Source organism: Pezoporus wallicus, unplaced genomic scaffold (genome assembly GCF_028554395.1).
Source record: "Pezoporus wallicus isolate ANWC-B61680 ecotype Strahan unplaced genomic scaffold, APGP_CSIRO_Pwel_v1 contig_7640, whole genome shotgun sequence".
NCBI lineage: Eukaryota > Metazoa > Chordata > Aves > Psittaciformes > Psittacidae > Pezoporus > Pezoporus wallicus.
In genome coordinates this window covers 114537-171536 of record NW_026635488.1, presented here as the reverse complement: position 1 = coordinate 171536, position 57000 = coordinate 114537, and the positions used below count along the sequence as shown (strand labels likewise).

At 42.3% G+C, this 57000-nt stretch overlaps 2 protein-coding genes and 1 long non-coding RNA gene across 3 annotated transcripts; 1 reads left to right on the top strand and 2 right to left on the bottom strand.

The window, feature by feature from the left end:
- Positions 1-8167: 8167 nt before the first annotated feature.
- Positions 8168-10871, bottom strand: RPL37 (ribosomal protein L37). Its single transcript, XM_057432395.1, has 4 exons — positions 10765-10871; positions 9932-10067; positions 9590-9674; positions 8168-8279 (listed from the first exon to the last, which is right to left on the bottom strand). Exons 1-4 carry the CDS (start codon positions 10765-10767, stop codon positions 8210-8212), a joined length of 294 nt encoding a protein of 97 aa, XP_057288378.1. The 5' UTR covers positions 10768-10871; the 3' UTR covers positions 8168-8209.
- A 15729-nt stretch (positions 10872-26600) lies between these two features.
- Positions 26601-27467, bottom strand: LOC130611600 (uncharacterized). Its single transcript, XR_008975272.1, has 2 exons — positions 27281-27467; positions 26601-27200 (listed from the first exon to the last, which is right to left on the bottom strand). It is a non-coding gene; the product is annotated as an uncharacterized LOC130611600 (long non-coding RNA).
- Positions 27468-27730: 263 nt separating this feature from the next.
- C7 (complement C7) lies at positions 27731-56172 on the top strand. Its single transcript, XM_057432442.1, has 18 exons — positions 27731-27921; positions 28203-28258; positions 29007-29082; positions 30014-30155; positions 30945-31086; positions 31925-32063; positions 32607-32741; positions 33868-34111; positions 34732-34845; positions 35260-35426; positions 36430-36658; positions 37223-37394; positions 37764-37851; positions 38599-38731; positions 39739-39930; positions 43305-43401; positions 52619-52803; positions 55582-56172. Exons 1-18 carry the CDS (start codon positions 27916-27918, stop codon positions 55767-55769), a joined length of 2505 nt encoding a protein of 834 aa, XP_057288425.1. The 5' UTR covers positions 27731-27915; the 3' UTR covers positions 55770-56172.
- Positions 56173-57000: the final 828 nt, after the last annotated feature.

The following is a 57000-nucleotide window of genomic DNA, read 5'->3' as shown; positions in this document are numbered from 1 at the left end:
GAGTTACAGAGCACTGGAACGGGTTGCCCAGGGGGTTGTGGAGTCTCCTACGTTGGAGATATTCAAGGCCTGCCTGGACAAGTTCCTGTGTGATGTACTCTAGGTTACCCTGCTCTTGCAGGAGGGTTGGACTAGATGATCTTTTGAGGTCCCTTCCAACCCTTAGGATTCTGTGATTCTGTGATTCTTTTTCTGGCTCACATGCTTACAGAAGCCCTTCTTGTTATTGTTGATACTCAGTCTCAGGAGTTTGCTCTTATGCTATGTATCTAAAAATCTTAGGCGCCTAAGTCAATAAGTTTTGTCCTTGCAAAACTGTCAATGTTGGTAGAAAAATCAGTAAATCATATTTTGTGTCCACTTGCTGCACTCTGTTAATGCTGTTAGAGGCCAAAGATTTGGGGCTTCTTTCATACCTAAGAAGAAATTTCCTCAAAACTTAAGGAAATTACTAGCAGCCGTTTACCAGCCAAATTAGGAGACAGAAATGATACCGAAAAAGGTTTCCAAGATATTCCCCTCCCTCCACTCTCACGTTTTGTGCAGAACTGGAATTAATCAGCAGCAGACTGCTCTCCCCTAGGGCATCCCTGAAGTACGGTATTGTCCTCAGACCTGTTTTTCACTGCCACCTGCTGTCCTTTAGTGGTGTGGTACCTTCTGTGACTGCTGCCCAAGGCTTGCTCTAGGCGCTATGAAAGAGTCTTGAAGCATCATCAGTCACCACCTCCTCTGAGTTGACAAGTGCTCTGCGTCTATGCAGGTAACGAGCAAAGAGCTGGGAAGTGATCTGCTGCATCTCCCCTGGTCACTTTGCACCCTCACTCACACTTCGAAGGGGTTTAATCCATATTACCAGGCTACACAGGCCTGTGTGGGCTGAAAACATAAACAAGTTTGAGGGTTACTAGGTTTCATGAGCTGCAATGCTGCCCTGGCATCTGGAAGTTAAGGTAGAGTTAAGAGAGCCTTGCTTCATAACCTGACTCAGGTATTGCTTTGGGGTCCCTTCTACAAGCTCACTGAGGGACTTGAAGCAGAAGGATTTTCCTTCCCCTGTCTTGCTTCAAAACAGTTCTACAGGTACCAGTTGTAGGGGCCGGAAGATGTTATTTGAGTCCTTCTGAAATAATTGCTCATTTCACAATTGTTGCATTTGCAGGAGATGAGATTTAGTGATCCAGATAATCCTTGGTTTTGTCTTCTGATGTTCCTAGGAGTTCTGTGGAAGTGGATGGCTGTGTGTGCCATGAAAAGCATAGATCCCCTTGAAGGATCAAGGCCCGAAGAGGAGGCACTTTTCCACGTGGCCCAAGTAGCACACTTGCTCCACACTCTTGAGGTTTTCATTATAACTTTAGAAGTAATTTTAGTCTAAGCTTATTGGGAATTTGGGCTATAGCTGTAAGCACTGTAGGTGTCCCAGGATGAAAGGTTTTATCATTATGGCTATTTTAGTACGGCAAATCTTTTCTGGCATTCTCTATATAAACTTCCCAAGTGTGTGAGAGTATCAAGTAATAGTTTGTATTCACCAAGGAAGAATCTCTTCACTACTACAATTCAGTGTTTTTATTTTTTCAGTAAATGGAAATTACAGGAAGAAATAATGGTTCTTGCTGTGGTTTCAGGCTGTAGAAATTTTCACATTATAGGAAGAATCCTAGTTTCAGCATTTCTGAATACCTCCTAGGGCAGAAGCTGGCTCTGGCCACATGTGGGCATTGTTTTTCATTACGGAGTAGTTAACAAGTTTTATTACCAATGTGTTTATTAACACTCATTGCTCTGAATCAGTCCTCCTCACCTATATGAAACATTGCTGGTATGACTTTCACAACTTGAATATCTCTATCTAACTTTTTTTAATTAATTTGCACTAGTGTCAGTTTAGTCCTACAAAGATGAACTGAAGGTATGTGGTACTGTGTCTGTCTTGGCATTCTTCAGTTGTATTGGTTTACACTTGCAGACATGTGCCATTCATCATATTTCTTTAGTTCTCTGCAGTCAATATACTTCTTCTTTCACACTGTTGTCCAAGCAAGTTTATCAGTAAGATCAATGCTTATAGCCAAGTGCTCAGAAGCAATCCTATTTCATAGCTGTCTTGTATGCTCATAAGGTCATGAGAAAATGTTACTGAAAAGAAATAGGTGTCCCAGGCCCAACCCTACAGTGTGCTATGGACTTCCAGGAAATGAGTAAGTGTTTTAATTTTCTGTTGACTGCAGTGGATGTAGGACTTCTGGCTGTACAGACTCGCTTTCAGCTATTGGGGTTTTACAGTGCAACTAAGGGGAGTTGTTTTGATTCTGTTTTGATTATTCTTATGTATAAGTATAGTATTCTGTAGAATATGTTTTAACAAAGGAAATTCTAGCAAAATAAAACTTCATTTCAGTATATTGTGTCAGACATCTTGTCATGTATTCTGTTACAGTGTATTGTAAAGTAGTAAGTTTATAACAGACACTAAATTGCAGTATTGACTGACACATACATGCTTTTACTGAAAACATTATTTTCCAGTTCTTTTCAAATATGAGGATTGTATTTTGAAGTGCAGCAGATTTCTTTTTAAGGTGGAATTTGCAAGAGGGTGGAAGTTCTCTTTGCTGTCTAATTCCACTTGAGATGAAACCCACCAAGGGCTTGGCCCAGGGATTTGCAAAAGTCAGGAAATAACCCTTATTTTCTACCTTGTGAATTTTCAGATTTGAGGGGTTATGTTCTACAGAAAAGCAAAAGTGGTCTGGTATTAAGTCAGTCCTTTAATGTCGTATGTATCTCTGACTATAAGTAAAGAGGACATGCAGAATCAATGAACAGCTGACCATCAGTTTAAGGCAAGCAGTGACACTGAGAGCTGCAGTCATTCTGGGTTTGTATCAGTAGGATTAAAGGCCAGTTTTATATGAGGCAGAGTATTTCACAGGTCACAACACCTCCTGGTTGTTAATATACTGTATACTTCATATTCCCTTTTCTGTAACAGCCTACAGTTCTTCCAACCTCCCCCCAGCCTTAGACAAATATTTCTTCTAATTTCCTGTTGGGCAATTTCTATTGAATTTCTAACTACGGATATACAAATATGTATTAGAAAGTGTGGGTTCATGTGTGAATTACAGCTGCCACTTCCAGCTTGAGCTACAGACCATGTTTGGAAGCAGCAGCCACCAAAGGCCACCCATACCCCAGGAGAGGGAGCACCTCTTGTCCACGGGGAGCAAGCTTGGCACTCTGCAAGCCTCCCAAAACCCGCATACAGGTTCCTCTTTCTGCTCTGTCCTCCCTTCCTTCTTTCTTGCCTTCTCTCCTTCAGTCCTTTCCTCCTTCCCTTTCTTCCTCCCTCCCTTTTCCTATTTTTCTTGCCCCCTCTTCCTTCTGCCTGTCTTTCCCATTCTTTCTGTCCCCACTGAGACGCTTCCATCTAGTGGTATTGTGTTGTCTGAACGCTGGAGCAAAAGGGAGTGCCTTGCCAAAAAACCTCTTGACTAGTATCAATACATTAACATTTCCCTAATGTTTGATTTCTTCAAAAAACCTCCTCAGTTCTTGATTTCCTGCATATCAAAAATGTCAACACACTGGGCAGGGCCAGTAGCACTGGTAGGAGATTTAAACATTATATAACCAAAATTAGCACTCTGTTGTTGAGACAGTCTGCTCCAGTATTGGCACGATCTGCACTGGAGTGCTTTGGTGCAATGTACTGGGGTGTTCCAGAGTTTGAGGATTCCAAGTTGAGAGACAGGTGAGACACAATGGATAAAAAAAGTAGTTTATTATCAGAGGGAAAGAGGGCGGGGAAAGAGCTAGGGAGGAAAAGGCAGGAAAGGGTTAAAGAAACAGTGGTGGATCTTGTTAGCAGTGTTTATCTTACCAACCCCAGAGACCACGTGGTGATGGTTAGGAAACCATCTCTGAGAGACATCATGGCAGTATGAGGTGACAGGCTCAACTGTTGACCTGGGTGGTATGACGGTCTGCCTCCCTGCGCTGCATGAGGCTCAGGCTTTTATGCTAGCAAAAGGGCACACTCATTCCGACATAGGGGGCCAGCCTACATCAGAAGGAGTGGCCAGTTGTGGCTATTTGCTACCACTGCGCAGTTAGTACAAAAGGGTCTCTGGGGATTTTCAAAGTGGACTGAGGGACTTTTAGGGGATTTTCAGGGAGGAGCCACCATGGACCATTATCTCATGTGTCTTGCAACTGGTATAAGACTCCCTTTTAATAACAGCAGTGTTAACTCCCCTATTTTCAAGGTTATGTTCCCACAACCTGTGCCAAACAGTACTGTTCTATTTTTGTGTGTTTCACCACGGACCATTATCTATTGTCACTGACACATGGGGATTCTCCTGAACCAGGGGAACTCCAAGGCGCTGAGAAACCTACCAGGAGCCCTCATCACTTGTAACAGCAGATGACAAGACCTGGGCAGGGCCAGGAGCAATGGTGGCCAAGCCCCCCACCTATAAAATAACCCCCAGGGCAGCACTAGTGAGCAGGAACACTGCAAGCTGTGCACGTGAATTGAGCAGAGCTTGGCAGTTTGCGCAGGATGGTTGCTGTAGCTCTTTCAGCTTTGCCAGGGAGCAATGGCATCTATCTGAAGTAGCTTGTATCCCCTCTAAACTCTGCACCCACCGCAAATGATGCATTCTCCCAGGCAGAGCTCGGTGGGAACATGCTGCCACCCAGGTTCCAGGCTGCAGGCTGTGCCCTGCTCCTACACCAGCTGGTGCTGTAGAGCAACTCCTGCTTTGTGACAGAGCTCCGGGAGGAGGGAGTGTGGATTGGCTAAGGAACCGTGGACATTTTGTGACCAACCCAGACGTCTTAGCCTTAGGAGATGGTGGCTATGAAGAATACAGTTGAACAATGGACATGTGAGCCATCCCAGCTGTTTGGTCTTAGCCAAACTCTGAGTTAAGCTGTAAGGCCTGAACTCAAGTTACCCAGGCTGCAAGGCCTAACCTTAGGTTACTAAAGGACAGCTATGTGCGATAGAACAAGGAACTTGGTGTTTGCTCAAGGTTAACAAGATATAGAAGCAGGATGGGAAAACTATAAGATGTGTGCAAAAAGTAACAAATGAACAAGCTTTCAGCAAACCTATTATCTACTACGAAAATGTGTGGACAGCACTTTTGAGCCAATCAGAATCTGTATTGGTTACATCAACTAGTCTTATAAACTATAAAAACTGTTGAGGTGTGTGAATAAATTTGGCAATCGCTTGATCATATTGATCGTCTCTGCATTGTCCGTAACTCCTGCGTCAAGGGAGGGAGGTTGAGGAGTAGCAGAGAGTCTGAGGAGATTGACTATGGGAACCACACCCCATCATCACTGGGACAGGCCTGTCAGGCAAGAAAGGACATGATATGGATATCCTCTCTCCATCCAGTAGAACGCAGTTACTTAAGTGGTAAGGGGCAATGGTTATTAGTTCCTGCCCAGCACAGTAGGTGCATCTCCTCTGTGGCTGCCTCATCTTCCCAGGTGCCCTGGTACAAGAGGTAAAAGGCTCTGCAAGTGGAACCAATTATGACGATAATGGTCCATCTAGGTTTGAGGTGTCACAAAGTTTAAGTGGGTAACTGGTAACCCATAAGTTGATTGTAACAAGATCTCAACAAAAGATTATTCATATACAGAAAAAACAGCAAGGCAGTCTGTCCTGGGTTCAGCAGTAGTAATTTTTCTCCTTCTTGGTAGCTGGTGCAGTGCTGTGTTTTGATTTTTGGCCTGGGAACAGAGCTGGTAACAATGAAGTTTTGGTTTGGCCAAGGACTTTGTGAGTCTCATGCTCTGCCAGGGAAGAGGGGAAGCCAGGAGGAAGCAGAGACAGGACACCTGACCCAAACTGACCAAAGAGGTATTCCATACCACAGCACGTCATGCCCAGGATGAAACTGAGAGTTACCCGGAAGGGCTGGGGGACTGCGGGGTTGGAGGAGGTATCGGTTGGTGCTTGGTCGGTCTGAGGTGGGGTGAGTTATTGGTTGGGTGGTGGTGAGGTGTCACATTCTCTTCCCTTGTTATTTCCTTTATTGTTATTATTATTGGTGGTAGCAGTAGTGATTTGTGTTATACCTACCTTAGTTACTAAACTGTTCTTATCTCAACCTGTGGGAGTTGCATTTGTTTTGATTCTCCTCTCCGTCCCTCCGGGAGTAGGGGGAGGGAAAGAAGGGGGGGGAGTGAGTGAATGAGTTGCTTGCCTGGGTTTAAACTACAACACAGTCCAGCTTTCAACATTTAAGAAAACACTATGAAAACTGAAGGGCTTCAGAATCTATATCCAGTAAAGATTTCAGTCCAGCTATGACCGATACATGAGCTACCTGAGCTCTTCTGAAGAGGTCTAAAACAAACTCAAGTTAACTGATTTCCTGCCCATCACCAAGAATTTTTTAACAGTTCAAAGTGCAGTGGCTGTCAAATTTGGTGTTGTCCTGGGTTCAGATGTAGCAGGCATTTTTCTTTCTTAGTAGCCAGTGCAGTGCTGTTTTTACTTTAATCTGAGAACAACGCTGGTAACACGTCAATGTTTTTAGCTGTTGCTAAGTAATGCTTACTCTGATCAAGGACTTTTAGTCTCATGTTCTGCTAGTGAGGAGGGGCATGGGAAGCCAGGAGGTAGCAGAGACAGGACACCTGACCCAAGCTAGCCAAAGGGACATTCCATAACACAGCACATCAAGCCCAGTATATAAACTGGGGGGGGGGAAGTTATCTCGAAGGCCCAGATTGCTGCTCAGGGCAGCAACTTCTTGTCATAGGTAAAATTCCACCTGAAACAGTCTGTTAAATTCTCAGCTTTCAGTCACCTTGGTATGCATTACATAAATGCTTGTTTTTCAGCAAGATTTATGCTGAAGAGCTAGTTAAGTAGCAGCAGTGAACAGCTAAGCATTGGCTCTTGCAGTATTGTACCATGTGAGTCATTGTCCAGAACAAAACCCCATTACGGAAAGATTATGCAAGACTTTGCAAAACAAAGGCTTTCATTCCCACCCACAGCCAGAATACCTGCTGTAGCACTGCCCAACAAGCCTTTAGAGCCTTGCTGACCTGTTTTAAGATGCTTTGATGCACTTTGTTGTTAGAGATTAACAAAGACACATTTACCTTTACTACCTCCTACACATACATGTTGCCCTGGTGGTATTGAGGTACCTGGTGTACCACCAAAACCCACACTTCAGATGCACTTCTGAGCCCTGGATGTATACGGATGTAGTACATGAAGTGTATTTTAACAGCTTCAGCACCACCTGCACTCTCAGAAGGACCAGTTGAAAGCAGAGTGCATAGTGTGTTTGCTACATGTAACCAGAGCAGCAGGGAAAAGACCTTTGTTTAGAAACAGCCCAAGTAGGTAAAGCATTCAAAAGCATTAACTGTACTTAATTCAAAAATGCAATAAAGTACTGCCAGGTGCACTCCAATTTCACACCTGGCTGCAAGTTGCATGAGGCACCAGTCCATCAGTCTGGAAATCCCCCAGGGGACTTGCTTCTGGATCATGCTACCTACCTTTTACTGTCTACACCCAGCATAGTTAACACAGATCACTTTGTGCATCAGCTTATCTCACCGACCTCCCCAGACCATCTTGGCACCTTCTGTCCAAACTACAGCAGATCTTCAACCCCTTTGTGTTGGGCAGTATGTGTGCTCCAGACTTGGGAGTTTCTTTTTTGCCCGACTCAATGACCCACTGAACAATACTTTTGCAGGCCTTCCAGCCCCATGCTGTGAAAAAAAGGCCAAGACTGGAAGTGCCTCATTAACTACTGCCTCCTACAACAGCAGGCAGTCATTATTCAAGTTAGTCTCTTCAAGATAAAATTCTGACTCTCCATGCCAGAGCACAATGAAACTTGGGAAGCAAGCAAGGCAACTCCATGGGGCCAATACTCCATTTCTCTCCCAGCTGAGTTCTTTTGAGTAACACATACAAGCCTTTTTTAATTTCAGCACAGAGATAACAGTTCTTTTCAACACAGAGGTACTATCAAATGAGAAGTGAAAAGACTGTTTTTAGTAAATCACTTCAATGCATACCATCAAGAAACACCATGCGTAAATAAATGCATTTTCAGGAATCCTACATTTCACTAAGTAAAACATAGAAGGTGACAGATTTTCTGTCTAAGACCATTTATTTTAACAAACAGATGAGTCTTTATGATGAACTGGAGGCCGCAACAGCTGCTCTCTTGGGCTTCGGGGTGGTTCCCTCACGGAATCCATTCCTACAAACAGAAATATGGTTACATTTTGAAAGGATAATTCCCCCTCCAAGTTATTTTCTTACAAGCAATATTTTGTATCAAGTTCACCAGCTTTTTTCAGGGATGCACTGAAATCACTGTGGAATTCCTATGTTCACTTTTAGTAAGAAACACCTTATTAATAAGTGTTTGGAATAAGCAATACATTATTCACTCCTTTCTGCTGAGGTAAACCTGATTTCTTCAAATAGCAAGATTTCAGTACCCGAGTGAATACCGCAAGACTGCATCAGATACAGCACACCTGCTGAAAGCACACCTCACTTCATGCTCCTACTAAGCAATTCAACAAAATATTTCATGTTTGTTAAGTACAAGCAAACTTCTTACTGGAATACTCTATTTCTGCAACCAGACATTAGGACAGACATGACAAAAAGAAGCCTCAGCCCTAAGCTCTGTTTTGGATTTGACATTTCTATGTCACCAATGCCCAGTGGAATGCAGGCTACAGCTGTACACTGCAACGTGCTTTCCGGCTGCTGCTGTGCAAGTCTAGGCTCACCAGCACAGACAAAATGATCTCCCAACTACACCCATGTCTCGGGCTTAAGACGACTCCTACTTTCCCCTCCTAAAGCCAGTCAACATTTTCACAACAAGACTCTTGAACTGGTATTTTTCACCCAGCTTTCTGAAGTATTAGGCCAGAAGCTATAGGCCTCAGTTTTAGAACATGGAGGTCATACAAAAGAATTTCTCAGCGAGTTTAACAGTACAGTATCTATCTCTACCATTACCTCAAAAGTACAACTCACAGCTTTGTAACAAGTTTCAGAAACCTGTAAATCAGAGCCTGATACTTTACTTCCTTGCTAACTTGAAATAAGAGAGTAACTACTGAAGTTATTTCAGTCCTGAACTTTTTTTGTGGGCGAAAGAGAATTGGAACGCATTTCTGACTTGTGTTTTAGGAAACCTCCACACTTCAGTGTAACCAGCATACTGTCTCACAAACAGAGGTAATACTACATAAAATATGTATGTTAAAATGTGGTAATTTAAAAACAATAATCTGTGTTCTGTAGTATCTACACTTAATAAAAACATAAGAGCTTATTATACAGTATGCCTTAACAGGGATTGAGTATTTTATCCTCAAAGGAATATGGAGTCAATTATATAAAGCATCATTTATTTCATGATATATTAAAGAATATATGATATCAAATATGCTAAGTAAATAAAAAAACTTTTATTGATGAGTTTTATCATTAAGTGGTATTTATGCAGGATTTCACACCATACCAGGTTGTAATAAAACATTATACCTGAACCGACGGTAGACCTTCTTCAGGTGCCTCATGCGACCAGTACCAGTGGTGTTGCGTCTTTTAGCCTTTGCACTCCAGTTATCTAAAACATACAAGCTACTGTCACTCTTTTGCATCAATTCATTAAGTTGCACATTACATTTGTATAACACAATTATCCTTATCTGTCAGAAAAAAAAGAGTAACTATAAAGTCGATTTCTGTGCAGTAATACTGCACATTAGCTAAAATATAGGTAATCAGAATTAGTTTAATAAACTCCAAACCCTGCAGGATGACACAGTATTCCTCCTTGATCAGAGACTACTGAAGAAGCCAAGTAAAAGCGTTGTTACTTACACTTTCTCTTACGCTTAGCAGGGTAACCACATTTTCCACAGGTAGATTTCTGCAGATGGTATGCCTTAGACCCACATCGGCGACACAAGGTGTGAGTCTTATTTCGCCGCTTACCGAATGACGATGTACCCTTCGTCTGGAAAGCATTTAAAGACACAGCATGTTGGGAATACCACCAGCAGTTACAGATCATGCATCTAGACAAGCAAGCTCTTCAAAAGACCAGAGCCCAATAATCACATCAGCAGCACACTGAACTCTGAAGCACCAGCTCAGTTTCGCCTATAGGTTGCCTCCATTTCTAGAGATCACTTCCTTATGCCTCCCGCCGCCATTCATTATGGCCTCCCCTCCGCCGCCCATACTCTGAAGTAACACTGAGTTGTCTTCCCCAGCTGCCTTCCTGGCACCCCCAAGCTCATCACTAATGAACAATAAGCTGCTTTTTGCTGTAAGAACGATTTGCCTCCCGCAGACCCGCCGCACACTCACAAGGTCTGCCCACAGAACCTCCTCTTGCTGTGGTACCGCGCAGCAGGCACCCCCAGACTCCGCAGGAGACCACAGTGGCGCCCGGGCGGCTGCAGGGCCCCGCCACGGCCCTCCCACGCGAATGCGCCGCCCCGCACCCCAGAAGCGGTGGCAGCGCGGTCCGCTGCTGGGCTCTCACGTCCCGGCTCCGCCAAACCTGCCCCGCCTCAACGCCCCGCCGCCAAACGCGGCCGCAGCAAAGCGTAAGCGCGCCCCGAACATCACAGAACTCCCGCAGCCCCGCGAGGCCCCACACGAAGGCGATGGCGGCGGATACTCGGCGCCCGCGCCCCAACACTCACCATCTTGCCTGGCCACCAGCACCAAAGAGACCAAGCCCCTCCTCGCTTCCGCTAAAGCCCTATTACTGCTTCCGGAGGCGGGACAGTTGCGCGCGGCTGTGCCAGTGCTACGGCGGCTTGGCTGTGGGCGGGCTTCGTCTTCTCCCTGTCCGCTCCGCCCTGGCTTGGCCTGATGGCAGGGGCTGATCCTCATCACCGTCCCTGAAGGCCCTAGTGTCGCAGTGAGACCTGGGCGGTCCAGGCAAGAAAGCTCGGTTGCGGTGTGCCGAAGCCGTGGGCCTCGTAGTAGTAGCTGGGAGGTGTCTGTGAATATATATCTGCCTGGTAAAGAGAAGGTCAAATACACCCAAGCTGCCATACCGGCACATCATTTTTAAGTAATGCTGCTGCTCTGCCCCTGGTGCCGATCAGACGTGCCTGGTGCTCTGCTTCATTCTGCAGAGTACTGGCCCTGCTTACACCTTCAGAGAAAATAATTTTAGTAAATGAAATTCAGGGGCAGAGCGTTTTTGGCTCTAATAATACAGGATTTCAAAGTAAGCTGTCTCAAATCAGCAGGGACCATGAGGGAAAGCTGATAGAGCTGGGTCTGTTCAGCCTGGAGAAGAGAAGGCGCAGGAGACACCTTTTTTTGTGGCATTTCAGTTCTTAGGCCTGTGAGGAAGATGTGTTATAAAAATCTAGCTGATCTGTTTTAATTGATTTTTATTATAATTAGTATCAAGAGACAATAAGCAAGCAGCTCCAGGTACGCCGGGGAGTCTCCGCTCTGCCCAAGACTCACACCGGGAACTTCTGGGGATAGTCTCTTATACTTTTTGGTTTCCCGGGCTTCTTGGGTTCCAGCCAATCCTGTTGTCTTCTTTTCCTGGGCTTCTTGGGTTCCAGCCAGTCCTGTTGTCTTCTTTTCCTTGGCTTCTTCAGCCAGTCCTGTTGTCTTCTTTTCCCAGGCTTCTCCACCTGTTGTTGCGGTCTTGTCTCTGGGTGAACAAATATTATGCCTATCACAAATCTGACTGCCGTCTTAGCCCCCATAAATTCCTCTCCTTATGTGTTTATTTGTTCAGCGTACAGATTTCACAACGTCCTGTAACAGGACATATCTCTAAGTTACCTACCCCCCCCCCCCCCCTTTCCTAAGAACATTCAGGCAATTTAAACAGTGAACAAAACATTTCATTGCACAATACTGCGGTTGACCCAGGGGAATTATTCCCTTGTTTCTTCTTCCTCCTCACTGTGGTATTGACAGTGACACTTATCATACCCTTTGCACATAGTACAATGATCACAAGGGATTCCATCTCCACACAAAGTGTGCAATGATCACTAGGACCCCTGAGTTGCTGACCTGAGTCACTCTGATATAACTCACAGATGCAAGGCTTTTTAGCAGAGCCTGTTACATTAGTATGAGGGATAATGGTTTTAAACTAAAAAGAGGAGAGATTCAAGCATGATATGAAGAAAAAATTCCTTATATTGAGGGTGGCGCAATACTGGCACAGGTTGCCCAGGAGGTGGTGAATGCACCATCCCTGGAGACACTCCAGGCCAGGCTGGATGTGTTTCTGGGCAACCAGATGTAGTTGAAGATGTTCCTGCTCATTGCAGGGCGGTTGGACCAGATGGTCTTTGAAGATCCTTTCAACCCAAACTATTGTGATTCTACAAAAAATAGGCAGTCTTCCTGCACTCTCTGCTTGTCCATGTCCCCCCAGGCTCCCCATGTGCATTGAAGTCTGCCTGCAGTCGAAAGCATCACAGTAATGAAAAGTCTGGATCTATTCAGATTCACCTGTCTCCTGTCACATGCCAGTCTATTGTGCATCATCAGCAGACTGACAATCTAGATGCAATTTTATCTTAGAAGAGTTCGTTTGGGGGAAAATAACACATACAGAGAGAAATTGAAGAAATCTGTTTTGTTTTTTTTTGAAGAATGTTGAAGATACATTTTCTTTTAATCACAAGTTAAACACCAAATTCAAAAATTGGTGATAAATTTATTTAATCCTTGATTATAGAATTAATCTTTTCTAACAGCTCTTGGTAAACATATATATTTGTCTGACATGCTAGATCTCACTCCTCACTCCTACTTCCAGTTTACTGACCAAAAATGCAGTTATTCCAAAATGTAGCTGTCCGGGCCTGCCACAGGCCATAAAAGTGTGGGGGACCCTGCCACAATGAACAGTGGGTAGTTGAAGCCCTGTAATGCGGTGCTTATTGTCCAGAATAAAGGATCTTCCCATTGCACAAGCCGCAGAGCAGTGAAACTGTGTCCAGCTGTTGCATTTCCAGTCCTGGACAAAGCAGCCTTATACAGTTGTCTCAGTGTTAATTTATCCTCACTTATTTCCTGGGCGTGGAATCCCACTGCCTTTATATGCTGGGAGGCTTTTCTCCTCTGCTAGGGTTGAAGGATGGGACAAAAAGCCATTTTGACTGTAGCACCATTGTTTCCAGACACATGAAAGTGTGGCCCAGGCCGTTCCCCCAGTGGTTTTGTTTTGGTTGGTGATTTCTATCCCAGAAATGACACTGAAAGCAGAGGTCTTTGCTCATACTCATTTTAACAATTTACCTATCCATCAATTTAGTCCATTCATGGTCCCACTGTAGTTAAAGGAGAGGGATAAATGTTTCCAAAGGGTAAATCACCTCTAAATTAGGTGTCTAAAGTAGGCTGGAAAAATCACATCTGGGAGGAACCCTTCTCCTTCCACTAATTCTAACAGGAGCCTAGACAGAGCCCTTAGGCTAGGCACATAGGTGGCTGAAGTTAGTTAAAATGAGTTTTGCCCTGATTGACTGAATGAAAATATTATTATAGCAATTTGGTCTTTTTTGCCAAAAATCAGAAGAGAAAACTCAATGCCTATGAATGAAATGCCATACAGAAAAAAAAAAAAATAATCCCAATTAACTACAACAGTATGAATACATTCTACAGGCTGTACTGGAGTCATGTATCTCCCAGCAACTTTGCTGTGTGTCATTTAACTAGTGCTTTCTTTCTTTCTTGTTAGATCTCAGAAATCTGGAAGATCCTGTGAAGACACTGGACAGATGCCATGGCAACAGCTTCCAAAGGAAGTGTGTTGGTTTGGCTGTGTGAAAGGATATGCTGCCAGAGGAATTATTCTTGTCCTCTGTGGGATAAAAATAATCCTATTCATTTACATGTCTTCAAACCAGTTAGGAAAGAAGAGTATTTTGTGTTTTCATGCAGTTGTCTTCAGTGTTAAGGAACACTGCATACTTTTAGTGTAGAAGATGGGCAGAACTGTGGCTGACCCAGTACCATCGCAGAAGCTCTTAGTCCCCATGCAGTTCATGGGTGAGGACAGAGTTCATTGCCCATAGTGAAATCCAGAATGCTCAAAACCCACAGACTCATTTCCTGGCACCACTGAATGCACCAGCCTAAATAAAATCATGGAACGGTACTTAAAGATCATCCAGTTCCAATCCCTTGCCACAGGCATGGACACCTTCCACTTGACAAGGTTGCTCAAAGCACCATCCAACCTGGCCTTAAAACACTTCAGAGATGGGGCAGCCACAGCTTCTCTGGGCAACCTGTTCCAGTGTCTCACCACACTCACAGGGGAGAACTTCTTCCTAATAACCAATCAAAATCTCCTCTGTTTCAGTTTAAAGCACTTCCCCCTTTTCCTGTTTATGTACAGTGAGAATAGAATTTGCCATGGTGATAACAGTGTCTGGCCTGATGAGCAACATCACTTGGAAAAAACAGAGTTTGTATAAGCAATACATTCCTTACTAGCTACCTTAAACTTGGAAGGAGAGCTAAAGGACTGATAAAAGGAGAACACCTGCACTGGAAGGTGACCAAAACAAGTATGAGAAAATAAGCAGACAACAATAAATGGCAGTAGGTGGGTGAAAGGCAAAGGTGGCAGGGGGAAATTGTGACCACTGACTCAATTTAGCATCATTGCTGATTTTTTACCTGTTGCTAAGTAGCGCTTCCTCTGATCAAGGACTTTTCAGTCTCATGCTCTGCCAGTGAGGAGGAGCACAAGAAGCTGGGAGGAAGCAGAGACAGGACGCCTGACCCAAACTAGCCAAAGGGGTATTCCATACCACAGCATGTCATGCCCAGTATATAAACTGGGAGGAATTGGGTGGAAGGGGATGATCACACCTCAGGGTGGGGTGGGAATTGGTCAGTGAGTGGTGAGCAACTGCATTGGGTTTCCTGAATTTTATTCCTCTTCCTCTCTTTTTCCTATTATTTCTAATATTGTTATTATATTTTACTTTGTTTAAATTATGAAACTGTTCATCTCTCAACCTGCAGGTTTTACCTTGTTCCGATTCTCCTCCCCATCCCACTGAGGACTGGGGGGAGCAACCGGCTGTGTGGTAGTTACTTGCTGGCTGGCTTAAACCAGGACTCTCAGCCTGTCTTCACAGGTCACAAGGGTGCAGTACAGCCATGCAGTCCCTGATGTGACCTTGTGGGATTTGCTCCAAAAGAGAGAAGTTGTACTGGTTCTGCAAAACCTGAACACTGTTGAAAAGACTTGTGTGTGGCGAATGGAAGCCTGACATCCAAGCAAGTTCTGTCTGATGTCATCATATGCTTTCACATTATTTGTGCTCATATGTAGCGCCCTTTGCACAAGCAGGGATGACCTCAGAGGACAGGAGTAGTGAAGATTCAAGCTTCATACACAGAAGAAGCCAGTGAGTGTTTGATACCAATTATCTTCAGAGGTGCAAACAAGCTGAAGTCTTTATTTCAAAACATCATCTTAGATCAGAGGTATGCCTTTCACTGTCCTCTTGATGTTGATCACTTTGACCTAGGTGGATAAAGAACTGTCTGGATGGCCAGATGCAAAGAGTTGTGGTCAATGGCTCAATGTCCAGCTGGAGACCAGTAATGAGTTGTGTCCCTTAGGGATCAGTGTTGGGACCAGTCTTGTTCAACATCTTTATCAGTGACATGGACAGTGGGATTGAGTGCACCCTCAGCAAGTTTGCCAATGACACCAAGCTGTGTGGTTCGGTTGATACGCTGGAGGGAAGGAATGCCATCCAGAGGGACCTTGACATGCTTGTGAGGTGGGCTCATGCCCACTTAGGAAGTTTAACCATGCCAAGTGCAAGGTCCTACACCTGTGTTGGAGCAATCCCAGGCACAGCTACAGGTTGGGCAAAGAAGAGATTCAGAGCAGCCCTGTGGAGAAAGACTTCGGGGTGTTGGTCGAGGAGAAACTTTACATGAGCCGGCTTCAGTGTGCGCTCGCAGCCCAGAAAGCCAACCGTATCCTGGGCTGCATCAAAAGGAGCGTGACCAGCAGGTCGAAGGAGGTGATCCTGCTCCTCTACTCCGCTCTTGTGAGACCTCACCTGGAGTATTGTGTGCAGTTCTGGTGTCCTCAGCATAAAAAGGACATGGAACTGTTGGAACAAGTCCAGAGGAGGGCCACGAGGATGTTCAGGGGACTGGAGCAGCTCCCGTATGAAGATAGGCTGAGAAAGTTGGGACTGTTCAGCCTGGAGAAGAGAAGGCTGCGTGAAGACCTCATAGCAGCCTTCCAGTATCTGAAGGGGGCTATAGGGATGCTGGGGAGAGACTCTTCACTGGGGACTGTAGTGATAGGACAAGGAGTAACGGGTTCAGACTTAAACAGGGGAAGTTTAGATTGAATATAAGGAGGAAATTCTTTCCTGTTAGGGTGGTGAGGCACTGGAATGGGTTGCTCAGGGAGGTTGTGAATGCTTCATCCCTGGCAGTGTTCAAGACCAGGTCCCACGAGGCCTTGCGTTATATGTTTTAATGTGAGGTGTCCCTGCCTGTGGCAGGGTGGTTAGAACTAGATGATCTTAAGGTCCTTTCCAACCCTAACTATTCTATGATTCTATGATTCTGTGACACCGTCTCATGAAGGCTCCAGGAGAACTGAGGTATTCAGGGGCAACATTTTCATGAGGTTTAGTTTGGATGCTTTTTTGTCTGGATATCATCTTGATTTAGAATCATAGAATCGTTAGGGTTGGAAAGGACCTTAAGATCATCTAGTTCCAACCCCCCTGCCGTGGACAGGGACACCTTACGCTAAATCATATCACCCAAGGCCTCGTTTGCAGAGGTAGACACCTTGGCTGAAAATGGTGGGGAAGAAACTACACTGAATATCTGTTGCCAAACAGCTACAAGAAACATAACTTCATTTGTACAGTATCCAGATTCTTCAGTTTGATCATGTGTGAATTTGAGCCAGAAACTTTGGTCACCACCAGATGACAGTATAGCTCAACTAAACATTTTTCTCCTAAACAACTCAGTACAAACTCTCTAAACAGTAGCTGTAAATTAGGTAAATAAGTTGAAAACAACATTATCTGTATAGTTCTTACATCTCTATGACAATAATAGATGATATGAGCAAACAGCAATGCTTATGAAAAAGGCTGTTGCATCCTGCTAAGGAACAAGTAAATGTAGTACAAAAAGCTTTCATTTGTTTAAGATGAAAATGGATAGAAGAAAGTTAAAACAGCTGTCACGAAATTATGACACTGATTGTTAAAATGTAGTGGAAATGATTTAAAAAAAAAACAAAAACAAAACTCTTTGTATAACAAAGCTTATACAGTGTGTATAAAATGCATTTGATACTGTTGCCTCCTGTCTCTAGTCCTGAATGGGAAGGGAAGAGCCCCTTTATTACAACTGTGTATTCTTTCAAGGCTTTCAGACTCTTTCATAAAACCAGCACAAACTATGACCCTTCACGCAGCATGCAGAATTCGATGCCAGAGTTTAATAATCAATTATTCAAATTAATACTAAAGAAAGTCTCCAAGTGTTTTTCTCAGTATTGAATTAGAAATTTTCCCAGTTATCATTTCAATTTATGACAGCATGAGCATGTTCATACTGATGATCATATAAATAGCTCTTCTACAGTGCTCATGAGCAGTGCTCCTATCGGTAAGTTACATTCAAAGAGCAATTTTTCACTACTGCTTCACACTGAGCAGAGACCAGATAGTAGTCTTCATAACATGGGCAAATGCTCGGAGGGTGGTATTAATACATGGCAGATAACAGTTGAATGAATGACTACCAGCACAAGCAAGCGCTCCCCACTCATTTCTTTACCTGACTTTAACCTTTACATTAGAACAGTTGGAGAGGTGGGGATCCTGTGCCCTTCCCCACCAGAAACCCCACAAAAATCTCTGTTTCTCCATCTAGCTAGGGGAACAGGGACAGCATACCTCTGCAGAAGAGGTATGCTTGTTACACAGTGCAACAGCATAAATGAGAATTTTAAAATTTTCCTGGGTTTTTGATTTGTTTTTTTAAATGCTTAAACATAGGTACATCACAAGGTTGTTGTGTGTTGTTGCATCAAAGCAGTAAGTCTCAGAGGGGATTTCATTGGCTAGCCTCAGGCTTGCAGAGGTAGTTGTATGGCAGTTTAAGCTGAGCACCAGAGGGGGTGCATAGGAGAAAGCTACAAGTTCCTTTACAAAGTGGCAGCCATTTTCTTCTCAGTTGTGTAACAACTAGATACTCTTGTGCTGCTAGTATTATTTTGATAAAGCAACCTATATTCATCTTTTGTTTTATACTGTTGTCTTAAATATTTGTTGTATTATTTATACACAAATATATGCATATACAAGCCTAGAACAAAATTTTCACTGGACATGCACAAAAAGAATTTAATAGAATCACAGAATTATGGACTGCTTTGGGTTAGAAGGGACCTTAAAGCTCATCTAGTTCCAATACCCTGCCATGGGCAGAGACACCTTCCACTAGACCAGGTTGCTCAACATTTTTTGTCAGCCCCTTTAAGTACTGGAAGCTGCTCTCAGGTCTTTCCCAAGCCTTCTTCAAGCTGAACAAGCCAAGCTCTCTCAGCCTGTCTCCATAGCAGAGGTGCTCCAGCCCTCTGATCATCTCTGTGCCCTCCTCTGGACTCAGTCCAACACACCCACATCCTTCTTACATTGGGACATCCTTCCTATGTTGGGCCACCACATTTCAGCCACCACATCTGGGAATTGTAGTCTGTATTATGGAAAGACCCAGCTTCTAAGCACACTTAGCAGTATTAGCAGTATTTTCTTCCCTTTTTTTGTTTAACTAGAAAATTTATTAAAAGTTTGTCTAATTCACAGCTATACGCAGCTTTTGGCTAAGCCCAGACATTATTGCTGGAATTTGCTAACTTGAAAGCCAAGTGTCTAAACAGAACTTACAATGTCAACTCTTTTATAATTCAGAATGTTCTGGTATGAATGATACATGGGCATACTTTTTCTAAAAGAAACAGAATTTCAACTGTCTGGAAAAAAAACACCTAACAACCTTTCTTGCAGAAATGTTGAAGTAAAAGTCTGCCAGAAGCTCAGGAAAGGAAGCCACCTTAAATTTAAAGTTAGATTCAAACAGTTGGCTATCTTTCCCTCTCAGTTTTCTCACTTTTTATGCGGAATTAATCAGTTGCCTAGATATATCTCTGTCATCATGTTCCCTCCATGTGCTACTCAGCTGTGCTTTAACTGCATATGTGAATGATTTTATCTTTAGTAAAAGCATGTGAATGATCTTACTTCTCACTAGCCATTCCTTAGAAAACGATTTGGTGTTCTCCTCCCAGAATACTTCTGGGTAGCTGAGAAACACACATGCATGGTTTATAGTGCTTTCTGTCTCCAAAGGTAAGCAGATAGTTCAGTTTTACAAGACACATGCAGGTTTGGCACCTGTTGGTGTTAAAAGCACTGGTACAGAATGTACATGGTACGTGGTACATGGTATGTTATTAAGTACCATGTACATATATGTTGCAATTCAAAGTATCCAATAATGTAAATAAATACAAAGCTGTGTACAAAACATGCATGAGCTAAATATAAGATGTCTGATTTTCTTTCAGAATATGCATTTACTTCTCACAAATATTTGTTGTTCATACATTTCAAGTTTTCCTTTGGCTTAACATTCAGGGGAAAAAATACAGATGCCTGTAGTAAAGTGGGAGGTAAGAAGAGAAAACATTGAGGAAAATTGGGGCATTCAGGATTAATCTGAATAAAATAAGCCCAATACGTTATTTGTTATTTATTTACTTCATCTCACATCTCACTTCAGGCATCTCAAATAGTTTATTTTGGGACTATCACGAATGGCTGCTTTCCCTGGTCACTCTCTCTCTTCTCTAGAAATAAAAATAAAAGCCCGCTTTAAAGTAGAAAAACCTGTCGCTTGCACAGCGCGCTTTATCCTGTATGGTATTGTGGGGTTTACCTTTAGTATTTGTGATAGATGTGAGACACTACCTCTAAGAAAAAGAAGGCTTTACAGTGGACTGAAGTAGGCAAATGCAAGTTCCATATATATTAAAGATAAAGCCTGTTTCCCCAAGAAAAATAAATTCACCTTCCTTCATCAAAATCACTGATGCATTTCATTATTTTCACCAGCTGATAACCTTCCCCAAGTACAAATGCTTTGCTAACAAAGGTCAGCTCAACTCTGCTGTTACAAATGTTATCTTCTGTTTATTCTGGAATATGTTTTCCCTGTATCAGGCATTTTCAGCTTTGCATTTACTGGAACTGAGGCATACTGGCTCCATCAGGGAATTCCCCTAACACCCATGTACAATTTCCCTCTTACACTATTTCACTTTAATAAAAATAGAGGACAAAACAGTACTTGGCCTTGATAGTGTGTGCCAAGAGAACACAGAAAAGAAATGGAGCCTTTTGATTTTTTGTCTTATCCCAACATGGAGCTCACAATCGTGTGGCCACAAGACTTAGGTTATACTGCCACATGCATCGCAGCCAGTCTTCTGGAGGCAAAGGCTGTCCACCAGCCGTCAGGGCACAGTGAGGTGCTGTTATTGGTCTGCCTGCCAAGGCAGCAGGTAGACAGAAAAGTTTTAAAAAATGCCTGGTTAAGTAGCTCCCATTATTATGATTGGAGCTACACATTGGCACCTTTCTGTCTCTGAAAGTCTGCCTTTGGATGGAGCAGGGCAAGCTCCTCTTTGTCAGCACTTATGCAGATGGTGGAGATCTTGCCAGTATTTACAGTTTTAAATTTAGTTTATCATGTTAGTCAGTACTTGTTAATTAATTAGATAAATTATAGGTGTTTTTCATTTGTGCTTGAACATCTGGTAGGGAGAGATGTAGCCTAAAAAATGACTGCTTGAGAAGAAAAAAATACCTGAGGGTACATTGTACTGTAAAAAGGTCACAAAACTGTGACAAGTCCAAGCCTACTTATTCTGTCTTACTGTGGTTTAAAAGCAGAATAAAATCTTGTAACCTTCAAAGCAACTATATTGGTAATTGACTTTTTCTGCTGAGTCTTTCAAACATTTTACAAGTTTGTTATTAACTTCAGTCAAAACTGATCACCGGCTTTTCTCAATGTACCTTTCTCATGGCTGATACATTTTTTTATGTGGCTGTATTTCCCTGGCCTAACTTCATTACTGCCTCAGAAGACATAATGTATAGTCACCAATAAACAGGCAGAAGTGTGCACCACTCTTGCCATGACCCTGTGCTTCAGTGATGCTTCTTTGAACTGAACCACAAGTACAGAGGAAAGCCAGAATAACACAGCCTTTCCTTCTCTGAGGGAATGTCTCCTTCATGGGTTGACCACCGGAGGAGGAGAAAAAAGATGTGTAATTGTTAAACACTTCTATTATATACCTCCCACAGTATAGAGGTGGTGACCACAATGGGAACACAAGCCAGATCAGTTTCATGATCAATGATTCTATCGTATTACAAGTCATTACCATAAAGTACAATGAAAAAAGAACCTTAGCCCAAGGCCCCCAGCCAATAAACGCTAACACAGCAAATACCGGCTGTAAGTAAGATACAACATGGTGAAATTGTGAAATCAAGAGCAACAACTTTGAGAGCAAATAAATCAGCATTGTGATAAGTGACTATTTACCCAAAACAATAAATGCTTATCACAAATACGATTAGATGCACTCTGATCAGATCTGTCGTTATCTCAACCCTTCGTGCCCCACATTGGATGCCAAAAAGAACTGTCGTGGTTTAAACCCAGTCAGCCATGCAGTCTCTTTCTCACCTCCCCCCCCCCCCATTCTCCCTCCCACTCCCAGAGGGATGGGGAGTAGAATCGAAAGAATATAACTCCCACGGATTGAGATAAGAACAGTCCAGTAACTAAGGTAACACAAATCACTACTGCTACCGCCAATAATAATAATGATAAGGGAAGTAACAAGGGAAGAGAATACCACCGCTCACCACCCACCGACCGATACCCAGCCCGACCCAAGCAGAGATCTGGTCCTTCCGGGTAACTGCCCCCAGTTTCTATGCTGGGCATGATGTGCTGTGGTGTGGAGTACCTCTTTGGCTAGTTTGGATCAAGTGTCCTGTCTCTGCTTCCTCCCAGCTTCCCCTCCTCCCTGGCAGAGCATAAGACTCAGAAAGTCCTTAGTCAGAGTAAACATTACTGAGCAGCAACTAAAAACATTGGTGTTATCAGTGTTGTTCCCAGGCTGAAAGTCAAAAGCACAGCACTGCACTAGCTACTAAGGAGAAAAATGACTGACACTGCTGAACCCAGGACAATGGCTCATAAATGTTAGAAGAAATAACAAACGTTGCGCGCGCCTAAGTTTCTCTGGAGCTCAGGTGAATCTCTGTGATTACAACGTTATTACTGGGATGTGTTTTCATTTATTGCAGTGTGATGGTTGTATTCATAGCCAGACCAGATTAAGAGGGGACAAAAGTCAATGCTATGTCATTTCCGTTTCTACACAATGCTCGGCATCTCCGTTGTCTCCGTGCAAGTTTGCAAAAGCTTACTTTATTTGTTAAACTTTGGTTCCAGCTGGAAGGTGTCTAGAAAAGCTCATTCCAGAAAGTGTCACAGTAGCAGTTAGGGTTAGTTACTGAATTCTTGAGTAAGCTGACAAAATTTTTAATGGACTTCAGATTGTCCTAAAAATGTTGTAGTTCAAAAAGACATCCTAAGAAGATCTGTTTCTTTGAAGTCCTACCTTAATTTTCTTCCTTAACTCTCCTTTTAGGATAGGAATCCTTGTTCTGCTTAATGAATCTCTTTTTTTGTTGTTTTTTTTTTGTTTGTTTGGTTGGTTTTTAGGTTTTAATTTCAAGATACTTGGACATTTTCAGAGGGAGATTGATGGACTTTAATGAACAATTTTTGTTCAAAGTTTGCTGCTTGGAACATTTTAGATTTCCAAGTAGTTACAATAATAATTCTAAAATATATGATGCACATATATTACTGATTCAGAAAGAATCAGAAATATAAAAGCATGGGCAAGGTTGCTAATGGATGATGTTTGACGTTCTATTCACTCTAAAAGAACAATCATAAAGAGATGGTATTTTGAAAAGCACCAAGACATCAAGCTTAAAGAGAAATTCTGGATCAGTAACTCAAGATAACTGCTGTCTCTGGCAGTCATATAAAGCTGTTTATGAGTTTATTAAACTATAAAGTAGATTAGTAGTTGATATAGAAAAGTACAAGATAAAATACATAAAAATTTATTTCATTGGATACATGTGAAAAATTGACTTTGTCTGACCGTGAGGGTTAATTGCTTGCAAAGGGGCCTGCAGTCGTCCAAATGATTTCATTTCTGATGCATCCCTTTAAAAACTATGTGGGGTTTTGTGTCACTATTAACACAAATGCAGTAATACTTCCACTTCAGACTGTTTCATGTGACTTTTCAGTGTTTAAAGTTGATTTAATTCACCTGTTTTATGTATGTGTGAGCCTCTCTGTTGCTGGACAGCAATGTGAGAGCATATGGATCTATTGTAGATACTCTGTTCTTGCACATAGCTGGCAGGTGATCTCTCAGAAGAGCTTGTGCAGAAGCCCTGACCCCTGTGAGCTCTCTGGGTATGATTTTCAAGGAGTACCTGACTGATGAAGGTCATTGGAAATCTCACTCATATTTACTATCCATACTTCCATTGCAATTATCTTCAAAGACAGATTGTCTTAGCAGTTTTTTTCATGCTGAAAGTGGGATGTCTCAGGGAGGCAAGTATCAGTAATGGTAGAAATGAAAAATACGTATTCAGCTTCTATCACAACCTAAACCAGGTCTGTCAGGCAGCTGATCAGTAGCTAGGATAGTGAACTGTGAATTTTGATGCCACAATTCTGTCCAGAAGAGTGAGCAGGGGTGCTCTAAATCTGCTGCTGTAGGATGAGCAGCAACCAGAAGGGTTTGTGCAAGGTGGTGATTCATTGGCATTTGAGGAGATGCAGTGGCTGGCTGCATCTGCAAGCGGAGGTGTTTCCTGCTGCCCTCCCTCCTCTCACGCTTCCCGCTTCTTTTCTCTCCTCTCTCTCCTCCATGGTTGTATGTTTTTAACCTTTTCCTGGGTCTGTTGCCCACTAGACCTTCCTGAGAGATGATCTAACTCATTAAACCAGCACAAAACCACAAGATTTTTTGCTAAAGTTATTTTCTGTCATTGTAATAAATTAAACTGGCTCGCAGAGAGGACCAAATTGTGCCAAACACAGAACCCAGATGTGCAGAAGGAACACATTGTGGGGACTGGAAATGAAAGCAGGAGAAAATGTGGAAAAAGCAGAATAGTAACTCACCATTTTGTGCAGTTTCAAGCTGCTGAATTTGTTCACCTTGTCTTGTGTCCTAAGATCAGAACCTAATCCTGAAGAACAGTAATTATTTGTTTGCCCACAGTTGTGTGCACACAGGCCGAAATGTCTGTGCTCTAGACAAGTCTGATTTATTACATATATACTACTAAAGCTCTGTGAATTTTGAATTAAAATAACATGAGCTCTTTTCTTCCAACTCAGTTCATTCAAAACTGAACTCTCACAGCCCTTTTTGTATAGTTTCTGCAGCATATGGATTCTAGTATCTAAGGCAGAATCCTTCTACAAGGTCCCCTGAGAGAGAATCATTTGCATTACAGTTAGCACAGCAGTAATCCTATCTGACATATTTCATAGAGACACATCCCGAGGCATTGTCATTAATCCTTGAAATGTGACAAATACATTAAAAGTAAAATAGGCAATTAAAATGCTTAAAAAAAAAAAAAAGTGAGATGTCATTAGCAAACAGAAACAAATCCAGAAACTCTCCAAGTCAGTTTCACAATTTAAAACCATAATGACAAGATGTTCTTTCTCTACTCAGTTGTCACTGGATCCTTGGCATTTGCAGCAGTCACAGAGCACAGGCTGTTTTTAATGCCTTAATACATAATGAAGACACAAGACTATTTAAAGCTTCGTAAACTATAGAGTAACCTTAGCATCAATCCTATAAAAGGCTGGAAGTCTACAGGGAAATATTGCTGATATAATTATATTCTGGCTGACCTTAGTGTGAAGTAGAATTTGGACAATACCATTTCATGCTGTCTCCAGACTAGGCAGGATATCATTAGCCCAGCAAGTGAAGCATTGCATTAATCATTCTTGTGCTAGAATTATCATTTGGTGCAAGACCAGAAATGCCTTGCCTTATGGCTAACGCTTTGTGTCTGTCAAACTGCTCCTCTTTTATCCCCCTAAACCATTGGTTTTAAGCCTGAAGGCAGTTTATTTCTAAGTAAAGCATAGAAATGTTTAGCAAAAAACTTAAAGTTGCTATGATAAAACACATTTTTAATGGCAAAATGGATAGTAAATTGTTGCTATTTTCACTAACAGTAAGGGAAAATGAGCCCTGTCTTTCCTATAAGCTACACTCTGTACCTCAGTACCATGCAGTCAGCTCTTTCTATCAGGCCTTTTCTTATAATTTATGTTATTGTAGAAGTGCATATCAGTCAGACTGGGTTTGTGCTAGGTGCTCCATAGTCTCTCATCACGAAATTGCAGTGTAAGTAGATTATCATAGAATCATAGAATAGTTAGGGTTGGAAAGGACCTTAAGATCATCTAGTTCCAACCCCCCTGCCATGGGCAGGGACACCTCACACTAAACCATATCACCCAAGGCCTCGTCCAACCTGGTCTTGAACACTGCCAGGGATGGAGAATTCACGACCTCCCTAGGCACCCTGTTCCAGTGCCTCACCATGCAACTGCACATAGTCTTAAGTGTCAAAATCACATGAAAGAGGGAAGCTATCTAATGGTCCAGAGTCTAAATGCTAAGTAGAAAAAAAGGTTACTATAAGTATCCTATGAAATGAAAGAAGAATGAACCATTCTGTTGTAGAGGAGACTGAATGAACATCCATACAGTGCAAACCAGTAAAGTGTCTTGGGACCTGTGGAATTGCAGTCCTAGGAGTGACACAACTCCAGCTCTAACCTCCCTCTGTTTTGCACCTTGTCAGTTCAGTCTCTTTGATTTTGTTACTGCTGAAGCCAGGTTCAATAAAAAAGCAAGATCCTGATTCAAATGGAAAAAGTGTTTGAGCTGAGGTGCCTGAAAATATGCACTAAAAGTACTGTTGTGCAGCATCTACTAAAGCAACATATTTGTCTTGCTGAAATGCTTCCTGCAAGAAGACATTCCATCTATATAAACTCATTGGAATATGATACCCAGTATTACCAATGATTTTACTACCTGTTAATGAAGGGCAGATCCCCGCCGTAATTTCTTCGCTAGCTGTATTTGTCCTCTTATGTTTATTTGTGTGTTTTGTTTGTAAGCAAATCACAGTATATATTTATCTTGAGAGTTATTATAGCTAATGAGGTACTTACAGAAAATGAAATTGCTATCTAAGCCATTAAAACAGCTAACTGCAGGATCAAGACAAAATATTTTTAGAGTTCCCGTATTCTGGGACAGGTATTAAAGGGCTTAACTCAGTTTTAATATTTCCTTCATAGCAAATGACCACGGACAATCTTACACAAACTGGTCCCATAAAATTTAAAAGGCATATGAGGATTTTGATCAAAGACAACAAATGTACAGAAATGATGAAAAGTGTATGAATTACATTAACAAAGAGATTCATAGTTACTTAACCTGAAAAGTCCCTAAAACAGGCTCTGGCTTAGCTAAGTTGCCTCTGGGGTTGCCAGCTTCTGAGGAGTGGACATAGGCATAGGCATCCCTCACATGGATGGAGTAATGTGATCCAACATCTGGGCATCTTCTTAAGGAAAGCAGACCATGCCAAAAGAGAGTAAGGTTAAACAGTCACCATGTAGTAATGCTGTGACATGAAGCATTTAGTTTCCTGAGGACTGTTAAACTGTACAAAATAGATGTAGTATCTGAGATGTAGTATATGAAGAGTTTTCAGAGGGGCGCTGCTTCTCCATGAGGGCTTCATCCAGGCTCCATTAGGATAAATTAATGTACATTTTCTCAACCGTGGCATTTTCTTGCTGTTGCTATAATGGACCAACTCTGGCAAGTGAAAAAAAAAAAAATAGTCAAAAATAAGAGCGCATATCAGGGTGAGGAAAGAGAAAATGGAGTGCTTTTACACTTCAGGGGCATCCCCACATAAAGCCAGCTGTTGATGTGTCACTAGAACTAGGGGTTGTGTGTGATCTTAAGAAGTCTTTCACAGGCAGTACCATCAGGCAGAATTTGCCTAAACTTGCATTTGGACCCATAAGCTGATTTCACTGATACACAAAAATCAGAAACTGCAGAAGCGGAGACAGAGGACTGCATCAAAATCAAAATTAAAATGTAACAACATCAGCTTCATTCCTACTTCCTACTGAAGCTGAGGGCTCAGCTGTGGTGCAGAGTATGTGACCAGGACTGGCCTGGAAAAGAAACTGTGAGATGCAAGATAAAGGCAAGATTATTGTTCTTCCAGTAAGCACTTTTCAGAACTTTGTGCCAGCCCCAGTCAGTACACCAGGCCTTGATTTATATGTCTTAAAAACCCTAAGCAGCTCCCAAAGCAGGCTGTGTCCCTGGAGAGGACTAGAGGAGTTAAAAGTCCTTGGCAACATTCAGCCTTTTTAGGGAAACAAGAGCAGAAAAGCAAGGCAGAGTGCGAAGAGACATACAGTAGCAGACAGACTGACCGACTCCTTTGGCTGCTGAATTGGGTGGAAGTGCATTTTCCCTGGTAATTGCTGGATATCCAAGTATTTCATCTAACATGAAGGTAAGACAATTGCTTACTTAATTCATACTGATGAAGTGAATATGATATGTACAATGAAATATTAATTTATATGGAGAATTACTTAGCTGAATGCAGTTGGGTAGTATTCTGAGAAAGAAGAGAAATAAAAAAACAACAGCTTGCACAACAAAGCTGAAGAAAATAAGCATTACACTCTCCATTATTTCTTAAGCTGATGAGTGTAAAGATTGCAGAAAGTTAGAAGAGCTGCATGAGGAAAAAGCAGAAAGTAAGTTTGCTTTTACTCCTCTTTTTTTCAGGTGCTGGGAATTTTTCTGTTGCTGGAAGTTTCAGGCTTCTTTTCCACTTTTTCCAGGTGAATATTTCTTCAGTAAATTACATGCTAAAGACTAAGCATGTGTAATTTAACAGACATGCACTTCTGGTGCATGACATGGCTCTCAAATATATTTCCTGGGAGAAAAGACACTGCTTGGTGTCAGGACTGCCACTGCCATCAGTGGTGACAAGAGTGAGATGTTATGGTCTCCCTCAGCTCTTCCCAGAGGAGTCAGCCACCCATCAGGAAAAGAGCACACAGCAGTGGTATGAGCCACAGCAGTGTACATGTGTGAAACAGCACAGCTTGCCCCAAGCAGCCTGGATCCCAGGGGCAGGTTGCACCCTCAGTGCCTCCTGTTGGCAAACTTTTGGGAGCTGCTGTGGGAAGGTCTGCTGCATGCCACGGCACACACAGCCCCTGGCAGCTCCCTCCCATTCCCAGATGTGGTCTGTCTGCTCCCTGCTTTGCAGCATGAAGCTGGTCTTTGAAGCTTGTATTATGGTTGAACAAAGTCCTTACTGATCTTCAGGCAAGGTAAATGTGCCTACTTTCTTCTTTTCAGTGGCTGGAAAGCCCAAGCTGGGTCTGATTGCATTCATACACTTGAAAAGCAAATCCAAGTGGTTTTAGAGGGAGCCTGATCATATTGCTAATTGTTACTGTAGACCTGTGTTGCTGTTTAGGGATGTTTTGCACTAATGCTTAGGGATAGAAATCTCTGATAATATTTCTCTTTTATTTTTTTTTTTTTAATATAATTTGGAAAATACTCCTGGAGTAGCTCTTCCTCTCCAGTCCACTGCAGCTGGAATTCTTTTGGCCCTTGGTCTGAGTGCAATGGCTGTACTCAAAACCAGGTATAGATGGACACTTCTGTTCTGTATTCATGACTTCATAAGCATATGCTTTTTGCCAATAATTAAGGAGCCTTGTATCTTTAAAACTCCAAATCCGGTGTCAAGCAAAAGCCCCAGCAGATCAAGAAGGCTGAAGAACAAAAATCTCAGAAGGGAAATCCTCCAGTCTGTCCCAAATCTATTCCCTTTCAAAGCTACAATATTTATGTTGTAAAATAATTTGTGCACTTTTTATTTTGGTGATAGTTCCAAAAAGCTTGACTCAATTGTTCAGTTAACAGAGATATTCCTCCACTGATGCTGGTTTGTACCAATTCTGCTGATTTTTCATTAGTCGTGTCACATCTCAAGGAAAGAAGAGTTGGTTGCAGAGTATTATATTCAATGAAAACAAAATGATTCTTTTTACAGTGCAACTGTCTTCTTGTTCAAGATACTTGCTTTTGATTTTCTTTCTCATTTACTTTGATGTTGCATCAATTAGGGAGGAATTAATCAAAATTAGAGCTGTGCCATGAGACAGTACTTCCTCTTTTTAGAAGCAACAAATAGCCCACTTGTTTAGCATATTCCTTAATGACACTGTTTACTTTGAAGAACTTTGGCAAATTCATATCAGGCATGATTTGTCCTATTAAAAATGTAAAACAAAACTGAGATTTGTCAGCAGCTTTCTCTTGGTTTCAGTTACTTATCAGATTTTTTGAACAAAAAAGCCAAGCTTGTGCATCAGTCTAAAGACCTTGTAGATAAAATAGTTGTCATTTTATTAACTTGTTACCATATTGTGGTAATTGCAAATGTGGGTATTAGAAAAAACAGTGAATGTCTAATTTCCTTACAGCAGTAGAGTGGTAGCATTGTCTTGACACTAGCAGACTGTTCCTGCTTTTCATTTATGTTTCTGAGTTCTCCCTTGATTTGCATTCAGATTCGGAGACGGACAGTAGCAGTTTATGGCCAGTATGGGGGAAACCCCTGCTCTGGGGATGCTTTTGAAACAAGACCATGCACCACCACAGGGGGATGCCCAACAGAGGATGGCTGTGGTGATCGTTTCAGGTGTTACTCAGGTACTATCCAAGATCTTTTTCACCGTTTTCTGGACATAAAGTTAAGAAGATAACCTTGTTATCTTTGAACTTTAGTAAATGGGCAATGGCTTTGCAGAACCCTTGACCTATATATAAATTCGATTTAGGAGGATATTTCCTTAATTCCATCCTCCACTATGCATGTTTTTTATTCATCTGGAGTGTTGCAGAGCTTTGCAGGTAATAGGCTGCAGCTCTGGTAGCCTCTGTAGTCATTCTGCCTTGTTTGACCCGGAGACCTTACAAGAAGGTAACTGAGGAATGCAACCTTAGATTTTATTGTTCAAAGCTAGGCTGTATACAAACGTCTTGGAAATCACCTGGGTCATGGAAACTGATGCTTCCTAGAATAGTCCTAGAATAGCAGCTTCCATTACCTTCACAGAAAAGTGCATTGTCTCAGTTGGTAGACACTTGTCAAAGAGGAGCATGGTAAACGTGTTTTGGTGCTACCAGAGAGATAATCATAATTAATCACAAGTGATGGGATCAAAGGATGAAAGCTCAGGAAATAAATCTAGAAGTCAACTGTTTTATTAATATATCATAAGCCCCAAATTGCTGTGGTTCCCTCAAGTGTACTCTAAACCATTTCTTTATGTCTACGTTTACTGTTGTTTCACAAGCCCTCCAGGGCACAGACTGTTCACCATGAGTGCGAGCAAGCTAATTAGTGTAGTAGCTAAGTGGGACTTTTGCTTTGATTTAGGTGATTTATTTTTAAATGAACAAACACTTCTTTCCCTTTGCATTTTTGTTCTGATTTAGGTCAGTGCATTAGCAGATCTCTTGTATGCAATGGAGATCAGGATTGTGAGGAGGATGGTGCAGATGAAGATCGATGTGAAGAGAAGAAGACTGTATGTGATATTGATAAAACCCCTCCGAATTCAGAACTTACAGGAACAGGGTAATGTTCTCTGCTAGAATCAGTAGTACTGGCGCCAAGTGCATTGACATTTTTGTAGTATTTACAAGCTCTGGCTGTACAAATAAGCTTCCTGGGCTTACGGTAAAATGTTCCATATGCAAAACTGTTCAGTACAATGGTTTCCATCATGCTAACGGCTCAGTGCAGCCAGAATGTGCAGACCCTTTGATCTGAAGCACAGAATAAAGCTTTTTATTTTTCACTCCTGCTATTGAAAAGCATCTTTTAAGATATGAAATGAAATGTTAACCAATACCACATGATCATCAGCACGGAAAAAATGAACTAGCAATGCTCATTATTCTTCTTCCTTGCCTTTGCATTTAGTACTGTGGATCCATATGGATTTCTGTTTATACATCCCACTTACAACCTAGCAAAATAATTATCTTAAGTTTCTTTAGGGTAGTTGTGTCACTACAATATAAATTATTGTTATGCAATATAAATCAGGTATAATAAAAAAACTCATTTTGGAATGGAAGCCTTGTTGTTTATGTGTGGTGTTGCTTAATTAAACTTGATAAAAGCATTTGTGATACATATGAATGTCTTAAAGTTAAGAGATAGGTGCTCATTTCTGTTGACAAAAAAAGAGCAAAATTTTGCTTTCCATACTGTAACATGCTCTGCACATTGCGGTTCTGCAGGTATAGAAGTTGTTCGGTTTATATCCCCCTTTCTTTTGGGTAAATCAGCTTGTGATCTTTATCTGAAGATGCAGCATTCAGTTATGATGGCTTTGTAATTTTTGCTTCCTGTAAAATAACTTGCTACCTCTCTGTCTTACTGACTCTTCATATTTTTCTTCTCATAGTTTTGATGCCATTACTGGTGATACAAGGGGAAGAGTCATTCATACAAAAAGCTTTGCAGGACAGTGCAGAAAGGTCTTCAGTGGTGATAGGAGAGAATACTACAGGCTTAGTGAAAGTGTTCTTGCTTATACTTTTCAGGTATGTTTCCATTAAACACAGCTTTGTATTCAGAGTCATGCTTAAAACGAAGAGTGAAGCAAAGCTTGTAGGCTCTCTTGGTAGGCAGGTTTCCTAAATGCAGCTGAATGACACCTGTTTCTTTTCTGCAGTCACTTAATATTTTGAAATACAAACTGGTGTATATCTTGCTAAATTGAAAGGGAAAAAAAATGTTATTGGGTGGTATATATTGTTGGATGGGATTTCTGTATGTGCACAAGGCTTTGTGGAAATCTTCCAGAGAGATACTTTGAAGTCTCAGAGACTTGGGTCACTTCACATTCATCAAAAACATGCTAAGCAATCCTTAATGTACTTTATAACGTAAATACTTAGTATATGAATATATACATGTAATGCTTTTCCAATAGTGTTCACTACTTTTCATGAAATCTGAAATGGATTCAGCCTGGAAAACACATCGGATTTTTTGCATCAGGAAGGACTTGCTTTACCCTATAAATTATCATTTTTAACATCCTTCATGAAGCTCTATACAGAATTCTGTCTTTTATATTCTAGGTTAAAATTCAGAATGATTTCAGTTACAAGTTTTTCAACAGCAGCTGGTCTTACATGAAACACACAGAGAGGTATGAAAACTCAAACCATGGGCACAGTTATTCACAGAATAAAATTCTGCAGCACAGCCAAAAGGTATGTATATAGTATGTATATGTTGTCACCGTGGCTTAGTAATTTTCATAAATATTTTCATATTCTTTCATGTAATTATATAGTGAGATGCAAGTATTAATTTTATCCAGATATTTCTGGCACAAAGTGCATAACAATAAAAATCCCATAAAAATTTTTACAAAGAGATCACTGGTTTGGTTATCAACTAAGAAGTGTTGGCTGTGGTTTTTATTTTCTCCATTTTACCTATTAGCAATTTATTTACTTACTATCTGGTTTTGTCCCTATTTGAGGAAGAAAAATTTAATTAATCTTTTGCATTTTTGTTTAATGAGTTACTCCTTTTGTTTCCCTATTACTTCTATCAGCATCTGTGATTAAAGTGAATTTGTTATATAATTCATTTTCCACTAACAGAAACTCATTAAGATTTCTGTTTTAAACATCCTGAAGGTTACAGTGCTTATGCTTTTGACTTATCTAAAAAGGAGCATTAAATAAATAGAGAGTAACTCTCAATTGTGAAGTATAATCAAGTATAAATAAAAAATCAAGTAAGAAATTCATATATTTTATGTCCCCAAAGCTGACAGAAGAAAAGCTCATTTTACTGCACTAACAGTAATATATTTTGAGACTTACTCTAACAAAGTTCAAAAGCAACTTCGAGAAGCTCAGGTAAGGAATATGGGATAGGCAGATAAGAGTTTATAATTCAGCTAGAGCTGCTTTCAAAGGAAGGCTTCTTCAGACAAAACAGGGTACAAAGAAGACCTCTCTAACTGCCTATAATTTGCTTTCAGACAAGGCTTGTTAACCTGCTACTGCCAGGCTGCTGGTGTTGGACACCACCATTAGCTTTGACGAATGATACTTTGCTTTCTTGTCTGTCCCTATGCTAGCTTTCCAGCACATAGGAGAAAAATGAAGATGTTGCAGCAATTATAAACAAAGGTTCAAAAGATATTTTCTATTTTCAGAGTGGGGCTTTTTTTTTTTTTGCATTCACCAAGTTGCTTAGATATCTCTAACAGCTCTGTATAAGCTGTTGATTAGTGTCCAATATAATGTGCATGTCATCTGGATAGTAGGAACCACCCTGACAGTAACATGCGGCATGACTAACATCTTTTCCTTTCCCCAGAGTAAGCAGCTGATGGTTGTTGAGAACAGCGTGGAAGTTGCCCAGTTTATTAACAACCACCCAGAATTTCTTACTCTTGCGGAGTCCTTCTGGAGGGAACTGGCCAACCTTCCAGTCGTCTATGAGTACAATGCCTACCGAAGACTTATTGAACATTTTGGGACTCATTTCTTGCACTCTGGATCTCTAGGAGGATATTACAAAATTATTTTTTATATGGATACTGACAAAATGAAAGCAGAAGGTAGAGTACTAGAGTATTGGTTGCAAGAATCTAAGCGAATATACAGGAATAAAAATTTATTTGCATGCTCTGCCAGCTAGTGTCTAAAATCAGGGAAGAGACATATGTTAGTCACCACATTATCTTCACAGGCAAAAGAAAGGAGATTAGAAAATGTGCTCAAACCACAGCATTCAGTTCTAGATCCACATCTGTGAACTGCTGTGATCAGAATAGCAAAGATTTGATAATTCATTCAGGACTTCCTCAGGCTAAATCTGAATTCTAGTGCCAGTCTAAATCTCAAATAATGCTACATCTTAAGAGCTACTTGGAGATGAAGGTTGGATAAAACTGTGTAAAGCAGAATAAATTACAAACAGAGCAAACACCAGAGTGACGGGTATGATGGTACTCAATGTGGAGCAGTGCTGTAGAATTAGGGACTGCTGAGAAATGACATAGAATAAAAAATAAGCATTTTCCAGATACACCTCCTATTTCTCTAGCAGGATGTGCAAGTTGGTTGCCTTCTAATTTAGGCATAATTTTTCATGACCTCTCAAGTCAGTGGGAAACTTAGAAATTAATCCAACACACTTTCTGTGTACAGTACTGTTTAAAGCATCAATTATCTGCAGGTATGACTATAACAGACATGTACGACTGCACCACATCAGGCTGGAATGCATTCATTGTGAAAAAGAAGAAAGTAAAGTGCTCCAAACTGGATGAACTGCTACAGACTTCTTCAGGTAAGTGTTCAACAGTGACTTGTGTAGTTATCATGTCTCCATCCTCCATCTCCTCCTAAGTAGCTGTCAAAATCTGAAGCAGGCGTTGATAGCTTTGTTGAACTGTTTTCCTTAACACACTCAACCCAGACATCAAGTGCATGGCTCTCCAGTTCTCATCAATCATTGCTAATACTTTCCCAGTAATTGGCACTTTCCAGGACACCCTAAGTCACAGCTGCCAAGATAGCTACAAAACCACATACTTACATATTATCAACGTAGGAGCTCTTGATCCAGGCACAGGTGGTTGATATGCACTAATGAGTACTTTCCCTACTTGCTAGCATAGTTTTTTGCATGCATTGTTTCTATTTCCATTTGTGAATATAGCAATGCTGGTATTTTTCTGTATTTTTCATCCTGAATCTACAGGAAGCAGTGGTAGTAAGATTAAAGGAGACCCCTACATAGAAGGAGGAAGCCCAGGTGCTGTTGCCAGCCTTAATTATCTAGAGCTTAATGATCCTGCTGGCAATAGTCAGAGATATTCGTTTTGGGCTGGATCAGTGACAGACTATCCCAGAGTAATTAAACAAAAGGTAAGGCTATTTTCCTGAAGAAAAGATGAGCAGTTGGGATCACCTCAAGGGGAGAAATGATTAAGCTATGGTTAATCAAGCTGTAGTCTGCAATCATGTTGTTTTCAGATCACTTCGTAAGAAAGAAAAGCTCATTGGAGGAACATTCCATGAGGTTAACATAATCAGCTGCATCACAAATCTAAGTCATTTAACAGATCAATCTTACCAGCCTTCTGTGACTACAGGGGAGTTCTGCTTAAGAACTGAGGGTCACGATAGCATTGGAGAAAGCGCAGATTTGAGATAGCCCATTTCCTGAAATACATATGGCCACTTCAGTGTGGCTCCACTCAGCTTGCTAACTTCTTTGTACCACTTTTATCCCTCCTCCTTCTCTCATCATCCAGAAGTTCAGCATAATGAGATTCCGGAAGCCAGACACTTCAAAGTTGGGCATGGCCGTAATCACTGCTGCCTTGTCTATGTCTCTTTTGGGAACTGACCATGTACTGAAGAATAGTATAAACCCAAAAGATTTCTGACAGGAAGTTTTCAATTAAATGTAAAAGCACAGAATATCATAAAATAGGCAAGAGAAATGCAAAATGTTTTCACTTATTGTTACCTTCAGTCACTGCTCAATGAAATACCATAAGGGATTGCTTAAGCATCCAGCTTCTTGGGCTAGGAACAGCTGGGTAAGAATTCAAGTTACTGTGCACTGATGGTCTGTGTTACACTTTTATCTCAACCATAATATCGTAGCTCAAATATGTTTAAACATGATTAATCCAGTCCTAGCTTTAAGGGATGCTATTAAACATGTCTGACTTTTCAGAAAAAGGCTGGTATGAAATACTAACAGAAGGTTTTAGCAAACTAGATAGCAAATTAGAGCATCTTTCAACCACTATGGGCAGCAGCATACGTCACAAATTATTTTGCACGATGAAATGTGCTCATAAACTGTTATTATTCAGATTATCACTATTTAATATAAATATTTCTCTACTGTGTATAGCTAACACCATTATATGAGCTGGTAAAGGAAGTGCCCTGCTCCTCAGTCAAAAAGCATTACTTAAAACAAGCCATTGAAGAATATATGGCTGAAAATGATCCCTGCAAATGTCAGCCTTGCCAGAATGGTGGTGAGGCAGCCATGGAAGGAACTCAGTGCATGTGTTACTGCAAGCCTTACACCTTTGGAGCAGCTTGTGAGCTGGGAAGACTCGTGCAAGATCAGCCAGGTTAGCGCTCTTTAAACCTGTGAGAGTTTAGAAGTGGCAAAATATGCTCTCCGACTTTGGAGGTCTGTTTGTCTCACTGCACAAACTGAATGAGTGGCTGCTGGGCAGTGTCTGCTTGGGCCAGATATCACTGCAGACATACAGCATAGGTAGAGAGTGTCATGCTAAGCCTGAGTCTTAGCCTGTCCAAACAGTACTTAACAAAGAACTGGTTTTATTATTGTTAAATGCAGTGGACAATACTAACTGCTCAAAATGTAACTTTCTAGAAATAAGTATGTATACTAAATGAGTATTAGTAACTTCAAAATTTTTTGCTTTTAAACTTTGTAATTAATTGCAGCTAATAAATATTTTTATTTTCCCTAAGGCTCTGATAACGAATAGCGTCTGTAGAATTATACTTACATAAAATGCAAGCTGGAGAAAGGTGCGAGATTAGATCATTGCAACCTGGAATTCTCTGTAAGGGCCCAGTTTGGACCATCACTAGCTTTGAATAGCCTGTGCCTTGAAATCACCTACAGAGAGGATTAATGTGAAATATTCCCAAACGTTGCATAGGTGTTGTTGATGGACGCTGGAGCTGCTGGTCTTCCTGGAGTCCTTGTTCAGGGGGGAGGAAATCAAGGAGTCGGAGCTGCAACAATCCATCCCCCCATGGCAATGGGAAGGCCTGCATAGGAGAGCAGCATGAAAGCAGATCATGTGAAGATGAGGAGTTGCAGCATTTTCGGTAAGCAGAAAAACAAAACCATTTGGAACACAGCTGCAGGAAGGTTTAAAAATCTATTTCAGGAGGGTGCATAAGCAATTGAACTCAGGATGGAGATCACTTACTGAGCTTTTTTATTTAAGTTGAAACAAAATGAAATTCAGCAGCTGTGAATCTGATACAAGGTAAGAGAAGAAAATTGAGTAAAAGCTGGTAAAGTTGACTCCATTCTATTTGGCATTCTCTCAGATAACCTGGCAGTTCCCAGTTTAAGTATACTTGTGATGTAAATGCAATGCATAATAGTCTTGGGCTTCAATGAAAAGTGTAGAATTTTGCAAGGAAGGGAGACTGAATTCAAACTAAATTGTACTTTTGTTTGATTCATAGCTTGATTGAACCACACTGTTTTGATTTATCCATAACTCCCACAGAGTTCTGTTCACCTCCTCCTCTCTTGGAAAATGGATTTGTTCAAGTAAGTTATTTCTATTACTCTGTTATCTGTTCTATCCCTACTTGCAGTGTCTCTGTTAAAGTTCATGCAGATTTTCACTTGTAAATTTGTATTTATCTTGGTAGGTTTAGTATCAGAGCTATTGTATAGCAGCTCCCTCAGCATTTCTCCCTGGCTGAAGTTTACATAACATTGGCCAAGACTTCCCACTAAAAATAAAAGAAAAACAAGAAAGTGAGATTTAAAGTAAGAAAAGATTCACATCTTCAAGTCCAGCTCTTTTGAGTGACTGTATCACATTAACCTTTAGGAAGCTGATAATGTGTCATCCTAAGAATTAGCAAAGGCATATACTCTCCCCTGGAAGACTGTTCGAGAGCTTATGTTAACCCGCTAATGCTTCGCAACAGCCATATTTGCAGTCAATTCATAAAATGGCAGGATAGCACTGTTCCATCACTGATGTACCACTGCCAGACCCCTGTCACAGGGTACCTTCAACTCTAACCCTCCCTCTGCTAAGGGAGATAGCCCAAATACACTGTATTCTACCAACCACCAGCATCATCTCCATTTTTACTACATTTGCTGGGTATTGATAACCAGAATTGCCCACAGTATTCTAGACACTCCTACCAGTGCATTGCAGAATGGCATTAATACTTCTTGCTGTCTTCAGCCACTGCATTCCAGAATCAAAGGAAGTTCAACACTGCTGGTGGTTTTTAGATAGTGTATCCAAAATTTCACCTGTTCTTTTTCTTTCAGAATGCTGAAAACTTATACCCTGCTGGGAAAAGCATTGTTTATGCTTGCAGGCATGGATATTCTCTTGTTGGTGACCCTGTTGCTAAGTGTGGCAGTAATTTACAGTGGCAAGTTGGAGACAGATATTGCCAGGGTATGTTTAACTATTTTTTGATTTGAAATACAGCTCCATTCCTGAATTCCAGTGAAACATCTCTGAACATCTGCTTTCCAACAATAATGGGGGAAAAAATACGCATCTGCATTTCCCAGTTCTCTAGACAAAATCAGGTCTCAATTGATTTATTTTAAATTCAGATGTCATAATACTGAAATAGAAACATGCCAGAAAGTCTCGTTTTAAGGAAGGCTGAAAGTGAGGGAGACTAAATTTCAGTCTAGGAATTACTTCCTGTGGAAACAAACTTGTTACTTAATTCAGTCCTGTGGCTATATCCAAGATCCGTGGAAATGAGTCTATATCTAAAGCCACCTGAGGAAAAGGTCAGGAGGCAGCACTGGGCAACCACAAAGTTCTCAAATAACCACCTTGTCATAAGAACACAACTCCAAGGATCACTTTATATCTTGGATGATCTCCCAACTTCACTCTTCTCCTCTAACCTGGTCAGTAACCATTAGGTTTTCTTTTTTCCCTGCACATTTTATTTGTGAGTCAACTTTGAGTGTGATCATATAGACCTGGGAATTTTCAGACCTGCAGTTCAACACCATTCTTTCCTCCTTCCAATCAGGACTGACTGCCTATAAATGCTAGTCCACACTGTTTAAATGCCACCATTTTGCATATCAGTATACAGTTTCCCAGAGACCTGTATGTATGACATCTGTCTACTAGGGCGTTACTTTCTAGTATGAACACTCAACAGAAGCATGGGTCCTAAGGACAGAGAAACACTCCTCAAGCCATGGCTGAACCTGCAGGCAGTAGGAGATGTTGTCACTCTGTCCCTTGTGTTGCACCTTTGCCTGCTATGATGAATTAGTATCCTGTGCTAACATGATTGATATGTTTCTACAGGAAAATCAGCTAATCTTACAATTCAATTTGTTAAGAAATTTAGGAGAACATAAATGATGTGACTGCTTTCTGCAATGCACTGATTTCACTGTGGCTATCTCAAATCCTTCAATCGTTAGAAACTGCTTGTCTTCCTCCCGTCCTTGAGGGGGGCTTGCAAGGAGAGCTATGGAAACCTGCGTATGAGATCGGTGAGAGAATAACTCTGTCTTGTCCACATGGAATGCACTTAGAAGGGGCACACTCCATTTTGTGCGAGCCCAGTCTCAAGTGGTCTCCTTCCTTGAAGACTATCCAGTGCAAGAGACCAGGTAAGACATTGCTGTCCTTCAAGTGCAGTGCAGGAGTTTCTTTCCTGGACAGACTGTGTCTTATGTAGATAAGATATAGACAGAGCTATAGCTGATATAGTGATAGAGAAGCATACTTCTATCACCAGCTGGAAGCACAGAAAATGTGGGTGGGTGTTTTCTGTGGGCTGTTCAAAAAAGATGCCATAAGACATTTCTTGTGAGGTTTCCTTACAGCTTTTTGCTTCCCACTCCCCTGTTGCTATTAAGTATTGTCTCTGAAAGTATTTTGAGAGATTGCCTGGGATGTATGCTGCCTATTCTGCTTTCCAAGTATATTTTACCCTCCACCTATGTTGTTTAACACCGCTGACATGTAAGCTGCACCTTAGAGATAAGGGTTTTCTACATGGAGGGTGATCTGTGCGTCACAGCATTTCATGGCAGGTAAGGACAGGGCTGGATGACTCCTATTGCTTATATGACACTCACACAGCTGATACAGAGTAAATCTCCAGGAACATCCTTGTCTCTAAATTGGAGAGACATCAATTTGATGGATGAACCACATGGTGGATAAAGAACTGGATGGATGGCTGCACTCAAAAAGTTGTGGTCAACAGCTCAATGTCCAGCTGGAGACCAGTAACGAGTGGTGTCCCTCAGGAATCAGTGTTGGGACCGGTCTTGTTCAACATATTTGTCAGGGACATGGACAGTGGGATTGAGTGCGCCCTCAGCAAGTTTGCCGATGACACCAAGCTGTGTGGTTCGGTTGATACGCTGGAGGGAAGGAATGCCATCCAGAGGGACCTTGACATGCTTGTGAGGTGGGCTCATGCCCACTTAGGAAGTTTAACCATGCTAAGTGCAAGGTCCTACACCTGGGTCATAGAAATCCCAGGCACAGCTACAGGTTGGGCAAAGAAGAGATTCAGAGCAGCCCTGTGGAGAAAGACTTGGGGGTGTTGGTCGAAGAGAAACTTTACATGAGCCGGCCGTGTACGCTCGCAGCCCAGAAAGCCAACCGTATCCTGGGCTGCATCAAAAGGAGCGTGACCAGCAGGTCGAAGGAGGTGATCCTGCTCCTCTACTCCGCTCTTGTGAGACCTCACCTGGAGTATTGTGTGCAGTTCTGGTGTCCTCAGCATAAAAAGGACATGGAACTGTTGGAACAAGTCCAGAGGAGGGCCACGAGGATGATCAGTGGGCTCGAGCACCTCCCCTATGAAGACAGGCTGAGAAAGTTGGGGCTGTTCAGCCTGGAGAAGCCTGTGTGGAGACCTCATAGCAGCCTTCCAGTATCTGAAGGGGGCCTGTAATGAACCGGGGAGGGAGTCTTCATTAGGGACTGTAGTGATAGGACAAGGGGTAACGGGTTAAAAAAAAATAGGGGAAGTTTAGATTGGATATAAGGAGGAAGTTCATTACTGTAAGGGTGGTGACGCACTGGAATGGGTTGCCCAAGGAAGTTGTGAATGCTCCATCCCTGGCTTTGTTCAAGGCCAGGTTGGACAGAGCCTTGGGTGGCATGGTTTAGTGTGAGGTGTCCCTGCTCATGGCAAGGGGATTGGAACTAGATGATCTTAATGTCCTTTCCTTCCCTTACGATTCTACATTTCTAACTGGAAGCAAAGGGAAAATACTGCTTCAAATTCATGGTAACAGCTGTTTAAGACCTGGGTTGATACCGGCAAGCACTGGCAGAGAGGTAAGTGGACTATGTGACATACAGCAGCTCAAATCACCTTTTCCAGCTGTCAAAGGCAGACAAGGCTTTCTCTAGAGTACTCCTATGATGCTGATCAGTAATATACAGGCATCCAAGCAGCTTGCTGTTTCAAACTAATCACATCTTCACCCAAGGTCTCAGATTTTCTCAAACCTCTGGGGAGACCCTTGCTTGTGGAAAACACACACTGCTGTAGAAGACTAGGCATGTGTCCTACATTTCATGTCCATCTTCTTAACAGGCAACTGCTGCCTGGGGTTATCTCACCTAAGGTAAGAGGCAGGTGACAGTCAGGCTTAGACCTCAAAAGGTAGCGACCCTGTGAGATTTCCAGTGGAAGTCATCTGCCTCTGTGTCGTATCCACATGAAGTATAAAGGATTTCATAAGAAATATCTGTACAGCTCACTGCTGCTGAAGTGTTAAAGTACGAGCAGGGAAGTACTGTTGCCAATTACTTCTTAGGCTTAGCCTTAGTGAGTGATTTTTCATAATTTTTTTTGTTACGTCCTGTATTCAAATTCCAGTTATTAATTAAAAACAATTTCCAATGCTTCCATCTTTAGAAACAGCTTATGTCTGGCTGTATGGGAACATTACATTAGCACAAAAGGGTTGTGTTTTGTTGTTTTTTGGTTTTTTTTAGAAAACGAGGGACAATTAGATTAGAACAACAGTTAAAACTCCCAAGAAATATGAGCTAAGAAGCATAAAAATTAAGAAGATGTGTATACACAGACACAGTGGCACACATATATTTGGATAAGAATATTTAGTCAGCAGTAGTGTCAGTAACAGTCAGCTATGCAACCAACAGCCCCAGTGATGGAGATAATGCAGTGACTTTTGGTGGAAATTTCCCCTCTGCATAAACACAGGGTTATGCCTGCTCTCTGTATTGCAATCCTGTCAATTTTGCTTACCAAGTCTTAATCCATAAGAGAGATGTTTATTTGTTTGGTTTGTTTTATAGAACACAGTATTAAGGAGTATTAAATTTTTATGTTAAAGTAGAAAGCTACAGACACGTAATTTAAAACACAGATCAGGATAAAACTTTCTCAGAAAGTGTGTCTCTACAGATTTAGCAAGGTCTTGCAATTACTTCCTACAGAAATCTCCAGAAGAATGTTTAGGAAAGGCTGATTTAATTTTCAAGCTTGAAATAGCACTCAAAGAATAATACATGTGCAGTGACTAAAGTTCCCCAAGAATCACTATTGCTTTTGTTTTTAAAGTTAATGCAGATTGAGGATGAATGATGGAACTTGTGGTTTTCTTTAAGTGAAGCCAGTAACTCTGAAACCTAGTGGTAAAGCTGTTACCAGCTGTGATTCAGCACTGCTAAGTTCAACAGTTCAACCAGCTGCCGCAGAAATTAGGTGGATGTTTAACCTTGAACACAGTACCTGTTCCCTTCCATCTGACTCATGACCTGTGGATAGATTACCGAGCCATAACTTTGCAAAGTAAATCGTATCTTTTTAATAGTGTTGATTCTTCCCATGCAGTAGATACTTCTAATGAACATGGAGGATGTGACTTTATGTTATGGCTGTATAATTCAGTGCCTTTTAAGATCAACTGATAGAATAATTTCAGAGAAGACCTTTAACAGCCCGTGTTTTCTGACCCTGAATAGCACTGTCTGTGTTCTACCTCAGAGCCTAGCATGAAACCAGAAGTGACAGAGCCTAAATGTCAACCATGGGAAAAAATACATCAGTCGCAATGTGTGTGCAAAATGCCCTATGAGTGTGGGTAAGTACAAAACGATTTTGGCAATCAATTTCTCACTTTATTCAAGACCAATTAAATTCCTTCAGTCTTCATTTCATGACAGATGAGAAAGCTTTACTCATATGAGGAGGCATTGTATTTTGTTTGCTTTACAACTCAACGTCCTGTTCATCACTTACCTGCCTTGTCAGAGCTGTCAGTGGGTCTTAGCAGTGATGGAATTTGGTTGAATGAGAGAAGAAGAAGGCATAATTTCAGCTCCACTTGATCTATGAAACAGATGGGAAAAGATAAAATGATATTTTTAAGATTTAGAAGATTGAGGAAAAGTTAGAAGAGAGTCCCTTGGGACATAAACCATCACAGCAGTAAGGTAGAGAAATAAAAGAGATTTCTTTCCTCTGCTGAGAGAATGGAGAGTTATAAAAGACATAATAATCTAATCTTCCATTTATACAGCAGTATGCACAGACCAGTCATATCACCTTTCCTGACCTCATAACTTGCAGACCAGAGTCTGCAATCCTGTTTGATTTAAGCCTGTATTCTGTAATAAGCAATGAAGGAGAAATGTAAGGAAATCAGTAGCTCTCTGTTCTTTGCTAAACATAGAGGTAACAGGACTCCTGAGACCACCTGGTGCTGATGGTCAGACGTGTCAAAGAGCTCAGCACGTTTGGTCTGGCTTGCATAGACTGGATGAAGTCTCCTATAAAGTGGGTGTGAGTTCTAGATAAGAAATCTGGCCAGGTTTATGTCACAGCAGGAGCTGAGGAGTTTGGAAACTCCAAACAAGTGATTATTGATATCCAAGGATAACAGACCAAATTTTCTTATCCTTGCATGGTGGGAATAAGAAATTTTGCAGTCTTCTCAAGTGACTTAAGGTAGCAGAACTTCTTAGTAGAGGATGTGTACTTTCCATCAGCCACATAGCTCAAGAGTGCCCTGCATGGTAGCTGGTTCTAAGGCCAAATTATCACAATTTGAACATTTCAGAATTCAGCTTGGTGGGGTTATTTCAGGTTTTATAGATCCACTGGGCACTTGCCCAAAGTCTGAGGCCATTGTCCTGCATGCAAAGGTCTTAGAATCATAGAATATTTAGGGTTGGAAAGGACCTTAAGATCATCTAGTTCCAATCCCCCTGCCATGGGCAGGGACATCTCACACTAAACCATGCCACCCAAGGCTCTGTCCAACCTGGCCTTGAAAAAAGCCAGGGATGGAGTATTCACAACTTCCTTGGGCAACCCATTCTAGTGCCTCAGCACCCTCACAGTAAAGAACTTCCTCCTTATATCCAATCTAAACTTCCCCTGTTTAAGTTTTGACACATTATCCCTTGTCCTACCACTACAGTCCCTGATGAAGACTCCTTCCCCGGATCATTATAGGCCCCTTTCAGACACTGGAAGGCTGCTATGAGGTCTCCACACAGGCTTCTCCAGGCTGAACAGCCCCAACTTTCTCAGCCTGCCTTCATACGAAAGGTGCACGAGCCCCCTGATCATCCTCGTGGCCCTCCTCTGGACTTGTTCCAACAGTTCCATGTCCTTTTTATGCTGAGGACACCAGAACTGCACACAATACTCCAGGTGAGGTCTCACAAGAGTAGAGTAGAGGGGCAGGATCACCTCCTTCGACCTGCTGGTCACGCTCCTTTTGATGCAGCCCAGGATACGGTTGGCTTTCTGGGCTAAGAGTGCACACTGCTGGCTCATGTTAAGTTTCTCCTCGACCAACACCCCCAAGTCTTTCTCCGCAGGGCTGCTCTGAATCTCTTCTCTGCCCAACCTGTAGCTGTGCCTGGGATTGCTCTGACCCAGGTGTAGGACCTTGCACTTGGCATGGTTAAACTTCATAAGGCGGGCATAAGCCCACCTCACAAGCATGTCAAGGTCCCTCTGGATGGCATTCCTTCCCCCCAGTGTATCAACTGAACCACACAGCTTGGTGTCATCGGCAAACTTTCTGAGGGCGCACTCGATCCCACTGTCCATGCCACTGACAAATATGTTGAACAAGACCGGTCCCAACACTGATTCCTGAGGGACACCACTCGTTACTGGTCTCCAGCTGGACATTGAGCCATTGACTACAAGTTTTTGCATGCGGCCATCCATCCAGTTCTTTATCCACCATGTGGTTCATCCATCAAATTGATGTCTCTCCAATTTAGAGACAAGGATGTCCTGTCGAATGCTTTGCACAAGTCTAGGTAGATGACATCAACTGCTCTACCCCTGTCCATCAGTTCTGTAACCCCATCATAGAAGGCCATCAAATTGGTCAGGCAGGATTGCCCCTTAGTGAAGCCATGCTGGCTGTTACCAACCACCTTGTTGTTTTTCATGTGCCTTAGCATGCCTTCCAGGAGAATCTGCTCCAAGATTTTGCCAGGCATGGAGGTGAGTCTGAGTGGTCTGTAAATCCCTCAGTCATCCATTTTCCCCTTCTTGAAAATGGGGGTTATATTTCCCTTTTTCCAGCCACTGGGAACTTCAGCTGACTGCCATGATTTTTCAAATATGATGGCCAGTGCCTTAGGAACTTCATTTGCCAGCTCCTTCAGGACCGGAGGATGGATTTCATCGGGTCCCATGGACTTGTGCACATTCAGGTTCTTAAGATGGTCTCGAACCAGATCCTCTCCTACACTGGGCCTAAGGTCTTCATTCTCACAGTCCCTGTGTCTGCCTTTCGAGACTTGGGTGGTGTGGTCAGAGCACTTGCCAGTGAATACTGAGGCAAAGAAGTCATGAAGATCCTCAGCCTTCTCCAAATCCAGGGTAGCCAGCCTCCTGATAGCTTCTGGAGAGGGCCCATGTTGTCCCTACTCTGTCTTTTATTTGCAGTGTAACTATAGAATCTCTTCCTGTTATCTTTCACATCCCTAGCCAAGTTTAATTCTAACTGGGCCTCAGCTTTCCTAACCTGGTCCCTAGCTTCCCGGATAACATCCCTGTATTCTCCCCAGGCCACCTGTCCTTGCTTCCACCTTTTATAAGCATCTTTTTTCCTCAGCAGCTCCTTATCCATCCAAGGAGGTCTCCTGCCCCTCCTGTCGCACTTCCTTCCAGTTGTGATGCAACACTTCTGAGCTTGTAGCAGGTGATCCTTGAATATCAACCAAGAGTCTTGGGCCCCCCTGCCCCTTAGGGCTATATCCCATGGAACCTTACTCAGCAGGTTCCTGAAGAGGCCAAAGTCTGCTCTCCTGAATTTCAGGGCAATGATCTTTCTGCATGCTCTTCTCACTGTCCTGAGGATCTCAAATTCGACCATCTCATGATCGCTGCAACCAAGGCTGCCCTGGAGCATCACATTTCCAACCACCCCTTCCCTGTTGGTGAGCACGAGGTCAAGCATGGCACCTCTCCTTGTTGGCTCCTCTATTACTTGCAGAAGGAAGTTGTCTTGCACACAATCGAGGAACCTCCTAGACTGCTTGTGCTGGGCAGTACTGTCCCTCCAACAGGTGTCAGGGTGGTTGAAGTCCCCCATGAGGACAAGGGCCTGTGAGGATTACGCTGTTCCTATCTGTCTATAGAGCACTTCTTCCACAGAGTCCTCTTGATCAGGCCGTTTGTAACAGATCGTCTCTGTAAAGTCCCCCATCGCTGTTCTCCCTTTGGCCCTGACCCACAGACTCTTTGTTGACTGCTCACCTGTCCCCAGACAGAGTTCCATACTCTCCAGCCTATCAGTGACATAAATAGCTACTCCCCCTCCCTGCCTGCTGGGCCTGTCTTTTCTAAAGAGCCTGTAACCTTCCATTCCAACACTCCAGTCATAGGAGCCATCCCACCATGTTTCTGTGATACCTTTTATATCATACCCCCATAGACATGCACACATCTCTAATTCCTCTTGTTTATTCCTCGTACTATGGGCATTTGTAGAAAGGCATTTGAACCAAACTCCAAATGAAGCCGAGTCATTGGTTAGAGGGGCTGAAATATCTCTGCATCATTCCAAGCATTTATTACAGGTATTGGCAACTGACTGGGTGTGTTGGGATGGAATGATGCCTCCTCCCCCAACACATCTAGTTTAAAGCTTTCTTGACCAGCCTGGCAAGCCTCCTACCAAAACCAGCTCTGCCAGCCCGCAGTAGACCTGGCCTCTCACATTGAGTCTCATGTTCTAAATACCCAAACCCCTGACTATGGCACTACCATTCTAACCATTTATTAACCTGGCCAATCCTCCTAGCCTTTTCAAGTCCTCCCCTTTATCCTGGAGAATTGATAAAAAGACTGTCTGAGCTCCAGAGCCCCTAACCACCTCTCCCAGGGCTCTGTAGTCCATCTTAATGTTCTGCAGGCTACTGCTGTCTGTATCACTAGCACCGCATGGATCACAAAGTGGGTAATAGTGGGACTCACTAGACCAGGCAGCATTTCTGCAACATCCCTGATCCGTGCCCCTGGTAGGCAACACACCCCCCTTGAGACTGGGTCAGGCTGACAGATGGGTGCCTCTATGCCTGGCAAAGTAGTCCCCTACTACTATGACCCACCACTTTTTCCTGGCAGCACCAGTAGTGATCTTCTTTACCAGTGCATCAGCCAGTTTTTCATGGTGCAAGTGTGTTTCCTTGTTAGCCCCCTGCAGAACCTCAAAGTGGTTCTGAGTGGGGACAACAGATTTAAGAGGAAGCCCCTTGCTTTTAATTGTCCTTTTCCTTCTTTTTTATGTTGTTTTTTTTTGTTACGGTTTCTCAGTTTCCTGGGTTAACGGCCTCCTTCCTTCCTCCATGAGCTACAGGGGACTCTTGAGGCCCCTGCACAGTTTGGGCCAGGAGCAAGCATTCCTGCTTCCTCTCAGCTTCCCTGACATCTCGCAGCCTATTAACAGCATCCCGCAGCTCAGCCCCTGCTGCAGGAGGACCTCCACCAGGGAGCACCGAGTGCAGCCCTGCCCATTGCGCACCCTCTCCTCACCAGACCAGTGCAGGCACTCTCCTCTCTACACCCCGAGCTCTGCCCTGCAGCCTCCCCTCCCATCGGCTCTGTCTGAGTGCCTACGCTGGCCACCGCCGGGGCAGCCAGAGCAGAGCTCCCGGACCGGGCCCTGCTCACACGGCGAGTGCTCACCATCCCGCTCTGGTGGCCCTCGCAAACTGCCTCGACCTGTTTGCCCGCCGTTGCCCCCTGTTCGGTCGCGCTCCCTGGGGCAGGTTTTTACCCACTCAGGGCTGGTGCCGCTCCTCCTGGCTCCGCCCGCTGTGAGTCCTTGCTCGCCTCAGCTGAGCTGCCGGCGCCTGGGCAGGTCCCGTCGAGGACTTGAGGCTCCCTCGGTGTCTCTCGCCTCTCTGAGTTGAGGCTCCTGGAAGCTGAGCTTCCCCCTGCTCCGGTGTTGAAGGTGTCCTCTCTCGAGCTACGCACCTCAGCAATAATATTGGAGTTTCCAATACAAACTCGGTTTGTAAGCACTCTGCTAAGACTATTCTGTCCTTAAACAAACAGCTAAATATTTTAAATAATCTGGTCCTACTCTTTTTGTTTCAAAACTCATTAAAGTGAGGAAACAACCCCTCCTCTAGTTCATTGGTGTGATGAGATTAGTTACATAGAAGATGAGAGGAGTTCACAGTGCTAGGGAAAGCCTTGGGCAGAGTCACAATAACCTTGGAAGCTGAATGAATTACATTCAGTTATGCATTCAGGTTTCAGTTATAATTAATCTACTCTTGCCTGTTTCTATTTTTTAATAATTATATTCAGAATGGCAGGAAGATAGATAACAGTCATTTCTGTTAGCTGATGCTGTCTATTTAACTCTGTCTTGAAATAAGACATCTAATAATAGAAGGATAAAACATCAGCTGTCAAAGCAGACCAGTCTGCCAGACTGTAAGGCTGTAGGAATAGGGCATGGAAGCAGATCTTGGTCCTTCCTCAGAGACCAGAAGTAACTTGGCTTGCTTTGCTGTGGCAGTGACTTTCAGCACTAGCCTCTGCTCAGAAGAGTGCTGGAAAGAAGATTTTGTGAGGCAATTTGGGAATCAGAGCCATCATAGATCCTTTCAGTTTCCAAGACACTAGCAACTGAGACTTCCAGGGACAGCACAAGAACCCCAACAGGCTGGTGAGGGGAAATTTGTTGCTGATGATGTAGTGCCTTAGGCTACATCTGTCTTCATCAGTTAAAGAAAGGGAATGATTCTGGGTACCAGAGCTTCTAAACTGCTAAAACAGCCCCTTGTAAAGATTTTGGGCCGACTACTGGATAATTCCCAGGCACAGCACAGGAGTTACTAAGGTCAGGACCATTCCACTCTGATGCAGTCCTCATCTTTTAGGCACAAAGAGAATTTAGCACTCCAGACACCAACTATTCTGTGTAAGTTTACCCTTGTGAAAGGAAGAGGTCAGAGCACAGTTAGTGTGTTAATACAGATTTCTGGTAGCTAAAGACTATATCCACAGTGAAACATAAGATTTGATAATTTTTAAGTATTAGCCCTTCTTTTTTACTTTGTGTAGCACCTATGTCTTCCTAAGAGTTCTTGGCCTGTTTTGTATTAAAACTTAGGGTCTTGAATACAATTTCAGAAGATAAAATGATTTCCAGGATGCTGAATTTTTCACTGTTTAGTTTCACCAAGAGTTGCCTGCCTCTCATTGTAGGTGAAAGAGAGAAAAAGTATTTGCTGAATTATATATGCTATTCCATTTCTCATGATATGTGCTTTAGTAAAAGCTTGTTCTTATCCAAGCCTCCTTTTTCAGGTAAAAGGTACTGAATTTCTCACTTTACACGAAGATTCTTTCTTACCTCTAATCATTTTTCTGGCACTATTGAGATGCTCCCAGCCCTGTAATAGGTGCAAATTTCTCTTATGGGTACAGATTCTCCCTCCTTTTTCTTACTCATCTAAACATGTTGATTTCCACTGGCTTTCTGCCAGCTACCCCAGCTGTAGCAAACACGGGAAGCACTTTCAAGACAGTTTGAGAGATTATACTGCAGCAAGAAATTGGCAACATGGACCATGAGCTCCTGCGTTTAACCTTTGAAGCTGGTTGAATCAGCCTCCTTCCCCTCTTTTGGGTGTTGCTAAGGGGAAAAGCAAAGAGATTAGTGCACTTGTACCTGGCCTTGATCTTTCCAGCTAAATTACGTAGCCTTGTGTACAAGATTTTGACTTTAAGACTCAGGTGCTGAGATTTATTACTCAGGCAAATAAAGAAGGCCTCTGAACAACTTACAGTAAACAACTTAATTACAGAGTAGATGTTTTCACTGGATCAAACTTGTTCTTCCAAACTGAAGGTGATATTTAAAGATGTAGTTTTTCTTATACCTGTCTGTAAGGATAACTTTCACATTACAAATCGGTGCAGTCACGGTCTTTGCAACCAAACGAGTAAACAGTATAATGCAGACAAATGCACAGGCCTTTATCAGATGCTAGGTGCTGCATATTGGCTGGGGTAGAGTTAATTTTCTTCACAGTACCTAGTATGGGGCTATGTTTTGGATCTGTGCTGGAAACAGAGTTGATAATACAGGCATGTATGTTTTAGTTACTGCTGAGCAGTAGTTACACAGTCAAGGCCTTTTCTGCTCCTTACCCCACCTGAGGCTGGGGGTGCACAAGAAGTTGGAAGGGGACACAAACCCCAGTGGAGCCAAGGGATATCCCACACTGTACAATGTCATGCTCAGCATATAAAGAAGAAAGTGGGGGGCATTCAGAATGATGGTGTTTGTCTTCTCAAGTAACCATTACGTGATGGAGCCCTGCTGGCCTGGGGATGACTGAATACCTGCTTGGCTATGGGATGTGTTGAATTAATTCCTTGATTTGCTTTTCTGTAAAGTTAGCTCTTTTGAGTCTTCAGAACCATCTCTCAGAGGACCATCCCCAAAGCTTGGAGCAGGCGCTTTTCCTCAGTGGCCTATTTATAGATCAAAACCACCTTCCTAAGTCCCAGGGAAACAAACCAACCAACAAATAAACAAAACACCTAAACACTTGGCCAACAAATGAGCAAGGTTTGAGTCAGGGCTTTCTTATTAGACTTCCTTCTTCCAAATCTGTCTTCTATGCTTTGACAACCATTTTCAGAGGGAAATATCCTTCCCTTCAGGCAGCCTTCTGAAGCTCATTAAGGCCATTTGCCTGCTCCTTATCAGCCTTTCCTCACCAACAAACACCTGTTTAGTTGAGGTTCACCCTCAGAACTGACCCATTAGACACTTAAAGTTTCTGTGGGAGTGTTTGTGAGCTCAAAAGGAGGAGCTGTGCTGAAAATAAGCCTTTGGGGCTGTATTTCAATGCTCTCCATTCCCTTGGAGCCTGTCTCTCATCTCTCCTACACAGCACCGTACCTGTGGCTGTAATGTCCAGGAGATGCCAGGCATGCCCTGCTCCAGAGAGGCACTTTTTTTGTTCAAATCACACAGATGCCACTGATTGCATTGAGGACAAGTGGAGAAGCTTTGGATTTGACATTAAAGTCCAGAAATAGTGGAATGGCTGTTTCTTCCCCTCCTATACTGAAGCATGAAACACAAATGATGATGACTTCCTTTAACTGTCCCCAAAGCAAACATTGTTTAAGGTTTAGCTTTTGCAGGTGTTAGAACAATATCTGAATGTTAAAAAATATACGAACAAATTCCCTGGATAACTTGAGCAGATTTTTCATAAATTTTTTGTGGAGATGTATGAGGATTTCCAGAAGTATCTTTGGTCTCTGGTGTTGGATCATAACATTTTATTCAGTAAAAGCTGAGGCTTTTAAAGAACAGCAGAGAAAAAGTCTTTAAGTGTATTCTAATGTCTTGCAATTAAGAAACAGTTACAAAATATTTTAATATATGTTCCTCTGTGTGTGTATCATTATATGTAAATGAAATGTTTTCTGTATCTGCTTAGGTGTGTGCATATATAGTATATTACCAAATAAAGGAGAGCTGAACTCTTTTTAACAGAAGTCCTGCTCTCACTGCTACTGAGGTCAATGGCAAATACCAAGTAGTATTCCTGTCCTTTTGAGGAGACAAATCCTGACTCTCCTGACATGTAGCATCCTGTGGAAATGAGTCTGAATTACTCACATGTCTATGTCTCAAGTTTCCTTGCTGCACTCTTAGGATATACTTCAGTGAACAGGGAAATTTGAAGTGGATCCTAAATATTTTCCACTCCCTCAGGTCTTTTCAAGGCGTACCAAGATAAAGCACATGTAAATAGCTCAATCCCTGCTTCTGTTTCCAGTCCTTCTCTGGACACCTGTGCTACAGATCAAAGAACCAAGAGAAACACACATTTAACTGTTTGCAAGATGCATGCCTTGGAGTGCATGGGCAGAAAATATTCTCTTACTGATGAAGAAAACTGCAAAGTACCTCAGGCAGCTGAGATATCGTGTGGATTGTGCCGTCCATGGGAAAAATGTGATGGTAAGAGATTCTTTGCAATTATAAGCAAAAAATGTTTATATGATCAAAACAAAATCTTTTTCCCCAATTACAGATTAGCTGTAGGTCTATCCAAGCTAGATATCTCCAGTTCTTCCTAGAAGCATCAGCATGGCTAAGCTGGTTCAAACCATCAGCTCAATGTTTGGTGCCCAATCATGGCAGGAAGCTCCAACCATGGAAAAGAAAAGCCTGCAGGATATTGTAACAAAATGCACTATCTACACAAAAAGCTTATTCTTAGTCCCTGTAAGCAAGTTACCTTGTTGATACTCTGGAATTCTGAGGTGCAACCCTTATCCACCTCTTTATTCACTGTATCCACTGGTTTTGAATTCCTTAACACAGCAATTGTGGGAGTCCTGACTGCCACAGGAATCCTCTCCTGAAGCTGAGTAGTCCCCTCAGCAGTATCTTATGACAAAGAATTGAATGTCTTATTCTACACTAGCTAGGACAGCTACTTTTGTTAGTACTTCACTGCCTATCTCCAGTTTCTCATATCATGATCAAAGGTGAATATCTCTTCCCTCAGAGGAAATAGTCCTAGCCTTTTGCAATCTGTCTGCTGTGGAAGTTTTCAGATTCCCTGATCTAATTTCCCTGAGTGTCCTACACTACATTGCATTTAATGGAGGGTTGCCTGAAATGGGAAGATAAAGAAGTAAATAAGGTTTTTAGAAGTGCCCAGATAAAGCAGCTATTGTCGTATTTTGAAAATAAAATGATTACTTGACAGGGAGTTCACCTATTTTGTGTAACAGGGTTGAACAGAGAAAAATAATAAATAAAAAGTTTATAAAACTGGCTGGAGCTTCAGCAGAGACAAAAAAAAAAAAAACAACAAAAAACCACAAACCAAAAAAGTACAATACCAGAACAAAGACATAGTTATGAAAAACAAATCTCAGATGGGACCTTCTTCTTATCTGATTATTTATCTGTTGTCCCTGGTACAATTACACACATTTATTTGTAGTACTAGATCTTTTGATCTTAGTGAAACTGCCTGTATGTAAATAAAGATACCACTTGTAAGTGTTGGAATGATCAGTTTGTCGCAGTCCAAAGACAGATCACTCATCTTACATGGTCTCCGAACTCTGGAACAGTAGCTACATGAACCAGTTCAAGCAGTAACATCAAAGAATGCTTTGAGAGCAATATCTCAGGAACCTTGAGCAAGCTTTTCCCGTAAGAACAATCAGCCCCTTGAAGCAGATGGAGCCCCAGCAGTGCACCCCTTGTTTCCACTTCTAGTTTTTCCACTGAACCTGAATATCAGCTAATATTGCTTCTGGTTAGGAAAAGAAATATGGCAATCATAGAATTGTTTGTGTTGCAAGGGACCTGTAAAGGATTCCAATCCCCTGCACTGAGCAGTGACAGGTTGCTCAGAGCTCTGTCCAACCTGATCTTGAATATTTTCAGGGATGGAGCATCTCTGGGCAACCTGCTTTTTTGGCATCCTGCTCCAGTGTTTCACCACCCTCATCATAAAAAAATTCTTCCTTATATCTAGTTTAAATCTAACTTCTTTTGGTTTTACACCATTACCCCTTGTGCTATTGCTTCAGACCCTGCTAAAAAGTCTGTCCCTCTCTTTCTTAAAAGCCCCCTTTAAGTACTGAAAGGCCACAATACATTATTTCTGGAGCTTTCTCTTCTTCAGTCTGAACAACCCCAACTCTCTCAGCTTACTGGTCCTCTAGTATGGCTTCTTGGTTTCTATTCCTTTAATCACAGAATTATAGAATCATAAAACCATATAATAATTTGGGTTGCGAGTGACCTTGAAAAGCCATCTGGTCCACTACCTCCATGCAATGAGCAGGGACATAGAATCATAGAATCATAGAATAGTTAGGATTGGAAAGGACCTTATGATCATCTGGTTCCAATCCCCCTGCCATGGGCAGCGACACCTCACACTAAATCATGTCACCCAAGGCTCTCTCCAGCTTGGCCTTGAGCACCGCCAGGGATGGAGCATTCACAGCTTCCTTGGGCAACCCATTCCAGTGCGTCACCTTACAGTAAAGACTTCCTCCTTATATCCAATCTAAACTTCCCCTATTTTGTTTTAACCCGTTACCCCTTGTCCTATCACTGCAGTCCCTAACAAAGGGACTGATCCCTCCGACCCAGGTGTAGGACCTTGCACTTGACATGGTTAAACTTCATAAGGTTGGCATCAGCCCACCTCACAAGCATGTCAAGGTCCTTCTGGATGGCATTCCCATCTTCAATTAGATCACATTTCTCAGAGCCTTGCCCAGTCTGACCTTGAATGTTTCCATAGAAGAGGAATCTGCCACCTTCCTGGGAAACCTGTTCTAGAGTTTCTCCACACTCAACATAAAAAGCATATCTAGTCTGAACCAAATTGATTTTAGTTTAAAACCATTACCCCTTGTCCTATCACTACAGGTCATACTAAAAGGTCTGTTCTTTCTTATGTCTTTCTTGTAAGTATTTCTTTAAGTATTAAAAGGCCACAATAAGGTCTCCCCTGAGCTTTTTCTTCTCCAAACTGAACAGCCCCAACTCTCTCAGCAGGACCTCAGAAGGGAAGTACTCAAGCTCTCTGATCATCTCTGTGGCCCTCCTCTGGACCCACTCCAACAGGGCCATGTCTTGTGCTTTCTTGTACCCTCCAGAAAATTGCTGTTAATCCTGCAGTTTTGCTGTGAATATTTTAGTCTGCTTTTTGTTGAGTCGGCTGCCATCCTGAGTATTTTCCTATGTGCTTTTACTTAGCACAATCCAACAGCTGTGTTTGTGACAAAGATGGGCCGTGCGAGGAGGGAGGCATCCAGATCTGTGCTGAAGTGGGTGGCTCTGCTGCCCATCAGACCATGACCGAGTGTGAGGCTGGGAAGCTCAGATGCCAGGGGAAGACTGTCACCCTTGTCAGCGTAAGGCCCTGCGAGGTACAAAGCAAATAAGATATGTTATGGTTCATTTTGCTTGTTGCCATGGGATATGTCAAAATGTGTCAACTCATGGGCAGGACATACTTTAAACTTTGCTCTATCAAATGTAAGCTCTACTGTGCAGTCCTCTGCAGCTGATGAGAGTGTGCATTGCTTCTGGTGGGCTCTGAATCAGGGCCCAAGGCTTTTCATTAGGCAGAGCTGCACTTGCCACTACTGCTCATGACAGGGGTCTTCCTTAGGCCCCAGACTGAGCACTGCAAGCTTAGTTCACGTTTCCATCATAACTAAAAAATATTGCTGAAGTGCGACTGCCAAAGTGGCATTTATAGTGATGGGTTACAGTGTCTAACATTGTAAATGCACTTTTATTAAAGTCACACAAACGTATGCATGCATGGAGTAGATTTAGATTTTTTTTTAAAAAAAAGGAATAAGCTATACAGAATAAGACGTATGATTCTTCTCTTTTAATAAAGTATCTTCTTCCTCTGTGTCTTATTCAGCAGAGCAAACAGTATGAACAGTATTGAACCTGTTATTGAGCCTGAAGCTCTTAAAGGTGAACACAATGTGCGTTAATAGTAAAGCCAGCTTTAAGTAATGAGAAAACTTCTTTGCATGCAGTTTCTTGTACACTGGACTATTGAACCATGTAATGAAAATTATCATTTTACGTTGTCATCTATATCATCTTGAGCTACATTTGTAAGCTCAGGTAGCTCAGTTGCATTTATGCTTGCGCCAAAACCAGTTTGCTTACAGACCATTGCACACAGAAGCCTTCCACCACACAAAACTTTCTCAAAGGCAGCTATCAGGGAAAGTGTATCTTCACAGAAACAGAGACACTCCACATGCAGTCCTCCTGGAGGTACCTTTGGACAATCTCCTACAACTGTTCCTACAGCCCCTTCCTTAGACACTAGACAGCTAGGCATGCTGCCTAGAGTAGTCAGACAGTGACATCTTTGCTCACATATGGTGTACCCTGCAAGTCTGTTCAGGTGCCAGTCCTATCTCTTCTGACTATTTTCAGATGCAAACAAGGGCAAAGGGCTGGATAGCCAGTAGGTGATCAAGGAAGTGCAGTACTATCAGCAGGAAGCCTGTGTGCTTTTTAAGTGACAGATTTTATTTCTCACTATCAGTAAATACCTACCAGATAAATCATCTCTCTTGGTTATCATGTTTGTACCTGTAGCTTCCTCACATAATCTCTGTGCTGAGCTGGAACAGCTTT

Bases quoted from the DNA above. Each gene is read 5' to 3' on its own strand.
- RPL37 (XM_057432395.1), bottom strand. The intron at 9,675-9,931 runs GTAAGTAACAAC...TGTATGTTTTAG, and splicing joins TGCTAAGCGTAAGAGAAAGT to ATAACTGGAGTGCAAAGGCT. The intron at 8,280-9,589 runs GTATAATGTTTT...TTCTGTTTGTAG, and splicing joins AAGGTCTACCGTCGGTTCAG to GAATGGATTCCGTGAGGGAA.
- C7 (XM_057432442.1), top strand. The intron at 30,156-30,944 runs GTACTATCCAAG...GTTCTGATTTAG, and splicing joins TCGTTTCAGGTGTTACTCAG to GTCAGTGCATTAGCAGATCT. The intron at 32,742-33,867 runs GTATGTATATAG...TCCTTTCCCCAG, and splicing joins TTCTGCAGCACAGCCAAAAG to AGTAAGCAGCTGATGGTTGT.